At 32.6% G+C, this 72089-nt stretch overlaps 1 protein-coding gene across 4 annotated transcripts; it reads left to right on the top strand.

Annotated features, from left to right (window-relative positions):
* Positions 1-44959: 44959 nt before the first annotated feature.
* On the top strand, positions 44960-70404 carry LOC118196027 (uncharacterized). 4 transcript variants are annotated; one of them, XM_085811992.1, is made up of 2 exons: positions 44960-44981; positions 69013-70404. In XM_085811992.1, the coding sequence occupies exon 2, from the start codon at positions 69027-69029 to the stop codon at positions 69969-69971; it is 945 nt and encodes a 314-aa protein (XP_085668118.1). In that variant the 5' UTR covers positions 44960-44981; positions 69013-69026; the 3' UTR covers positions 69972-70404. The 4 variants fall into 4 exon arrangements, with proteins under 4 accessions (XP_085668118.1, XP_085668116.1, XP_035223278.2 ...); XM_085811990.1 differs by lacking the exon at positions 44960-44981 and adding an exon at positions 44989-45181; XM_035367387.2 differs by lacking the exon at positions 44960-44981 and adding an exon at positions 64502-64611.
* Positions 70405-72089: the final 1685 nt, after the last annotated feature.

Below are 72089 nucleotides of genomic sequence, written 5' to 3'. Positions count from 1 at the left end.
AAAAATGAAAACGAATAACTGTTTTGGAATCATAAACAATTATTACCTCTAAACAGAAATCAAATATAAAGTCCCAAATTTCATCTGATTAATTTCATCCGGTAATGTTTATATACGTGGTTGTATTTTAGTGGTTGGTTTACTTTTTAAATCAAATTCTATCATATAGGTACTAAATAATGAGTTGGTTCTACTCAACCCCTCATTGGTGAATCAAATTTCGAGACGTCGTGTCAATAAGTATTATTTCACAAAGATAAATTTTTCTACAGTTCTGCGGTGTTGACTATAACCGTGTTGCAACGGACGCTTCTAAATTTGCAAAAAATGGGGGCTTACCCTTTGCGTTCTGAAAATATTCTACAAAACTTATACCAAAGGCCAGATGATGCTAAAGCCAGTAGAACGTTTGGACAATTAGTTAAGGATAACCAAAGACTGATGACATGTTACATTACTTTATAGAAATACTCTCTCATGATCAGAATTCTGAAAGATCATGAATAGATGATGATTAGAATTCTGAAAGATCATGAATAGATGATGATTAGAATTCTGAAAGATCATGAATAGATGATGATCTCCCCTTTCACATACCTAACAACGATCACTTAAACAGACGAGATGGCTCATATAAACCCCATGAATATGCATTGCATAGCCACAGAATCACCTGTGGCTTAAAAAATATCTTGCACATTCTATAAGTTCCACAGACCCTCTCCTCGCTCTAAATGCATCCGTCAGAATGGAAAACCTGGCACCTCGAATCATTCTGATTGTACTATTTGTATCCAATCTTTGCGACTCCGTTTTCATGATAGTAGACAAGCCGGCCGCTTTAGCCTCGGGATAATTTTTAAATTCCTGAGAACATAAGTATGTTTCAAGTATATAGCATCTCTGAGACATGATTTTGTCCAGCCGAAATCCTCTAGAGAGGTTGGAAAGAGATTCGAATTCCAAAGGTATGAATGTTTGTAAGTATAACGCCTTTGCTGTATGGGACGCTTACCGCAAAAACACTGTCCAGTCGAAATCTTCTCGTGAGATTAACGGAGGAAAACGAAGGGTGGAATGCCTTCGAATCCATCCCTGAGAAATTTCCTTCAAAATTAGTATGGAGATGGGCAAATTGGTATTCTCCCTTATAATATGACAACCTAAACGACCGACCAATGCAACACTTGTCTCTTGACCACAATAAAATTTATGAGCTTGATCTAACAAGTGACTTAAGCCTCGTAACATTCACTTTTTTTATCTCATGTGTTAACCAGTTAACATTTGGCAGTTATGACCGACTCACCTGCTAACAGGTAACGGTTATATCACCTGTTAACCAATGCAAATGTTCGTATCCCAGTCTTTGAGCTTTGGGATAACTAGTGAGCACTGAACTATAAAAGGTTCTGCTGCTATTAAATTTTTAAAATAAAAACTGACGAGGAACAGTCTTTTTCAGCCCATATTGAAACCTGCGGTGATTTTATACAGCGTAGCCCATCTGTCGATCGTATCGTGTTTAGCAGCCTATGAGTTCTTCGTAATTTATTCGCACATGATGACCTGATCACTGGTTTATTTTCATTAACCCCTTAACTGCCGCGGGCGTATATATACGCCTTGCTCAGCCGATGCGTTAACTGCCCCAGGCGTATATATACGTCCTTCCAAACTGCTATCATTTGCTTTGCGCTGCTACACCTAAAATTATTCGCAAAGTTAACGCATCGGCTGCGCATCTGGGCGCATCTGGGGCAGTTAACGCATCGGCTGAGCGAGGCGTATATATACGCCCGCGGCAGTTAAGGGGTTAAATATCTTCAGTCCAACGCTCCTGATAAACGCTTGATGTCACAGACTGGAGAAAACGGAGTGCTGTAGAATATTACCTATCCTTTCGGCGCTGAATATCATGCCACCTTTAACGTCAGATAGTTAACAACGTAGAGGCACGCTGTATAACTAGCCACAGACTTTTAAATGTGTTTGGTTGCTGAACCATCCAGAGGCATCCAGAATATCGTTTATATATGCAATGCGATGCTTCCACGACAAGTGAAGGTTTTTATCCAAAACAATCCGCGTTTTGTCTCGGGTTGGTATTTGCAGAAATTTAGTGTATTGATGTTATAGCATAGGCCATTTGTTCGTTTTCTTACTGCGGCAAAAGACGAGAGTTCGCGTTTCAGTCGCATAGGTTTTGTCTTTTAGAGGTCTTAAGCTTGCAAAAACACTCTCTAAATAACATTAAACTGTGTCTTAAAATCCGGACCCTGTAGGTCTTGAAGAAAACAATGTTCCTTTGTAATTTTTTATTTAAATTGTATTTCTCTGTAGCTTACGCTGTCATGTCATGTTTAAAGCGAGATACCTTTGGATATACAGAAATGCTGAATGGCCAGCTACTGAAACACATATTTGTTTAGAAGTTAAAGTGAACTCCCCCTTATCCCTCCGTATTTTCGTTATTTTTTTTTCGTATTATATTTCTATTATCAATTCTAAGGAAAAGGTTATGAGGTATTTCTTCCACTTTCCTACCGTGTCTTCGTGGTGTAGTGGTCCTGCACGCTGGGCCGGTATCCAGAGGTTCGTGGTTCGATTCCCGGCGAAGGCGGTTGCTAATTTTTCATCTTTCCTGCTTCCAAATTACTTAATGACTCTACAGTGGCGCCCAAACTAAAAAGGGTGTTGGATGAGGATTCTCCACATCCAGGATTTGTCGACTGGGTCACTTAAAAACCCCAGTCGCCCTTTATATAGGGGAGTATATAAGGTATTTCTCCCACTGTCTTAGCGTGTCTTCGTGGTGTAGTGGTTCTGCACGGTGGGCCGGTATCCAGAGGTCCGTGGTTCGATTCCCGGAGAAGGCGGTTGCTAATTTTTCATCTCTCCGGATTTTCCAATTAACCTAATGTCTCTACAAGGCATAATGTTCATTTTACTGAAGCAATGTATTATTTCTTCTGAAAAGCTGCATTCAAGTTAAATAAGAACATCGTTAACCATAGATTTGAAGTTCTCAAGTTTTGTTTCAGTTAGTAGTCGAAATATGAGTGCTTTGTGGATCATAGTCGCTTTGCGTATGCACTTTGTTTTCTTTCGTGTAGTTTTCTCTGATTAAGTTTACTTGAAATGACGATTCTCCAAAAAATGGATGGGGGACGAATGGAGAAAACAGACGACATTTTCAATGACAGTATGCAGATGAATACGTTACCTCATATTTCACCTGGAAGCATGAATCAGAATCAAAGATGCTTTCTGGTCAATACATGGCTGACCTTCGAATCTGAGCACGGCTAATTGTTCCAATGAGAAGTACGGTAAGATAGTTCTCTAGTACAGAGAATGCATTTCGGAGCAGAAAGACATCATGAGGGATATCATTATGTTCCCCTAATCCTGCTGCAGATTAGGGGAACATAATGAATATATCATCATATATCATCATATGATTATATCAGAGATTATATCAGAAAATAATATTGATGATATATCAGAATATATCATCAATATTATTCTCTGGCTTAAAGAAAAAGCGAACATCACGCAGCAAACGTACAAATTGCGAACTCATCCTTCATAGTGGAAAATTACTATTATTTGCTGCTCAACAGGCTTCCTGCCAGGATATTTATTCATCACAAGGGATTATCACCTACACTGCAATGCATCTTTTTGCGCCCAAAGCCTAGCCAGAAGCTGGGATGACAGCCCAGTCACCATTATTTTGTTTCCATAAAAAATCTGATGTGGATAACACATGACTTCCTTGTGCGGCCTATTAAATTATACACATTTTTTACTGCATTACATTTAAACTTATTTCCTCTAATTTCATTACAGATATATTTTTCATTCAATCAATTCAGTTCTCACTTCGCTGCAAGGTAAAAACACATAAACTCAAAACATCTTCATTGAAAATTGTAAAATACAGAAAAACCTAAAATACCAAATAGTGTTAAAACCGTTAAAATAACAATTTTTTAACATTAAAATTAGAGTTCAAATTAATTAAAATTAGGCAGAAAGACAGATTTTTTGCTTCACAAAACGTTTGGCCCCACTCGGCAAAAAGACACTAAAGCTGGTGCAGAAACTGACTTAATTCACTATACTTCTGAAGTTTCAGATGTAAACAAATGGCGGCGCCGTTAGGTTTATTAGAACTTAAACAACTTTTAAATTGTTGATAAATCTACAACTATTGCATGCAGAATAACTAAAGGCATAAAACCTTAGCCGGAATATAAGAACAATATAATTCAATCACTTTTATAGAAAAAATGCACAATTTACCAACCTAAGAATAAAGCTCACCGAGCCAGTCAACAGATTGGCTATACATATATATATATATAAATATGTATATGCATAGATTTATATACTTTTATTACGGCCGATTGCAAGCAGAAAGGGAAGTTCACATCTACATGTGCGCTACATGTTCAAATGGAATCGATTCGAGAATCGATTCCATTTGAACGATGCAATGAAAACGAAATATGCAACGATAATTCCATTTGAACGATGCATATTTTTGTTGTAATACAGTATACCCGAAATTAATACTTCCTTTAAATTACTTGCTGCTGAGAGATTTTGTCAGAGGTAGTAAGATTTTTGCAATTTCGCGATGAACGTTATATGCACAGCTGAAGTTAAATTTTTAAAATTTTTGTTTTAAAATTTCGACAGAGGCGTTAACTTGTTAATTGTGTCAAACTGTTGAAATCAAGATTGTAAATAAGATATTATAACCATCAACTATGGTATACTTCATTCTTTTTTAATAGCTTCATTATGCAATTTGTTTAGAAACAGCAAAAGGACAGATATGGTGTATAAAATCTGAAAATACTTCCATTTTTTTATAGTACATAAAATAACTCACCCATTGCTGTTACAAAATGTGATACCAGGTACTTCAACTTCTGAAGGCACTGATACTTGGATGTCTACGACTGTCGGGTAAGTCCAATAGAGAAAAAGAAATTCCAACGTTTGCATTAGAAACCCCAAAACGCAGGTCAAAACAACGAGAAACTTTAACACTTGTTTTGTTCTTTTTGTTTTCTTGCCCATGACGAGGAAATGTAAGCCTGTAAAAATAAAAGACATGCAAAACTAAATTCTGTACTTAGTATATGTACTGCTCGTCAAAACTAAAGGGTAATCTGAAAAACTGGGCTTAAAAGTTTATAAATTTTATATTTTAAAGTTAATATTATAAATAGTTAATATTCGAAAGCTTTCAGTCAGTGTCCAACTACGTAATTATTTATGCTAATTACTTGCAACTGAATACATAAGTATACTTCTGCGCATAGGCCAGCGAATTAGATGACCGATATTGTGTTGCGCACTGAATGTATGTGTGAATTTAGGTGGTTACTGTTGTTTAAATTTAGTGTGGTTTCAAACAGTGATCACCATTCATTAGATACAATTCAAACCCATCCCTTTAGTGAACAGTAAAATTGGCAATTAATTGATTGAGTCCAGACTGGAAAACAAAGACAAATAGAGGTCGCCCAAGGACGGAATATCCCTCAACGTTTCATATCAAGAATTTGGAACCCATTTTTACGCAATGTATCTGTTAGTAGAGAGTGACGTCAAAGGTGGCCATTAGCAATAACTGAATCTGAAGACCGTTTTTTATCGGCTCAACCAAACTGTGAAGTTATAAAGTATTTCTCCCGCCTTCTTAGCATGCTTTCGTAGTGTAGAGGTCAGCACGCTGGGATCATATACCAAATGTCTGTGGTTCGATTCCCGGCGAAGGCATTGCTCATTTTTCATCTTTCCTGCTTCCAAATAACCTAATGTCTCTACAAAGTGACTACAACAAAGTGGTTTTATACCTTCAGTCTGACGCAATAATTTGAATTAGTGATTCTACTGCTGCATGAAGGCTACACGTTGCTAGAGTTACTTCCCTCTTTTCGTATAACAATAGTTTTTTTCCCCTACACTTCATCTTCCAAAGTAAAAAAAAAGAAACAACAATTTGTTTACTGTTCACTTCATCTTTCAAATGGCCCCTAAGCTGATGTCGTAATCATATTCAGACGAGCCGAGAGAAACGGTACGGTGCACTATTTACTTATGAGTCTAGATATAGCCTAAACAGTGAATCTAAACGTATTTCATGTTCAGAGTATGAGAAACACACAACAATCATTCTTACTCATAAAAGGAACCAAGGAAATGGTTTCCTGGTTTGCGGTAGAATCACCAAAACTGACCGCACTGAGTTGTATATCTTTGATAGAGGTTCTGTAATCTGTAACAGATAAATGAACAGGTTGGTGTGTTGGCGTATTTAATTATGGCAAAGCACACGAGGGCTATCTGCCTAAGGGGAGGGATGCCTTTCGTGGAGGACTTTCTAAGGGAAACTGGCTCGTATACACGTTACACATGGGGAAAACCACGAAAACGCCCATGCAGCCAGCCCGTTCGCGGGATTCGAACCTCGGACCGAACTACCAGTGTTCAGCGACTTTACCGCTCGGCCGCTGGTGGGCGATAAATGAACAGGAAACAGGATCTTCGAGCTCTCTGTAAGACTGCTTAGAGCTATTGTAGGTCCATAAGTTTTTCAAACGGATGACAATGCTTGTCCGCGTAGAGTATTCAGGCTATCAGAATACTTGGAAACAGAGTATGTCAGTTGTGGATTGGTCAACTTATACTCACTAGATTTGAATCCGATTGAACATGAGTGGGATACACAAGTCCGCCGAATTTCAGGGTGCTAAACGGTTCTTCGGATCCCTCACAATCTGGAAAGTGCGCATTCAGGATAGTGGAATACAGTTCCTTAATATTTTTTTAAATTCTGAATTCTGAATGATTGATTACATATGAAATATGATTAGTAATATAGAAAATGATATTAGTCATATTTTGATTTAAAATATAAAATCAAGATAGGAGATTTGCATTTTGATCTGTCTGCAGCAGAAATATTGTTTTCTTTTCTCAATCCAACTCGAAACATATAAGAGGAAGATTTGTTGCAAAACAGGGGATATCGTTTTCCTGTCAACTTTTAAATTCCATAAATCTGACCTTAAGTTCAGTGTTTTGAATATTAATTTAAGTTAAATAACGCTTTTGTACAAATTGATTTTTATAATTTTTTAAATAAGTTTTATTTTTATCAATATAATCATTTTTTAAAACAGTTAAGTTTTATTTTTATGAATTTAATTTTGAAGAGCAGTATAAATATATAGAGAGTTAATCACATCAGTTATTAATTTATTTTGCGGAAGATATTTCTAATATCTAAACGTCTTTTCATGCTGTTAAACTATTCCAAATAATCTTTAAAAGAGGGATTTCATATTTGAAAAGGTGAATCGAATGTCAATAAAATGGCGCTGCTACCAGCACCGAAAAATGAAAACTTCGTCGCAATTCAAAGGATTTTTCAACTTTAATCTAAAATACCTTGAACACCACAGCTAAAGATAACTATGTCTATGAATAAAGAAGAATTTTCTGATAGTAAATTACCATTGCTAAAAGTTATCTAAATTGTTCTAATTCTGTGTCTTTTCATAATTATCTATGGCTTTCAGTCTGAAACTTTATTTGAAACTGAGGATAGATTTTTGAGTAGTACAATACTTTGTTTCAACTTAACTACACATATATTATACACTTACTTTCTGCATCTTTGTGTAATGATCTTTACCATGACTTTGAATTTTTATTTTTGTGTAAAGACATATAAAGATTTATAGAGTCATTAGGTTATTTTGAACCAGAAGACATGAAAAATGAGCAATGTCCTCGCCGGGACTCGAACCTGCACCTCTGAAATACAAGCCGAATGTGCCACTATTACACCACGATAGCATGCTAGACGGAGGAATACCTTATAGAACATAAATATCTATGATACTGATACTTATTAGTAATAAAAGTCACTTTAAATGGTAGATATCTTGTTAATAATTTTGTTACCAGTGAGAAGCAAGAAAATGTTTCTTGAAAGCTACATTACAGATACCTGCTGATTAGCAATAATTCACCAACGTCCGAGTTCTCTGTGCACTTACTTTCATTTCTTCCTATGCAATAAGTATTCAAACGTATATAGTATTCAGATGACATATGATAGGGGGACCGGAAAGTAATGTCGTTTCTGCGCATGTCGACAACAACATGCTAAGGGCAGAAGTGGAAGCAAATCCATGTCAAACACTCTTAACAACCTTGGTCGATCATCCAAGAACATTTAAAGTAGAATGGAAAAATAAGCAAAGCAGGTGTTTGAGTCCCCCGTAATCTGTCCGAAAAAGAACAAAGCCAACCTATCCATCACATGCAACGTATTGCTTCAACGGCATCATACAGAACCGTTTTTTGATCGTTTGATTAGTGGAGACAAAAAATAAGTCCTATATGATAATCCAAAACTCAAAAGGCAGTTTTAATAGGGATTACAAAGGGTTTACATCCCGGAAAGGCGCTTCTGGGTGTTTAATGGAGTATTCGCTGAATTGTTCGTTTTTAGTTGCTGAAACCTAGAAAAACTGTTAATGCAGACCTTTATTGTGAACAATTGGATGGAGTGAACCAATCTTTAACCGAAAAATATCAATTGTCAACGGAAAAGGCGTCATTCTGCAACACGACAATGTAAGAACGCACTGTGCAAGACGAACACTGGAAAAAATGAATGAATTGGGGTGGGAAGTACTACCACACTCACCCGCCATACTCGGCCGATATTGCAGCATTGAATTTCCATTTATTCGGATCCCTACAACATTTTCTTAGTGGCAAAAAATTTGAAAATTTGGATGATGTCCAAAATGTCCTCTCCAGATATTTTACTCAAAAACCAATTGATTTTCATCGGTCCGGGATTGAAAATCTGGACATTAGATGGCAAAAGGTTGTTGATAACGAGGGTGATTATATTATTGATTAAAAATAAAACTTGTTAAAAATGTATTCATTTGAATTTAATGTAAGAAAGCGACATTACTTTCCGGACCCCCTATTAGATTCAGACGACATTACTGAAACATACGCGATTATGTATCACATATTACGTAATTGTTTTCCTTCTAAATAATATTAGTAAAGTAAAAAAGATTGAAAATAAGAGTAAAAAAAATAGAAATTCACTTACAGCCTTTACTTAGATATTTAGCCGCCCAGACGGTATAGAGGTTAGGAAAATTTACTGCGGTCCCGGATTCGAATCCTGGAGAAAGCATGGATGTTTGTATATGTATCGTGTTTTTGCGGCATGGAGGCACTCTAAATAGATGCCGAGCCAAGAGTCGTTTCGTGTACATTGGAGCCCACCAGCGGTCGAGCGGTAAAGTCGCTGAACACTGGTAGTTCGGTCCGAGGTTCGAATCCCGCGAATGGGCTGGCTGCATGGGTGTTTTCGTGGCTTTCCCCATGTGTAACGTGTATACGAGCCAGTTTCCCTTAGAAAGTCCTCCACGAAGGCATCTCTCCCCTTAGGCAGATAGCCCTAGTGTGCTTTGCCATATATAAATATACCACACCACCATCACCACACCGTATACATTGGTGGTAGGGAAGAGACGTGAAGACCTTCGGACCACCTCTTATGGTTCGTTCCCTCAAAATTGGGGTGGAAATAGAAGTCCAACCTCCTTGAGGCTCTGGCAACCATTCTTCCATGAAGTTCATGGACAAGACAACTACTTAGATATTTAGATAACTTTTACTGATTAAACTCATATCCTTAAAGGCCCTTTGAGAAATTTAGCGTTCTTTCATATGGATAGATTTATGCTATATCGAAAGTAAATTTTTCCGAAAATGAACTACCCCTATTTCTCAAAAAATATTCTTAAGATTTATTTCACTGTGAACAGTTATCCATGTGTTTCAAAAAAGTGTTTAAAAAATATTGCACAAACAGGTATTTTCTGAACAATTTGTAAACGGTTCCAGTTCAAGAATGTATCTAACGAGACAGGCTTTCTGATAATCAAGATTTGGGTCATGTGAACTATTTTATTTTTTTAACAAAATTAAGGATGTTAAATTTTCTGCAAAAAATTTAGTGCTTTTATAATTTCCAGGCTTTTCTTATTTTACTAAATTTCCTTCAAAAAAATTATTTTTAAAAAATATGAAAGGTTTCAGATTTTAAATTACGTTACCGTTTTAAATTACGGGGAAAAAATCATGTTCTAAGACATTTAGTGTTAGAATAAACTAGTGTCAGTTTTGGATAATTAAATTCAGCAACGTCAAAAACAAACAAGCGCCAGACGATATATTGGCTAGAGGAGAATTCTACTTATGTTTAGATGTAGAAATCTTAAAAAGATTTTGTACTTCATTCTTTTCAGCATGTTACTTCCTGCTATGGAATACTCCTGATAATATTCCCTAATAGGTAGGCCTGAAGCTATTTAAAATTTTTGAATGAAGATCATGTAAGTTCTTTTTTTTCCCCAACACTTCGATTTAAAATTTTTTCAAGACTGTTAACTTTGATTTGTATTCTATTTTGTGTTCTATCTTGTTTAAGCAAACTCTCTAACTTGTTAATTAAAGATTTCGCTCTTTAATAAACACTGTGTTAAATAGAGGATAGTGTACTCAAACGCCTTACTGTGTTAAATGAACGACATATCATTTAGAGTTGGAAAAATGACTAAATCTACAAGGCGGGGTCAAAATAACGACTTGAATGCTATTTTGCAAAATCTTCCATTCATTTGCAAAATATTTGTTTTAGTGCAAAACAAAATTACATTTTTCATATATAAAAAGAAATATTGCTTCTTTAGATGTGACGTGGACGAAATGAAAGTACAAGAAATTGAGAAAGATATGATATTAATTTAAAGAGTATTTCTGAATAAACAACTTACCCAAGAAGTTTTAAGTATTATTCTAGATTGATATTCAGGGCTATTCTGAAGTGTGTAATCCTTATTCATAAAATCCGAAAAGGCTTCGAATACATATTGATTTGCTTCTGTTTTCTTTTGCAAACGCTTAATTTTCACTCTGTTTTCTCTGTTCATTCATTATTTCATGTACGTGTAATTACTTAAACTACAAAATGCTTTCAAAAGTTTCTGCTTCTTTCAAATACACAGATGTAAGTTTTCATTACCAGTTTTGTCGCTTAACTTAATGGATAGACAGTCATTAACCATTTCCTCTGGTGTCTAATTCGTACAATTTTATGCAATTTAACAGTCATGATGCGTGGAGGTAAGATATTTATTATTCATGTTTCTCATAAATGTTTCAGGAGAAAACATTATATTGCAATGGTATTTTTCTTCTTTTCAGAGCTCGCTCTACTTGAAACAATTGCATTTATGTTGTTAAATATATTTCTTTTCTTAACTTTAATATGGTTTTCAATAGTCGGAAAATCAAAGCATAATTTTGAAAGGGCAAAATTTACTAAGCAGAGAAAAATTTATTATAAAATTTGATAAGACAATCTGCATTTTGCAAATAATCTTTTCTTCATAATTAGTAAGTACTTCGAAGAATTTGTCTAACTTTGACATTTATCAATCAGTATTAATAATCATAATCAATTATTATGATATTTCATAATAATAGAGGTCCACCAGCAGCCTAGTGGTGAAGTCGCTGAACACTGGTAGCTCGGTCCGTGATTCGAATCTCACAAACGGGCTGGCTGCATGGGTATTTTCGTAGTTTTCCCCATGAGTAAAGTGTATACGAGCCTGTTAACCTTAGAAAGTCCTCCACGAAAGCATCCATCTCCTTAGGAAGACAGCCCTCGAGATTTTGCCGTAATCACATAAACCAAACCATTTTAACAGATCTTTAACTATCAAATCAAGCTTGATTAAGTTTGCGTACTTCACATAAAATAGTTTTCCTGTTTTGTATAAAAACCTTATTTCATTTGTTTAACATTTCAAGAAGTAACCCTATTCCTTAACTTATGAAGGTTTGGTACTCACGTATTACCCTTTCGACAAGCCAAGTGGCGCGAATTAGCAGTAGTTATGGATGACCGTCTCCTTTAGAAATCCGCCGGAGGTGATTGGCGACTGTTGCCGAAAGTTCCGCCAGCTGTCGACGGGATAACACGTAAGTACCGAAAGTTTTAACAAACTGTATCTAAAAACGCAAAATAATCAAGCACTGCGTCTTGTAAAAGCAGAATAATAACATTATAATTAACTTTTTACAAAAACAGGAACTATTAATAATAATTCAGGAACAAAAGCACTTTAAAATTAAAAAAAAATTAAAACTAAGTAAATGTGGTAGAAACTGCGTAAAATAACAGTTTTAATTGCACAGCACAATTTACGCTAGAAATTACCAGAATTTTTGTTTCATTTTGGGCAAACCAAAGATAAAGGTGCTTTATGGTGAAATCGGTCAGTGTCCACTTCAACGGATCTGTCAAACAGAGACAAAGCAAGTAATAAGATCTAGTTTCCTAAAGAAATTCCACAGAACCTTTTGTACAAAAGACAAGTTTTCTAGTTCTAAGTATTTCCACTCTGATAGCAAGATTTTGGTATTTTTCATATATACAAGAAAAAGAGTTAAATTGCTCATAATACATAAGGAAAAATTAATAAGCTTATTTAAATTGTTTTACATAGCACCGAGTAAAGAGATAAAAGTTAATTTTTACCGTGCATATTTTTCTCAGAGATTAGTTTACGAATAATGTTTTTCAAATTACGAGAATCATGCGTTAAGTGCATCCATTTTCATACCAGATTTATTTTATTAATATTATAAGATATGGCCTTCTTAGGTAGCATGCAATTAAACCAGAACACTAAAAGACAATTGATGAATTTTCGCTGTGTCTTATAAGTACCACAGACACAGAGAAAGAATGTAAACACCCTTTATTAATCCACATAAAGTTTAACAGAAGTATCAACTCGTGCCTACAGAAGCAAATAGTTTTGACTTTATCAAAGATAATGGATGATCTAAAATTAATTACTAACTATTGAAACTTAAGCATAGGCTAATGGCTTGACAGTATAACCTACACTTCCTCTGTTAGGAGATGTTGGTATAACTAACGCGCAAGCTGGCCCTGACCGATGTCGGCGGAAACAGGCCTAATGGAAAAAATAACCCAACCCCGTAGAATACTGAACGCTAGAGAATAAAATTTACCAACGCGGCTTTCAAGCAGGTAGAACGCGCTCTGATTACAACCTCAAAAATCTTCCTTCTATTCTAAATAATTCTACAACTATTTGCGTGCAGATTAACTAAAGGCATAAAAACTTAATTGGAGCGTAAGAACAACATAATTCCAACACTTTTAAAGCAAAAAATGCATGATTTATAAACATGTAACAACACTGAGGCAAAGAGCCGTGTAAGAGAGTGGGTTTATATACATATATTCTGGAGGGGGGCAATTACAACATAAAAGGGAGATGCACAACTATATGTTATAGTAGTCCCACATACAAAATTTCAATTTTCTGTGACTAATCGTTTTTTGAGTTATGCCAGATACATACATGCGAACGTACTTACGCACGTCTATTCCACAATCAATTTTGGAGAAAAATAGTCCTTTGTTCTGTCCATACATACAGATGTCCCGCAAAAACACCGTTCAAATGGATTCAAGAGCGGTCAGAATGGATACCAAGCCTAATACCAATTACAAACTTGGGTCTGACAATTAAGTTATTAAATACTCTAATTAAAATAATTAAATTTTTGCTACAGAAAATTTAACGGGATATTGTTACCATATCAATAAAATGTTGTATCTGCGCCAGAACTTAAATTGCTCGGGAGGCAGAGTTGAATTACTTATTAAGCAAAATAAGGACGTGCCATCAAGAAAAAGGGGCACTGCGAAAAGGATACTTAAGGAATAAAACAAGCGTGCACAAAAAAAAAAAAGAAGAAGAAGAAGAAGAGCCTACTTGAATATAAGGACAATTCTTATAGAATTACCCGTATTTTTACTAATATTTTAAGGGGTAATATTCGACATTCCTCGCAGTAGTTCATGAATTATCCTTCATTTTCTACTTCACTACATGTCTCTCATCATCTATCACGACGCTGATTGGCTCCTTCTCCGGACTGACTCCGCCTCCTCCATCTTTACCATTCATTACAAGATTGCAGCTTCTAACGCTAGATTCACATGGCAATGGTGCCAGTACTTTTTCTAGAATTATCTACATCCTTTCATGAAGATAAGTGAGGGAAATTTTTCAATGTAAGGCTCCGCAGGGAATTCACTTATTTATCTAGGAAGTATCGCTCAGGCATTAGAACCCGAGAATAAACACCGTATATCGCAGTAATCGCACCCAAAAAAATTCCCATTACCGGTTTTACCATGAAAGAATGGTGCATCTAAATGAAGACCGAGAGAGAATACAAGGGATAACCTGGTGTAAATATATCTGGGGCACTAAACCTTTTTAAACACTTCTAAAATGTCTTAATCCGCCCTCTAAAAGTCTTATTCCGGCCCTGATAGGAGCACAGCACCTGTAGTTCTCATTTTTAGAGATGAATTATAATTCTAGTTAAAGAGCAGCGGCTTCGTAAATAGGAGGGATATTCAAGGAAAGAAAAGGCCCCAACCACATGTCAAAGACTTTTCTCCAAGAAATGAAATGAATTTATAAGAACTAGTAAATTTTTCGTTTCACAAAGTGTTAGAAGTGATCACCCTGGTGGTGGACGTCCAACACCTTCGGAAAAGAACACCTGCAATCGTTTTGGAACAATCTTACCAAATACGGGGGGGGGTAAGCAAAAATTATCACTTGTGCAGAAATTTGTGTTTGTCCTCGGATTCAGGGGAATTTTTTCCGCCGTTACATTCTTCATAATAATTAGAATTATACTGACATGGGATCGTAGTTAGAAAGCGTTTGAATCTCCTTCTTTTTGCTTTCAGACCTACACATTACCGTTAAAATTTCCTTCCATACTATCCTACTGTTTCTAGTATTCTTTCTCTTGTCATTAGTGACGGTTTGCTTGTTTTACCCTTTCTGCATTAGTGTGATTGAAAAAGAAAAATCTTTGTTTGTATCATCTTTTGAAAAAAGTGCATTCTACTGCATAATCAAAGCTTAAATTCAGCAGGATCCCAGCTAAGCTATTTCTTGGCTTTTGCGTGAAACTGCAATTCCGGCCGCAGCTCCAGACGAGATCCGGTATTTCATTTTAAATTTTAACTGTTAGCCATTAATTTAATAATTTATTAAACTGTTATTTATCGTTTTATATATTACTAAATTTTAATTTTAATTATTAATTTTTAACTATCGTTTTACTTTATTTGATGTTTATTTATTTATATTTGTTCTCCTTTTGATGGTCTTTCCTAGCGTTCCGGCACTTCTAATTTTAGAAATTGAGCTTCGGTAGGGGGGAAAAATTGCTCATTAATACAATAAAAAAATCATTAGTGAACTCAATAATACAGCAGGAGAACTATTTATGAGCTATGAATGATATAATTCTTTATCAGAGTATTTATATTTACAAATTAGGAAAATGTTATCCAAGTCCAAAGGCATATCTGTTTATCAGTTACTACTTATGGAGTTCGTAATCAGCAGCAATTCCAAGAGGGCTGTTTCCAAGAGTGTGTTGCTATGTCTCAAGGTAGGGCCAAACATATAGCCATGTTAAAAAAAAATGAATTAATTTTTTTTTTTTTTTTTTAATTTTAGTTTTCCGTCATAGCAAAAGTTAGCTTCTTTACTAGACTTAAACTAATTCAGAAGTCAAACAATAAAACTAGACTTAAACTGTTATGTGATTGGATCCCCCAAAATTGATGTTTTTATATTTAACTTCCCTCATCTTCACATCTATTCAGCTTTACCAAACACACTCACTGCACACACCTGGACGACACTATTTAATGTAAATGACAACAGCTTCCTCTTCTTTTGACTACACTCATGGACACAATCTTCTTCTTTTTTTTTTTTTTTTTTTTTTTTTTTTTTTTTTTTAGGAATGTTCTCTTACTTCTTTTCCTTTTCTTTCTATAGGCTCTTTTTTTTTTAATTATTTATTTATTTATTTTTTTCTCTCCATTACTTTTGGGCCATTTATTTTTAATTTTATTTTGTCCCATCTTTTCTTCCTGGCTATTCGAACTCGTATAAAATATACGAAGTTCCTTTTTACTCTCCTCCTTTTCTATATACCTTCGCACCTGAGCTTAATTTTTCGCCCATCGGTGCAAAAAGACTTAGCGGGTGCAACACAAGACATCTGTCTACATTGTCTGTCTGTCTTTTCATCTGGGGACACGTTATTAACCGGACCTCTTCTCGCTCCTCCTACTAAATGGCACCCTCTCATTGGTTATAATGAATGTCAATCACGCATGACGTTCAGATGAAGACTTTTGTCTCCGGGTTACTAGAAGAAGAACTTTATGTTTGTCATAGTAATGAAGAGCAACTGAAATGTCGCCAATTTGTCGTGATTTTGGGATCTTCGCGCATTTTCTTTGTTCTTTACTGAAATTTTTTCTTCTTTGTTGTTCGTATGCAGACAGAAATTTTCCATAAGCTAATCACTAATTTTAATGCTTTAACGTATTAAACGCTATTTTATAAGGAGAAGCATTTACAGTATACTCTGAAATATTTTTTAATCACTTAATACTATAACAATAATTCGTATCACTGAAATAATTTTTCAGTATTTCCTGAATTAAGATTTTATCAGGATCATCAAATGTCTTTCGATATGAAGCATGGTTTATTAATCTTTGAACAAATGTAGTTTCAAAATATTAGTCCTAATTTTATTTTCTATCATCTCATAGTTAGATTGTTCTTTTATAATTTTGAACTTACGTTATCTTTTCTCAAATAAAATTCGTAAATTGTGAATAATCAAAATAGCTATTACTCTACACCGATTTCAGCAGGTTTTTATAACACAAAACAAGTATAAAAATAAATGTTTAATAATTTTAATTTATCTTAATTTAATTTGATCCTGTTTTTATATTGTAACAGATATGCAACAACAAAATATCCTTGATTTAACTACTTATGTAAACTTGTCATTGTGATATGTAAATTATACTTTATAATTGAGATTTTCATCAAATTTCTATGCACCTCATACAATTAGTTAATAATAAGTAAATGGTGTATCATGTTGTATATGGTTAAACCTTGTAAAAAATTAAGAAATCATATTGCATGGTTTCAAATTATAAATAAACTGTTTAAATATCCTTTAATTAGCAAATTAAAATGGTTTGGATAAATTTATGTTACTTTTGTTTTGGATAAGTAATTATTGTTTCTTTTAGAATTTTCTGTTCAATAGCTCATTTTAATAACTAAACATATGTTTGATTTGGATCCCATCAGTGGCCAAGCAGTAAAGTTACTGAATACCAATAGTTTGACCTGAGTTGGATTCCAATCGAAAGGGTTGGCTACATGAGCATTTTTGCAAATTTCCAATGTGTAACTTGGATACCAACCAGTTTCCTCTATAAAGTCCTCCACAAAAGTACTCCTCCCTTTTGACAAATAGCACTCACATGCTTTGCTGAAGAATTTTCTGTTGAATAGCTAGCTTCATTTATAAAGCAAACTGAGCTATGTTTGATTTGAGATTAATTAAAAAATGAAAGGCAACTAAAAGCTAATTATCATTGATTTTAATTTTTCGCTTCAAGTTAAACAGCAAAATAATAATAATTAATAAGTATAGAAGTTAATATAGTATAGAAACTAATACATAATGATCATACTGGATATTTTCTGGGCACTTGTTATAAGAAATACAAAAATAAACTGTTGATTGACTCCATAAAAATAAACAGATTTAAAGATTTTATTCCAGTTATTGAAAAATTAGTATATATATTGATTAAATCTGTGCAAATTAAAGATTAAAACTTTAACATGCAACTGATTTAATAGCAGAGTAGGTAACACTGATTTCTTGAATTTATGGGTTCCTCTGCTAGGCGAGAAAATGCTGACATCCTTAGCTATTTATAATTCATTCTAAGGAAGCATTAGATCTCTGTATAGTTAATTTTCTTTTTAAAAAATGTACATTAAGATGGTAAATAATGATTTAATGTTTGTACTGGGTTGCTAGAACTTGTATTTTAAGGTTGTTTTAGTAATGAAGATCAACTCAAATATTACCAGTTTGTCCTAATAGTTTGTCTTTGTAGATGTATTCTGTTCCTTTCAAAATGTTTGTTGATCATTTACTTGTAAGATAGTTATAAAGTATTTTCTCCTGTCCTTCCACATGTCTTCATGGTGTAATTAAAAACAGACTCGATGCATAGTCGAGAGTTCCAGGGTTCCTGTGAGAACATTGCATATTTTTCACACCTCCTGCTTCAAAATAATCTAATGACGTCACATAGTACTTAATTGTTCAAAAGCTAGTCAATAATTTTAATGCTTTTACCATTTTGTAGGAAGAAACATTTATATTATAATGTGAAATATTTTTATAATCACTTTAAATTATTGAAAAATTAGTAATTATATTTGTTATTTAATAGCTGATTTAATAACAGAATTGTTAGTGCTGTGGTTTCGTTAATTTTGGTTACATTTCCAGCTGAGGAGATGCTGATGTCCTTAATTATTTATAATTCATTCTAAAAAAGCATTAGATCTGTGTATAATCAAGTTTCTTATTCAAAAATGTACATTAAAATGCTAAATAATGATTTAATGTTTCTGAGTTAAATTATAAAAATAATCCAATTTCTTTGTGATGATCTTGCATTTCATTATTAGCTTAAAATGTATTATGACATGGATATGTATTAGTTTACTACTCACACATTTAAAGATTAAATACCTTAAAACTTCGAAAGACTGATATAATTAAAAGTTCAAGATAGTGTGGTATCTTGATATTGTGCTTACATCAAAATTTTAACTAAGTTTTACACATTTGAGCAATATAATCACAAATTAGATAACTGACCTAAATTTCTGTAACATAGCATTTAATGATTATGAAAAAGCGACTTAACTATCTAAAGATAAAAATTACCTTTATGGCTGGTATTCTATTTAAGATCCAGAAAAACCACAAAACCACCTTTACGGCTAGCCCATTTCTAATGATTTCAATGTGCTTTGAACTATTAATGTGTGGATGGAGAACCCCAACATACTGATTTTTTTACTCAAAAGACTTCTCCTTATCTAAGCAATTAAAATTTTTCTAGAAGACATATATTTTATACATAAAATATCAGTAAATGAAACATTTAAGTTTTTTTTTTTTTATTTTTATTATTATTATTATTAGATTTACCTAAAACATTTTAATGAACACTATATATTATACTTAGGTTCAAGTCATAGAATATCTAAATATTAATTCTGATTATTGACTTAGTCCCACATGTAGCTGAATAGTTAAGACTGCTGAATGCTGGAAGTTTGATCATAGGTGAAAGTACTGGCTGTATAGTTTTTCCTGTGTGTAACGTAAATGTGAGCCATTTTTCCTTAGGGGAGGCAGATAGCCCTCATGTTCTTTGCTGTATTCAAATATCCTAATCTAAACTTTTATTCATTTTTTCCATTTAGTGAATATGGCAGAGATAGTTATAATTCTTATGTATTACAGTGCAAGGATAAATTGTTGTTAATAAAAATAAACAAATAAGTTTCATCTTTACCCTCCCTCCTGTGTGTGTGTGTGCATGCATAAAATTTTGATTTTTCCATCTAAATTTGTTTTTGAGTTTAATTATTAAACTTGAAATGTCAGTTTAATGCCGCATATGTAACTCAAGTGCATTTTTATCCAACCACAACTTTTTTTTTAACTGCAGTGTGTGTACAAAACTTATTTCATTTTACTTTAGATTCACTAGAATTTTTATTCGATACTGCCATTTTACCTCTGCAAGATGATTGTTTTCAGAGATAATCAAATCTTGAGCTTATGAGAAAACAAATCACTCGCGGTAGTTCTAAATTTTTTTTAGCTTAAGGAGCAATGTAATAAAAAACATGAGCAATTCTTAATCTTTTTCTTGAATCTTCATTGGGCTACATTTTGTTATTCTATTGAAGTATTTATCATCCTTGCTGCATAATACAGTCAAAAATCGTTAATCCGGACTCGTCGGGACTTCGGCGATTCCGGATTATCGATTTTTCCGGATTATAGATCATAAGTTTAAATCTGGTAAGATGGCATGCAGAAATTATAAAATTAAAAATATGAAACCGTAATTTATGAAATAAAGAGGAATTATGATCTAAAGGGTATCAAAATTTACAAAAAGAAAAAGCTAAATATTTATTTGTTTATTTTATTAAACATTTCTTTCAATGTAAGTTGTTTAATTTGCTTCGTTTCATGTGATAATACTTTCTCTTTAATTCTATTAAACAGACATAATTTCTTGTTTAGTTACAAAGTTCCGCTGTTCAAGTCCTACAATTGCTGTGTCGAGAATACCGACTAATTTGTCAATCGAAATTTTTTCGTTTCAAATATCAAATCAATAACCTCTGAGTCACTTTCTTCACTATCGGAAGCGAATTATAATGACTAGGAACTTGATTTAAATCATATCAAAGACCGAGTACATCGAGATGAAATACTACATTTAGTAAAGAATTATAAGCCAAATAAAATAAAAACATCTGCCCTGAAGATAAGGATAGTGCTGACAAATCAACTTCCAATTCATTGCGCGCCGTGTCGTTTCCCTTCCCCCGCAGCGCAGCGTGAAATTGATAAACATATTTCGGAATGATTAGATAATCAAAGGATATGTCTTTATCCATTTTTTGCAGCAATTCCACTTTCTGTTTAATGGACTTCGAAACATACTTTCACTTTGTAGATCCTTTACATATTAGTAAATATATATCAGAAATTCTATTTGACATAATCGGAAGTTTAAGCTTACTTTTATAAAATTGCTCTAACAGTCTGCAAAAAATCATAAGCCGGATCCAATTCGAAGATTAAAGAACAACGCAATCTGCAACATTAACTGAAATAGATAATTAGATAATTTTAGCTTCTACCGTCCTTTATACATTAAACGCGCATGCGTAAACGTATTATGCGCATGCGCACATGTATATTCGCAGCCGTAAAGGTCTTACGCGCACGCGTAAACGCCTATGCGCATGCGTAAACGCGACACATGCGCAGAAAGTTTTTAGTTTTGAGGTCCGGATTATGGGTGTCCGAATTAACGACTTTTGACTGTAATTGCCAGTTTTCAGAAGTTATAATTCAGTGTAGTGTAATATTTATTTTATCTTTCACATTAAAACTTCAAAAATAATGAGCATCCTTTTTTATATCTTTATTTAATTTTGATTTTTATAATAATTAAGAGATAGAATTCTTCAAAGGAATATAACTGCAATTTGTTTTAAAATTTATTAAGTTCTATAAAGAAGGCAATACAAGAACATGTCATATATGCATAAGAATTTTGGTCCTTGTTCAGTAGCAAGAGGTTTAAAAAAGGAAGAGAATGTTCTGGCTGGCTTCCCAATATAATCTATATATCTTCAAGATTTTGCCATCAAGTAACTTTCTGAATTCTAAAAATTATGTCACCTGTACTTCACCAGGTGACTAGTCCTGTGTTTTAGACACCATACACTGACAATACTGAAAGAGAATTGTCATTTCATTAAGCTCCAGACTTTGAATTAACAATTTATTTTATTAATTTGATCTGAAGTGTATGAAATCGGGAAAATTTATCTTATATTAAAATAAAAAAAAGAAAAACAATATTTTTATTTGCATGCATAAAAGACCTGGGCAGTTTGGAAACATACACTAAAGTTTCAGCATTTTCCTAAAATATGATTAAGTAAAAATAAGCTTGACTTGACAATATCCTGATTTAATGAAAAATTTCATGAATTATGTCACACTTTGATTACTATTAATTGTTTGAAATGATATTTTTTCATCTTTAATTGACAAACTTAATGACTATAGCACAGGGAATTTAAAAAAATTACTGAATTTAATTCAATGAACTTTTCATTAAGTCACTCGTGGGCAAAATTAAGAGAATTTGCAAATTATGTTTATTTTTAAGAAAGGTTTTGAATCTAAGGTACTAATTATGCCGCCAAAGAATTATGCAAATATTCAGAGTCGAATACGTAATCGTACATGTGCGTATCTGCGGAGCTATGATCATGAAAAGAATGTCAGCGCACGAGGGGTTTTCAACAATTCATTACAATACTGGATATTATTCTGCATTGTGATTGCACCTGTATATATTTGTGTATATTTGAAGAAATCTCCTTTTTTAATATCTAAATTATGTTACACTTCATTTGTATTCTTATTTCATTGCCCCTTTGCTGTGTATATCAGAGACTTCGAGGATTTTTTCATCCCTCCATTTCATGTGTTCTATAACCGCTAGTTGGCACCACTTTACAGTAAATCACCTATCTACATGTTGGAAAATTTTTTATCACCAGTTCGTACTAGCGTCCACTTCTGCGATGGAATCAAAGAGTTAAATGCAATGGTAGCCACAGTAATTTGCTATAGAGTTCTGCCGATTACGGTGTGTATGTATAAAGCCAATGGCCTAGAAGAGTTCTCCCAGATTCGGGTAAAAGCCAGTTAGTTGCATGTCTGTTTCAAAGCCACGCTCGGCGATTAACGGTAGATTGTCGCCAGATCAATCAGAAGCGCAGGTAGTTAAAGAGCTCAATGTGACACCCAGTGTCGTCAGCAATTTATGGAAACAGTTTCAGGACTTTGAAAATTCGACCAAGATCCACAACCAAGGTCCAAAGCCGACCAAAATCCACAACGACGATTGAAGCTCACTATTTGCCTCTTTCAGCGCTGCGACACAGAACTGCTACAGATTCACAACTCTCACCTGAGCTATATGCTGCCGCTGAAATCCGAGTTTCACGGTTTACAGTTGTCTGAAGGCTTCATGAGATAGGGCTGTATGCCAAAAGACCTGCTATTTGCGTTCCGCTCTCTTCAATACACAGACTTCAGTGCGTGCTTTTTATACGAGCCGAGATATGCCTGGCCATTGATTCTTATTGTGTCTGCATCTGGAAAGAGCCTGGAACACGATACCATCCCTCCCCTCATCACGGGAAAGGATCATTACGGTGGTGGAGGTGTAATAGTTGGGTAGGTATTATGCTGAACGGCCCCACACCCCCTTCATGTGTTTGACAAAGGCTTTCTGATTTCTATGAGGTATAGAGAGGCAATCTTAGATCGTATGTTTCAGGAGCGCAGTTGGTCCGGTGTTCCTGTTAATGGATGGCAAAGCTCGTCCACATAGGGCTCAGCTGGTCAACAGTAACCTGGAAAGTGAGCATATTTGCCACCTGGCTAAACAACGCAACATCTAATGAAATAATATATCCCTATAAAGCATTTCTGGGACGCTCTTAAGAGGGCAATTTTCCCCCCTCCAAGAACTATCCTGGAGTTGAAAACTGTCTTGTTGCAGGAATGAGACCGACTGCCATAGGGGCTCTTCATCTGCGTCCTGTCTAGTATGCCGTCACGATACACGACCTGTCTGGCTGTAGAAAAGACCGTACCTCATATTAGATCTTAAAGAGATGTTAATTTATTTTACCGATGTTTATTTAGAGCTTTATTCATAATCATGAGACATAAAATGACTTGGAATGTCACATTCCTTTCTCTGTTATAAATGTATATTCAAAGCGTAATTTTAAAATAATTCATATTCAGCAATTTTAAGTGATTTACAATAAATTTGACAGATGAACTCCTGTGTAAATAAAAAGTTTAAGAAACATTAATGAAGTTCTCCTATATTTATGTCTTTATTCTAAACAACGCAACACCTAACTGAAATAATATATCGTTAATTAAGACAAAATAACACGCCGAATAAATACTAATTCAGAAGTCAAAAACCAAAAATCAGCGTTATACCTACAAAATTTTCACAGGACTAGTTTCGATGGTTTTACCGAACCATCATCTTCAGCTGCAAAACCGCAAATGAACAAGATAGGAAATAATGATTAGATAAGATAAGAAAGCCTGGACAAGAATAAGCAAGTGGCGCCATCTGTTGGCGAAACCCGAACTAAAACATAATTTCTCTAAAAGCCGAAGGCAAATTTGGATTGGAATTAGGATCGTTAACTAGAACAGAAAGATTTTTATGAATGTGAAATGCCTCTAGAAAATCCAGTTCTCCAATGGAAGATGTTTTTTGAATAATTTTGGCAGCAGAAAAATTGAAAGTGTGATTTTCGGACCAACAATGTTGAGCAACAGAAGACCTCTGTGTTTCCTTTTTTCTAACATATGCCTCATGTTCTTTGACGCGAAATTTTAAGGCTCTCTTAGTTTGGCCAATGTAAATTAAACCACACTGGCAAGGAATCCTATAAATACCCCAGGAATTCATATCCGGAATGGGGTCCTTGAGTATAGAAGTTGGAATTTTATTGATGGGAGAAAAAACAACCCGAAAGTTAAATTTCTGCAAAATATGTGCAACTTTATAGATAATTGATGGAAAGAAGGGAATGACAACAGAATTTTTATAATCTCCTAAAATAAGAGTGTGGCTTTTAGTGTGTTGAGATGAGAATTTTTTAACTGCTTGATTAATAATGTTGGGTGAAAAGCCCCTGTCAATAGCTATTGCTTTTAAATAATTTAGTTCTTCATCAAGGGCTAGTTTGGAGGAGCAAACTTGAAGAGCACGGAAAACATAGGAATAAAATGAAGCTAACTTTTGTTTAGTCGGATGACATGATTTAAAGTGTGGTGGAAGGCAAACCGATGAAGGTTTACGGTAAACTGTAGTACTGAAGTTGGATGTGTTACGTGTGACCAGAATGTCGAGAAACGGAAGAGAATTGCAAGTCTCAAGTTCAAAAGTGAACTGAATAGCAGGATCAATAGAATTCATTGTTGAAAGAACTTTATTTAAATCATCTTTATTACCTTCAAACAGGGTAAAAGTATCGTCTACGTAGCGGAACCATGCCGGGAAGTTTAAAGTTTCAAACAATTTTGATTCATAATAATGCATGTAGATATCAGCCAGGATGGGACTGAGGGGACTTCCCATGGCTAATCCCTCAGTTTGCTTGTAATATTTATTTTGGAAAACAAAATGTGTTTGTTTCAAACAGAGTTGAGTGAGAGAAATTAGCTCATCAATTTCGATGCAAGAGAAATGAAATTCGCGAAGTCTGGTTTCTAGATTTCTTAATGCACCCTCCACTGGGACATTGATGAATAATGATTTTACACCAAAAGAAACCATGAGTAAATTACTAGGAGAAATGTTTTTAACCTTTTTTACAAACTCTATTGAATTTTTTATGGTGTAAATGTTATTGTCTAATAGAGTGGAAAATCTAGAAACTAAATATTTAGCTAAAGGATACGAGGCAGTACCTAAATTTGATACAATAGGGCGGAAAGGAATACCACTTTTATGAATTTTGGGAAGAGCATATAATCTGGCACAATTCGCAACAGATGGGATAAGCGGATGTTTTAAGTTGCTTGAAATGATTTGCCAAACAGGCTTACATTTTGCTTTCTTTTTTGCACGTGGTGTGGCCGCCATTTTGTGATTGTAGGAGTTTCGGTGAGTACATTTTTGCAGTTTTCAAGTTATGTTTATGTTTTGAACATTTGGATATTGTGCTTTGTTTGTCTGATTTCATGCATTTTGCTTACAAACGTTTTGTTTTCTATTCATTTCAGTGAGGGATTTTTCTGCTGTTTTGTGTGTACTTTATTATTGCTCAGTTAATTTAGTTTGATTTTCTGCATTGTTTATCATGCCTTCATCCGTTAATCGTTTCACTAAATTACGCCTGAAACGGCAAAAATTCCTGAATCATCTTGACTTTTTACTTAAATGTAAATGTAAAGAATTGATCCCCAATTTTATTCAAATCAAAACTAATCAAAAACTTTCGAGTCGCGTTTCAAGAATTCTGTTAAATTGCAAGCTTGCCTTACTTCGGTCCGTGATAAGGGATACACGTCAACAATTGTCCAAAGTTGAACATGAACTCTATAAGCTTCATCTAGAACTCGCTAAATCATATCCAAAATTCACTGGCCTTGAGCAAAAGTCTTGGTCTAGAACGGAGAATGCAGTTAACCGTCATAAAAACACCCTTGCAGTTAAATTCGAAAAACTTCTTTTACAGTCTTCCAGTTCAAGTAGTTCAAAAAATCTTCCCATTGTAAACATCAAGCCAATAGTTAATATTTCTAATGTTAGTCTTTCAGAAGAACAAGAGAGAATTCTAAAATATAATTTTAACTTCTCACAAACCTGTAAACCCTCGATTCCAAAGATTTTGGCTCCTATCGAAAAAGCTTTCAAGTTCAGTAAAGTTTCAGATTCACAGAAAGAAATGATTAGGCATCTTATCGCTCATAATGTGAAATTCAATAATAAACCTTTGAAACCAAATCTAACTGCGAGAGAAAGAGCTACAATGCGCGAAATTCATTCTAACCCGGATATTATCATTTCAAAGGCCGACAAAGGTGGCCAGATAGTCGTCAGGGATAAGAACACTTACATCGATGGTGTCACTAAACTCTTAAACGAAGGACCATATAATCCAATCCCTAAAGATCCTTCACCTTCGGACTTATCCAAAATAAAAACTGCGATCAAATCTTCGCAAATCATTTCAAGCAACTTAAAACATTCGCTTATCCCATCTGTTGCGAATTGTGCCAGATTATATGCTCTTCCCAAAATTCATAAAAATGGTATTCCTTTCCGCCCTATTGTATCAAATTTAGGTACTGCCTCGTATCCTTTAGCTAAATATTTAGTTTCTAGATTTTCCACTCTATTAGACAATAACATTTACACCATAAAAAATTCAATAGAGTTTGTAAAAAAGGTTAAAAACATTTCTCCTAGTAATTTACTCATGGTTTCTTTTGATGTAAAATCATTATTCACCAATGTCCCAGTGGAGAGTGCATTAAGATGTCTAGAAACCAGACTTCGCGACTTTCATTTCTCTTGCATCGAAATTGATGAGCTAATTTCTCTCACTCAACTCTGTTTGAAACAAACACATTTTGTTTTCCAAAATAAATATTACAAGCAAACTGAGGGATTAGCCATGGGAAGTCCCCTCAGTCCCATCCTGGCTGATATCTACATGCATTATTATGAATCAAAATTGTTTGAAACTTTAAACTTCCCGGCATGGTTCCGCTACGTAGACGATACTTTTACCCTGTTTGAAGGTAATAAAGATGATTTAAATAAAGTTCTTTCAACAATGAATTCTATTGATCCTGCTATTCAGTTCACTTTTGAACTTGAGACTTGCAATTCTCTTCCGTTTCTCGACATTCTGGTCACACGTAACACATCCAACTTCAGTACTACAGTTTACCGTAAACCTTCATCGGTTTGCCTTCCACCACACTTTAAATCATGATATCCGACTAAACAAAAGTTAGCTTCATTTTATTCCTATGTTTTCCGTGCTCTTCAAGTTTGCTCCTCCAAACTAGCCCTTGATGAAGAACTAAATTATTTAAAAGCAATAGCTATTGACAGGGGCTTTTCACCCAACATGATTAATCAAGCAGTTAAAAAATTCTCATCTCAACACACTAAAAGCCACACTCTTATTTTAGGAGATTATAAAAATTCTGTTGTCATTCCCTTCTTTCCATCAATTATCTATAAAGTTGCACATATTTTGCAGAAATTTAACTTTCGGGTTGTTTTTTCTCCCATCAATAAAATTCCAACTTCTATACTCAAGGACCCCATTCCGGATATGAATTCCTGGGGTATTTATAGGATTCCTTGCCAGTGTGGTTTAATTTACATTGGCCAAACTAAGAGAGCCTTAAAATTTCGCGTCAAAGAACATGAGGCATATGTTAGAAAAAAGGAAACACAGAGGTCTTCTGTTGCTCAACATTGTTGGTCCGAAAATCACACTTTCAATTTTTCTGCTGCCAAAATTATTCAAAAAACATCTTCCATTGGAGAACTGGATTTTCTAGAGGCATTTCACATTCATAAAAATCTTTCTGTTCTAGTTAACGATCCTAATTCCAATCCAAATTTGCCTTCGGCTTTTAGAGAAATTATGTTTTAGTTCGGGTTTCGCCAACAGATGGCGCCACTTGCTTATTCTTGTCCAGGCTTTCTTATCTTATCTAATCATTATTTCCTATCTTGTTCATTTGCGGTTTTGCAGCTGAAGATGATGGTTCGGTAAAACCATCGAAACTAGTCCTGTGAAAATTTTGTAGGTATAACGCTGATTTTTGTTGTTTGACTTCTGAATTAGTATTTATTCGGCGTGTTATTTTGTCTTAATTATAGAAGCCCCAAACAGGCTTACATTTTGCTTTCTTTTTTGCACGTGGTGTGGCCGCCATTTTGTGATTGTAGGAGTTTCGGCGAGTACATTTTTGCAGTTTTCAAGTTATGTTTATGTTTTGAACATTTGGATATTGTGCTTTGCTTGTCTGATTTCATGCATTTTGCTTACAAACGTTTTGTTTTCTATTCATTTCAGTGAGGGATTTTTCTGCTGTTTTGTGTGTACTTTATTATTGCTCCGTTAATTTAGTTTGATTTTCTGCATTGTTTATCATGCCTTCATCCGTTAATCGTTTCACTAAATTACGCCTGAAACGGCAAAAATTCCTGAATCATCTTGACTTTTTACTTAAATGTAAATGTAAAAAATTGATCCCCAATTTTATTCAAGTCAAAACTAATCAAAAACTTTCGAGTCGCGTTTCAAGAATTCTGTTAAATTGCAAGCTTGCCTTACTTCGGTCCGTGATAAGGGATACACGTCAACAATTGTCCAAAGTTGAACATGAACTCTATAAGCTTCATCTGGAACTCGCTAAATCATATCCAAAATTCACTGGCCTTGAGCAAAAGTCTTGGTCTAGAACGGAGAATGCAGTTAACCGTCATAAAAACACCCTTGCAGTTAAATTCGAAAAACTTCTTTTACAGTCTTCCAGTTCAAGTAGTTCAAAAAATCTTCCCATTGTAAACATCAAGCCAATAGTTAATATTTCTAATGTTAGTCTTTCAGAAGAACAAGAGAGAATTCTAAAATATAATTTAACTTCTCACAAACCTGTAAACCCTCGATTCCAAAGATTTTGGCTCCTATCGAAAAAGCTTTCAAGTTCAGTAAAGTTTCAGATTCACAGAAAGAAATGATTAGGCATCTTATCACTCATAATGTGAAATTCAATAATAAACCTTTGAAACCAAATCTAACTGCGAGAGAAAGAGCTACAATGCGCGAAATTCATTCTAACCCGGATATTATCATTTCAAAGGCCGACAAAGGTGGCCAGATAGTCGTCAGGGATAAGAACACTTACATCGATGGTGTCACTAAACTCTTAAACGAAGGACCATATAATCCGATCCCTAAAGATCCTTCACCTTCGGACTTATCCAAAATAAAAACTGCGATCAAATCTTCGCAAATCATTTCAAGCAACTTAAAACATTCGCTTATCCCATCTGTTGCGAATTGTGCCAGATTATATGCTCTTCCCAAAATTCATAAAAGTGGTATTCCTTTCCGCCCTATTGTATCAAATTTAGGTACTGCCTCGTATCCTTTAGCTAAATATTTAGTTTCTAGATTTTCCACTCTATTAGACAATAACATTTACACCATAAAAAATTCAATAGAGTTTGTAAAAAAGGTTAAAAACATTTCTCCTAGTAATTTACTCATGGTTTCTTTTGGTGTAAAATCATTATTCATCAATGTCCCAGTGGAGGGTGCATTAAGAAATCTAGAAACCAGACTTCGCGAATTTCATTTCTCTTGCATCGAAATTGATGAGCTAATTTCTCTCACTCAACTCTGTTTGAAACAAACACATTTTGTTTTCCAAAATAAATATTACAAGCAAACTGAGGGATTAGCCATGGGAAGTCCCCTCAGTCCCATCCTGGCTGATATCTACATGCATTATTATGAATCAAAATTGTTTGAAACTTTAAACTTCCCGGCATGGTTCCGCTACGTAGACGATACTTTTACCCTGTTTGAAGGTAATAAAGATGATTTAAATAAAGTTCTTTCAACAATGAATTCTATTGATCCTGCTATTCAGTTCACTTTTGAACTTGAGACTTGCAATTCTCTTCCGTTTCTCGACATTCTGGTCACACGTAACACATCCAACTTCAGTACTACAGTTTACCGTAAACCTTCATCGGTTTGCCTTCCACCACACTTTAAATCATGTCATCCGACTAAACAAAAGTTAGCTTCATTTTATTCCTATGTTTTCCGCGCTCTTCAAGTTTGCTCCTCCAAACTAGCCCTTGATGAAGAACTAAATTATTTAAAAGCAATAGCTATTGACAGGGGCTTTTCACCCAACATGATTAATCAAGCAGTTAAAAAATTCTCATCTCAACACACTAAAAGCCACACTCTTATTTTAGGAGATTATAAAAATTCTGTTGTCATTCCCTTCTTTCCATCAATTAGCTATAAAGTTGCACATATTTTGCAGAAATTTAACTTTCGGGTTGTTTTTTCTCCCATCAATAAAATTCCAACTTCTATACTCAAGGACCCCATTCCGGATATGAATTCCTGGGGTATTTATAGGATTCCTTGCCAGTGTGGTTTAATTTACATTGGCCAAACTAGGAGAGCCTTAAAATTTCGCGTCAAAGAACATGAGGCATATGTTAGAAAAAAGGAAACACAGAGGTCTTCTGTTGCTCAACATTGTTGGTCCGAAAATCACACTTTCAATTTTTCTGCTGCCAAAATTATTCAAAAAACATCTTCCATTGGAGAACTGGATTTTCTAGAGGCATTTCACATTCATAAAAATCTTTCTGTTCTAGTTAACGATCCTAATTCCAATCCAAATTTGCCTTCGGCTTTTAGAGAAATTATGTTTTAGTTCGGGTTTCGCCAACAGATGGCGCCACTTGCTTATTCTTGTCCAGGCTTTCTTATCTTATCTAATCATTATTTCCTATCTTGTTCATTTGCGGTTTTGCAGCTGAAGATGATGGTTCGGTAAAACCATCGAAACTAGTCCTGTGAAAATTTTGTAGGTATAACGCTGATTTTTGTTGTTTGACTTCTGATTTAATATATCGTTAGTTTCGCTTTCAGTTTCAGGATAGTTCTAAAAAATTAAGTTATTTCAACTTTTTTAAAAATTAACAGTATTCAGGACCTTACCTGTTTTTGAGGTGATCCTCTCTACTTCTCAAGGTTCCATATGATTTCGATCTCGTGCGAAAGTGATTTTCAGTACCGATATTAGTCTTAGACATATTTTGTTCTTTTCAGAGATGGACGCAACTAGAGAGTTTACTGCATTTTGTTTTATTCCGTCACAAATAAGGTGATGAACGATTTCATCACGTTTGAATATTTGTGAATGATTTCATGTTATGCCCTGTTAATTAAATAAAGGGAAACTTTTTTTAAATTATTTCGTGGGATATTTGAATATGATGCAAATGTTATGCCATTCTTTTAATCATATTTAAAGACAATATCCACATTTTTTTTTAAAGCTAACTTTTAACAGTTACCGTTATTGAATCTAAGAATCTCTAGAAACTATGCATTTTCGTGTCACAAATATAATAAATAATGTAACTGTTCAATAACAGACTGACAATACTTTTTATAAATTTTAAATAATTCGTACATTTATCAGTTAACTAGATTTTTAAATCGCTATAATTTAAACACATTTTTTTAATATGCTTGCCACTTTTTTCATTTTTGGCATTGCGAACTTGGTATATAACATTATTCGAATTATCGAAAACAGTTTTAAAAAATTATATTTGAGAATGCAGGTCATGATATAAAGAATTATCGCATTTGGCCTTTGCCTGTTCTCATGACTAGCACGTCCAGCTGTCATAAAGACCAAACATTAGCTTATTCTAGCTGATTTTTTATGGCAGTTTATGTAGCACCGATGTGCGTAATAAAAAAACTGCCCACTTAATTATTCATAAATCAAATGAAACAGTTTACACAGTTCTTTTTAAGCTGTACAGATATTAAACTATGCACGATTAGCTAAAAAATTATTTTATTTTAGTAATTGAGTTTTTACATGCACTTTAACACATTGACTGCCATGTACATCATCGATGATTCAAAGCGGCCTTACTTTTCGGAGCCATGCTCATCGAGTGTGACTCAAATTTTGTATTGTTTAAAGCTGTGTGAGTCATCGGTGCTTCACAAATGGATCAATTTATATGGTTAAAATTATTTCTGCATTCAGAAAGTTGTTCGTATTCTTGGTTTCGGCTTCTGGAAGCTTTTTTTCATAGATTATTATCTGATTTTAATATAGATTTTGCTGCAATAAGTAATCAGTATTTATGAAGTAAAACAACGAAGTTATAATTAAATGGGATTGTGTTGTTTATTGAAAGAATACAAGACTAGCGATATTTTTTAAGATGTTTACACTAAGTTATTTATTTTTGGTTATGTATTATGTTTTATTATTTGTATTGTAATACAGTATTTGTCTAATTTTACCAATTTTTCCTATTAAGACATAGAACTCTAGTGTTAATTTACAATGAACTGAAATGTAATAAATTTATGGTTTAAAACCTGTTATCTGTTTATCTTTTTATTAAATATTCATAAAAATATATTCAGATTAAGTATTGAACTGATTTTTAGGATAAAGGAGACACGAAACCACTAGAATTAAAAAAAATGATCTGACAGACTATTTTACCAGATTTTGCTGTGGCACTGTGGTAAATAAAGATTACACACCCACGTGTTAAATAAAGATTCTTTTTAAGTACCCTAAAAAACTTTGATTTTAGAAAACATCAATTATGTCCGTGAAGTATTAGCAAGTTTGTTATATTTATAATACCGCTGCCATGGCTTCAGCCATGGCATGCGAGTCCCCAATGAAATATATCATTATTTCGCTCTTTATTATCCATTAAAATGGGGGTATCGCCTCAACCAGAGGTTCATTGTAGCCCAAATAAGTCTGTAGAGTTCCAAAAAAAAAAAGGTGAATTTGAAGATTTAATAATGTCCTTATTCTTCAGAAACACAATTTGGGTACAGTAAAATTAAATAATCATGTTAGAAAATTAATTTCTTTAAAGTTGCACAGTAAACACCACGTGATGCGAGGTGGCCAATAGCGAGTGAAGGAGTCATAAGACCGAAAACTAAAATTTTCTCTGAAAGCAAAGTCTTTGCTTTAAAACACTACACAGTACCAAATAAATTCTTGGTTAAATGAAAATAATAAGTAAGAAATATAAGTTGCAATCAAAGTTCATAAGCTTTGTGCATAACGTAAACTGATCTTGATTAATAAAGAGTAATAAGATACGTAAAATAAGTAGAAATAAAAGATATACACTGTACACTACCACCATAATGCATTATGATGTATAGTTCGCGGTCTTTTATCTGTGGGTTCTTTAATGGCTAGGTATTGTGAGTTTTTCAGTTTTTCAAAGAAGTTGTGTGCTGTAGTTAGTATTTGATCATAATCGGGAGAATATTTAAATTCTTATGGATTTGCGCGTTCCGCACAAACCAAGGGGCATTTATTATGCTACGAAGAATTTTATTAGGTAAGCCTTTTTTTTTTTTTTTTTTTTTTTAGCGTTCAGTTTATCCGGCAGTTGCCCCTGCAGGAACTGCGTAGAGTAGAATTGGTCTGATGAGAGTGATATAAAGATTTCTCTTAGTATTCAGATTTAATTTAGATTTCCTTCCAAGCAGGGAATAAAGAGACATAAATGCTGCATTAGCTTTATTGATGGTATACTGGATATGGTCCTTGAAATTTAAAGCTTTGTCGACGTACACTCTTAGGTATTTATATGAGCTTGCTACTGGAACAGGTGAATTATCTATTTTAATATTGGAATTAACTGGAAAATTTTTTCTGTATCTGCGATATAAAACAACCCAACATTTATCTGCGTTAAGTTTAATTTTCCAAATTTCACAGTATTTGTTGATTAGATTAGCTTGCATTTGGAGTGACTGAATGACCATTTTGTGGATTTTGTGGATATTAAGACCATTTTGTGGATTTCTAGAGCTGGTTAAGATAACTGTATTGTCCGCATATTTATAAATACTTGAGTGTAGTGGTACAGGCATGTCATTTATAAAAATATTAAAATATTTCGGTCCTAAAACAGACCCTTGAGGGACGCCTCGGAAAATCTCTTTCTTGATGAGAGAATTTCTCCACATCTTTACTTAAAACGTGCGACAGTAGAGATAAGAGTAGGTAAGTTTAATGAAGCTATTAGGCAGAAGGAAATTTGACAATTTGTGGAGTAAGCCAAGCATGCCAGACTCGGTCAAATGCCTTCTCAAAATCGAGAAAGCATGCTGCTACACCATTCTTTTTTCTAAATTCTTGGGCGATAAATTCTACCGGGTGGAGTATCTGATGAGTAGTACAGTGTCCCTTTAGGAAACCAAATTGGTTCCTATCAATGCCAATTTGGTAAGTCTTGTACTGATGACACGTTCAAAAACTTTGCAGAGAGCCGGTACCGGGCTGATGGGTCTATAATTTTTGGCATATTTAAGGTCTTTTCCAGGTTTCAAGATGTTAATAATTATTGAATGCTTCCACTGAGAGGGAAAATAGCAGTGACGAATGCATGCGTTGAAAATATTGGTGATAAGTACTATACATCTGTTAGGCAGTGCCTGTAACCCTTCATTTGAGATATTATCAAAGCCTTGGCTTTACATTTTTTGATAATTTAGAGGCTTTATTATGGCTTTTAATTATGATAGCATTTTCGCCTCCTCTGTTGTGGGGTCTATCCTCTCTGATAGCCATGAATTCTGAATCTGTCACAAGCTCGAAGATGTGTTTCATTGACTAACATGACATCAGTGTCATGTTTTTGGAGGTCGGAGATCGGAGATCATCATTCGTTAAGTGGTGTTCAACCCAAAGGCCTTTACCACTACATGTTTATTTATCCCCTAAGGACCTGTAAAAGTTATTTTTGGAGGTAAGAGATGAGCTGAGATTGTTGCTTTCGGATACCGTTAGCATTGAAGAAATTAATTTTTATAAAGCTTTTGGTAGCTAAAATAAGATTAGGAATATTATGAATCGGCTTAAAATTCATAATCAATATTTGACAGATAATCAAAAATGGCCATGCCGACCTCTAATTTTTCAAATATTCCTTTAGCATTTTTAAATTTTTAGAAGAAATCTGTAATTTGTAACTTTAACCTCTTATAAAATCCTAATTGGCTAGTTTTTGATCCTTTCGGTTGGTTTTCATCTCTGGATGTTTGTTGCCAGGAAGGACTACGTTTAAGGATCTCCTTCGGATTGAGCGCCTGGAATTCGTTTTTGTCGTAATGGAATTGATTCTTCGTCGCTTCTATTTTGGCTTTAATTTCTTCAATCTGTTTCTGTATATTAAATGGGTGCTCAGGGCAACCTTTAAAAGAAGAAATGTGATCTGCTCCGCAGAGGGCACAGACTGGAGGTTTATCTTTATCATTTTTTGTTTGGGAGCAAGTATAGGTCTCGTGAGGTTTTCACATTTTAAACAGCATGCTTTGTATTTGCGGCGATCCCGTGTATGCCCGTACCGCTGGCACTTATGGCATTGCATGGGGCCAGGGCGAGATTTGTAAGATTTCCACGAACACGTCGAGTCCTCTTAATTTCTTTATGTCATATATAGCTTTACCTTCTTTATTGCGGGTGCATTCAGCTAAGTATACAGGTAAATGGATAATTTTCGTCTCAATAACATGAGTGATTTAACGGTTTTTTTGAATGGGTATTTCCATTTCTTTTATTTCAGATTTGATACGTTCAATATCAGCAGTCTTTGGCAGTTTCTCGATGTTCATTTTAAAAGTATGGTAGGGAAGTTCAAGTTTATCTAAAAAATCAGTGAGCATTCTGTAATGTTCAGAGTCGTAAACTCTGATGGTAAGAGTTCCACCGGATAAATTTCCGCGGAATTTTTTGATTTGTAACTTTTCTTCAATAGCATCTTTAAATTTGTCCCAGTCGCCTGCAAAGTCGGCTAGGACAGTGGGAGGGTGGATAAAATCACCCTGCTCGTTAGTAGAATCGATATTGTCTTCGAGATTTAATTCCTGGAATTTGTTTTTCTGTGCTGGCTCATTAACCTCTGCGTTTGAAAGAGTGCGTTTATGTGTTATGCGAGGTGGTGTAAAACCTTCTTTATCCGTTATGTTTTTCTTACGCTTAATTTTAGCGTTAGTAGATTCGGTAGATTTATTAGTTTCCATAGTAGCTGGGAGTAATTAGTGGGTTCATCCTCAGTTTGAGTTCAATAACGTACCGGCTTAGTGCTGCGATTTGATTTTTAAATCATTAAGATAAGCTAATTATTCCTCGGACTGATTGGGAACATCTCTAAGGGAGTAATATTCTTCCTCTAGTTTTTGCATAATAGGCATAAGATTAGATGGACGTAATTCTATAGTATGATTTAAACACCATTCCTCGGTCCTTCTGAAAGGCCTCCTCTCTCTCCATGATAATCTGTTGATCCGTTCACCTAACCAAATGGCTAAGATTGAATGAAAAACATACTTCTGGGACTTAAAAGCCCTTCTGTTCTGTTATATTTATTTTGTGCTCCAGAAAAATCTTGTTTACAAGCAGGTTACATTATAACATAAAAATCAACTTGTGTTAAAAATCACTGAACTGTTGTCTCATCGTACGTACCAGGACCACCAGTATGCCTGATTGCGATCAATTTTCCCCCTTCAATCTTCTACGAGATTTTCCTTCTCTTGAATGAACTACTACAAGTGCCACTTCAGCATTACTAGATAGAGCCGAAGGTATCATATGGCAAAAAAAAAAATTACGTTCTGCTCAATTTATTTGCAAAATAAGGTGGAAAGGTGGGAAAGAGCACATGTGGTGTAATTTTCTTTAATTACCATAAAGAAATCACATATAGTGCAGTCAAATTGTTTTTCTACTATGACATTAATGTAAATTATTTTAAGATAAGAAGTCTAACATATCGTATGTCTTTAAAAGTTCTTATGCCTTATGTAACTGCCAGCCATTTAAAGATATATACTTGCACTTACAAACATGTTTTGAATAAGACAAATATTCATGTTTTTGTATTTTTAAATTTAAAATATCAGTTTTAACTCATGAAATTATAAAACCTATGAAATTAATTTTGTAACACTTGCATTCTTTGATTTTATTTCCAAATATCAGTTAATAATAATCAGTAGAATGACTTTTCTTTCACATGTACTATTGTTCATTATTTTGAAAAAAAAAAAATAGTCTAATCGTTTTTGGTTAAAAAAAGATATTCAAAATGTTTTCAAAATGAACTCATATAAGTATTCGAATACTTTGAAGAAAGAGTCAAAAAAAAAAAAAAAAAAATAAAAAATAAAAAAAAAAAATAAATAAAAAAAAAATAACGGGACATTCAATACTCATAATGGTTAGATATCTTTTAGCTAAAGTTACACTTTTCACATGCATTTATCTATATTTTTTGAGTAACTGTTGTTCCATTCATACATGTTCAATTTGATTTAAGTCTGAAGACTAAATGAAGGAAGAAGTTGTGATAACTTCCGGACAGTTGTATGAAAACCACATGTGAACATTTAGGGCTGCATGTTTAGAATCATTATCCTGATAAAACATGAATGTATTTTGCATTCCAATTTTCTTGCAGATGCTTTCAAATTTTCATAATAGTTATATACTGATCTATATAATTTTCCACTATAAATGATACAAGATTCTAATAAAATTGGCTGCCTTTGGTATCTAGAATACTTGAGAATTGTGTAGCGACTATTCATTGACTTCTAAAAGTCTAAAGCGACAAGTCAAAAGTAGGGTTTAAATATCCTTTTATTTAACTTGAGACCATTTATAGTTGGCCAATCCTGGGCTTACATGAAGTCTCCACTTGGGCTTTAACTTAAGATAGAAAATAAGAAACTAATGCTAACTAACTAAAAACTAGAAAAAGCTGTACAGAAATAACTAACAGAGTTGGACCTTAATTAAACCTCACTGGCAAATACTAACAGCCACATAACAATACAGCTGAACGTAGTAAGATTTAGCTTAAAGCAATGACATGGCCAGAAAGGAAGACATGCATTACTAAGCTCTTCCACGGAAGTAACTTCCGTAGAAGAAAAAAAATTGACGTGGTCATTATTTTTCCCCGAGACTTCTTATTAAATACTGGTTCCACCTTGTTTATATAAAACGGGATTTTGAAAATTCATTTTGGTAGGGAGTTGTAGGTGGGAAACAAAAAACAAAAACAAAAAAACAGGAAAGCTGTTTAAAATAAAAAAAAAACCTACAAAGGTAAATTTCCCATTCCAGAAGCAGCGAGAAATATACAAACCATTTTGCTTCCAACTTCGTGCTTAACAGTATGCAGAACCATATTTAGATTTAATAAGGTCCTAAGCTATTTGAGATATGGGGCCCTTTATAAGTCTGTTATACAGTATAAAGTCCGTAATCCGGACTCGTCGGGACTTTGGCGATTCCGGATTATAGATCATCAGTTTAAATCTGGTATGATGGCATGCAGAAAATATACAATTAAAAATATGAAGCCGTAATTTATGGAATAAAGAGCAATTATGATCTAATCCGTATCAAAATTTAGAAAAAAAAGCTTACATTTCTTTCAATGAATAGCCACAAAATATAATAACTACTACTGAAATATAAATGAATTTTTCTATAAAAAATAAACCCTTATTTATTCCCCCCCCTTTTTTAAACCTCAGGTTCTTAAAATACCATTTGAACTTTACCTACAACCAAGAACTAGCAAGTCTGCTCTAGGAACAGGATTTAAAAATTTAAAAACCTTGCTCCACAGAACATCCCAGCTGGTTTTTTTTTCCTTGAAATAAAATACCAAGTATTTTCCTGTGATAAGAGATAACATATCATCATTACAGTCATTAAAATAACTCTGATTTTTTTTCTATTATGTCATTCACATTTAATGATTTGAGTTCAACTTAATTGCAAAACAAATATTAGATACTTATGCTTCATAAAACAGAACTCTTAGTATCTAAGCCTGAATTTAAACCAAGGTTTTCCTAAAACACATACACTAATGATTTTAAAAATACTGATAATTCTTATATTGATTTAAGAATGTATAAAATGGAAAATTTATTGGAATACTGAATGCATAATTCATTTCAATACATAATTTATCTTCTTTTAATATGTTACATTATTTCAAAAATTCATATATACAGTTTCATTTTTTAAAAGTATGTACTATACTTAAGAAAGATCTCTCAAATGATGTTGAATTTTAATGATGGCTGTTACATTTTTCAGTCAGTTGTACACTTCTATCAGAAGCAAAAATGTTTTATTTACTACATTCCACCCTTTTGTAGTTCTTTAAATACTGTATATATATTAATAAAACAATTTGAAGGACCAAAGTCCATAGCTATCCTATAACAGTTAATATGCATGTATGATACAAGCTCTTGATCATCCAAGGTGACCTTGGTGTATATTACTTTGAATAATCAGTCTATCATATAAAAAAAAACTGAAATTTATTAATTCTTGAAATTATTCTTAGCATAAAGAATATCAAAATTTTCTCAGTATCTTGCACAGAAGATCACCCACCCTGTGAAATTCCTAAACAAATATGAAGTTAACTGAATAATAGTACTACAAACTGGACATAAATTTCAGAAGTTTTTCCCCACCAAAATATACTGAGGAATGGGTACTTGCCATTTTATTTACCATGTTCACATTCTAGGCACCTAAATAAATGTAATGATTTAATAGAAAAATCAAATTAAAATTCAGTTCAAATTTACATGGACTAGATTTTTGAACTATTTGAAATTCAATTCTGTTGTAAAATATATTAACATTTAATTCTTATATTATTTGGCTAATTCCATTTTTTAAATCTTCATATAAAAATTTAGAAATGACTACAGATTAAGACAACTCTGACCAAACGAAAAAGAATTTAAAAATTCTGAAAATCATTAGAGATTGAGGGAATGGAATTTGCCTAATTTAAGTTTAATTAATTAAATACATTCCATTTATTTCTGAGAAACATTTTCCTTTGTTAAGACTAAAAATTAAAAAAAGGAGAGTAGACAGCAATGAATTGTTCTTCAATATCAAAATGTCCTAATTTCCAAACTGGCTTTAGTTATCTATTAAATGAAAGTCCACAGGAGACATTCAGATAAATTTCTAAAATTACTACACTCAAAAGTCTTTAATCCGGACTCGTCGGGACTTCGGCGATTCCGTACTACAGATCATCAATTTAAATCTGGTAAGATGGCATGAAGAAAACATAAAATTAAAAATATGAAAACTTAATTTATGAAAAAAAGAGCAATTATGATCTAAAGCATATTAAAATATACAATAAAAAATTATTTATTTGTTTACTTTATTAAACATTTCTTTCAAAGCGCATGCGTAAAGAATACATTACGCATAATCGAAATTAGAAAATTGCAATCAGAAAATTATTTGATGTGTATCCGTAATATAATGACGAGAAATTTGATTAAATCATAATCAAAAACTGAGTACATTGAGATGAAATACTACATTTAGTAAGGAATTATAAGCCAAATAAAATAAAAACATCAGCCCTGAATATAAGGATAGTGCTGACAGATCAACTTCCAGTTCATTGTGCGCCGTGATGTCCCCCCCCGCAGAGAGATGTAAAATTGATAAACAGATTTTGGAATGGTTAGAGAAACAAAGGCCTTTATACATTTTTTTGCAGCAATTCCACTTTTTGTTTGATGGACATCAAAACATGCTTTCACTTTGTAGATTCTTCGGCAGCTCCAGAATCAGAAATTCTTTTTGACATAATCTAAAGTTCAAGCCTACTTTTATAAAATTGCTCCAACAGTCCACAAAAAATAATAAGCCGGATCCAATTCGAAGATTAAGGAACAACGCAATCTGCAACATTAACTGAAATAGATAATTTTAGCTTAGCTTATACCGTCCGTTATACATTAAACGCGCATGCGCAGAAAGTTTGTAGCTTTGAGGTCCAGATCATTTCGGATTATGGACGTCCAGATTAAAGACTTTTGACTGCATTCTTATAATGGAAAAGGGATGGTCACTGTATGCTGCAGAAAAGCTTCTCGAACAGAAAGGTGATGATAAAGAAAAACTAAGTTATTTTATGAACTTGAGCATACTCTCTATAGCCACACTTGGAAATTTTCATTTGGGGGGGGGGGCGGGGGTTAAAATTCTATTATCAACTGTGCCACTAAAACGAAAGGTAAAGTTCAATAGGAAAATTTTTTACAAATAACAGCAAGTTTAACGAATTAATCAAATGAAAGAAAATCCAGAATGACTTAAAATTTACACACATGCTCAGACATTCATACCCAGAATTAAAAAAAAATTTTTTTTTGTCAATAATGAAATTCTGAATTTAGTTTCAGTATTGCATGATAATCAAAACCAACACTTAAACGTCACTAACATATTTAATGAACTTTTGTCATTATGCAGAATGATACTGGCACAGCTACAACACACTGATTTTTACTTGAAAGAAATGCTCAAATTTTTTTAGTATGATTAGTCTTCATACGCAAATGACATATTCTTTAATAAATTAATTTCACATTTTGTTCCAATTGATCGATTTACAAGGAAAAAATTTAAATTATGGACATATCCCATATAATTAGCAGAATTCAGTAGTTAAGGTCAAACATTTCACCAATCTGTTTAAGCCTTGAATTTACCAATAATGATACTATAATTAAGGCCTTTTTACGAAAAGTTAACTTCTATGCAATCAAATAAAGCATGTTAACCTGCAAAACAAGAAACAGAAGTCAAATTTGAAATCTGAAAAATAGCAAGACTTTTGGGAGAAAGTAAAGATGCTTCGCCAAAAATGGTACAACAGATGCCAAACGGAATATCTCCACTGGTAACGTTTTACGCTCATCTTCAAAACATATCGCAGCCATTTTTTTTATCAGATTGATTGTTTCTTTCCAGTGGCGTAGCTAGGACGCCCGGGGACAACTGAAGAATTTACGCCCTTTTCTATGTGTCAAGAATGCAAAACATTCATTAAAAAATTTCGTAGCATTAATTTGGCGCCCCCTGGATGCTGCGCCCGGGGACAGATGTCCCCTCTTGCCCCACCCTAGCTACGCCACTGTTTCTTTCAATACTGGCATACAATTACATAGAATTTTTACCAGAAAGTTCAATTTTATGCCCTAATGCCATTCGCGGTATTTAAGTCAATTAGGATGCAATCACACAGCTCAGCGAAGGCGAAAATATAGAAAAGTTAAATCAAGAGTTAAATTCATCAATTCTAATGACAATGCACTAGCGAAGTAAAGTACTGTGTTTTACATAATTCTTAAGTAAGCTTCGTACGAACTGAAATAATACTTGCATTTAAACTTGTATTCCATATTAAAATGTAACTTGAAATTATTGTAGATAATTACTGAATCATTGAGAGAATTAGATTTTTGTAGTGTAGTTTGAGCAAAGAATTACGTGAAATGAGATCACTTGGGTTCACCTGATACGAACCTGCGAATCAGGATGTTGTACCATGAAAGCATAGTAAATTCTTAATGTTTTTTAAAAAATTGTCTTTTTACAAAACTTTAAACGATATTAAAATGTTTATGCCTTTAAAATAAAAAAAATCTTAGAACCAACATTTTTTGACAATTTGTATGTATATTATGTGTTGTCGCCAATAAAGTGCGCTTGGCGAGATTTGCGCCGGCGAAACAGAAAAGTACCATACTGATTTATACAGAAATATTTTAATGCCTTTATTTTTTAAATTTCTTCCAAATGAATTCGTTCTTAATTTTATCCAAAAAATTAAAGATTAAAATTGCGATTTAAAAGGTCTACCAGACTTTTCGAGAAATGAAATACTTAGCAGAGAATGCACAGCCTATGTTAATTATAATTCTGAAGAGAAATTCTTGCAATTAGAAAAGCCACTCACTACCTTTCGAATTGAAACCTTTTCCCGACTGCGATATTTTAAGTTTAGAAATGAAAAGGCAGATGTTACTTATGTCTGGATAAAAGGTAGAGTTAAAAACTGCAAACAAAAAGTAAAATTAGCTTCTATAATTAACAAACATTCGAAAGTGAATTGTTGGGCATTAAAATAACACAAACAAGAACTAATTATCATACTTATTCAAAAAAGGTAGAAAGAGTAAATTCTATATAGACTAAATAAAAATAATATTCACAGGAAAAGTGCACAGCAAAAATGGATGAGAAAAATACACATGTAAGAATAAATTTTCAAACCTATACAGAACTGCATGACGAACAGCAACAACGAACTAGCTACACACAGAAATGGCATTTTTCTTGAATCATTAAATTTGGCACATAATCAGATAAAATAAAAATTTTTACACGTAAAAGGCAGAATTTTTAATGAATGCAAAATAGAATATAATAAAAAATTCAGTAATTAAGATCAGAAAATCTTTTACCAATCTGTTAGGCCAAGATCTTACCCGCATTAGTTTTAATGAATATTCTCAACAAATCGCATCTCAATCTGTCAAATAAACTGTGTTAATATGCAAAACAAGATATTAAATAATACAAACAAGAATTGACATATTTATTCAAAAGAGGCATAAAGAAGAACAATTTTACGCAAACTAAGTAAAAATGGTGCATTTACTAAAAATTTTCTCAAAAATTTACCAGCACAATAAAAAGAGACATTGAGGGAAAAAAAATAAAAAACAAGAATTAATTTTTATATCTACTCAAAAAAAAAAAATGCAGAATGAGCAGCAGCAACACAAAACAAAGTAGACAATTAAAAATAGTAATTTTAATGAATCGATCATTAATAATGAAATTCTGGGCCACATAATCAGAGATAAAGTACAAATTTTCATACATAAACAGCAGATTTTATCCTACAATATGATTCAGTAATTAAGAGCAGGTAATATTTTACCAATTTCCTAGGCCAAGATCTTACCATCATTGGTTCTAATGCATTTTTCAACAAACAGCATTACACATCTGTCAAATAAACTGCATTAATCTGCAAAACAACACATTAAAAGAATACAACTAATTAACATATTGGCTCAAAAAAGGCATAACGAAGAGCAACTTCTACACAAATTCAGTAAAAATGGCACATTTACTTGAAATATCCTCAATCAAAAGTTTACTAGTAAAGCTTTTACATGTGTTAGAATTTTCGTGGTTACTTAAAAAAAATGGAAACAGTAATCTCTACACGACCTAAATGAAAATGGCGCATTTATCTAAAAACACGGTAATCGGCCAGAAATCTACCAGCACATAAAACAGAAAATGAGCATGAAAAAATATACCCATGCAAAAATTACTTTTAATATTTAATAATAAATATAAGATATAAAGCAAACACTTACCAGAGAAATAGAAACCTTGGTTATTTGACGAATAACCTGAAATTTGCCATTGCGCACATCTAAAAACAAACAACTTCAAATTAATCAAGCAAAATGTGTAAATTTGGAAAACAAGGTATTAAAAATTTATAGTAGAATTTTAGCATACTTACGGATCAAAATCAGACCACTCTTCATCCACAGTTCCAGAAATGAGAATGAGCCGATGACGCCAAATTACTTGGCGAGAAAGTTATTAGTAGATCTTCATGCAACCCAGAGAATCTCGTAACTCCTCCCATTTTCCCCCCCTTTTTTCTCGTGAAGATAACCTGTCAACAACGAATTCCTTCATCTGAAAAGGTAAAAAGACTTGGCATAAATGCAGGATACTCGTAATTTGTGTTTACATTTCCGTTGCTAACGTGTGGAAGTACTTGTCAGTCTTTACGCTTTTCGTATGTTTTTATAATTATTGTGAGATGAGTAGCAGAGTGCAGCGTCAAAAAAACGACTGAGAAATATCCGTTGTTTTGCTGAAATGATGGATGAAGTCATACCCGGTATAATATCTTCTTATATTTTAAATTCACAACCTTGAATCTTTTCATATCTTAGAGGTACAGGCGCTTAGGTTATGTTTTTTTAATTACAAAAATCGAGAGATAAATTTGTGTAAATTGTGCAATTTTGTAAATGAAGAAAAGGACATTTATATGAATAAAAGCGTATATGACTTGGATTTATATTATTATTGAATATTGTCTTCAATATTATTTATTAGCTTGCAGTCATTATTTGTTATTATCTTATACCGTATGATGTATGTAATTTTTCGCATATCCTTAATACTTCGGAGTCAGTTTCTGCATACTTTCTGTTTCAGAACTCAATTTGTTCTTTGTATAGATCGATATACGGATAGATTTTCTTGTATATATCAGTGAAGAATTTTTCTTTCCCCATTAAAATAGTTTCTTGTTTCCTTCAATATTCAGTTGACCCCGGTTTAGTTCCAAATTCATTGCTGGGATAACATTCAACCCTTGTGCACTGCACGTTTGAGAAAATATGAGATGTTAATCCTCACAAAATGTAAAGATGTTTTATACTTCCTTATTTATAAATAAATTCTATAGACTCAATAAGTGCTGTCTGTATTTTCTGTGTTTGCTTTCTTGTCCAGTCTCCATCAAACAGTTAAATGTTCTGCTATTCTAGCGTTCACTTAACACATTAGATAGAAATAGGATTATTTTTTCCCATGTGTGCAATTCACATTCTAATGTTACCTGAAAATCGTTTCTCTTTTTATCTCCTTGAGAGGCAAAAATCGGTGATCTCACTTGGGACTTATTTAAATAATCTTGAAATGCGTATGGGGGAAAAGGTATGAAATTATAATAACATACAATAAGGCATAATTTTTTGTAACATACAATAAGTCGTAATTTTTTGCAGGAAAATTATGCATATAAATCAAAAGACTAAATTATTTGCTGAAAATGCTATGGAGAAATATGTGAATAAATGCAATATTCAGTTTAAGATTTAAGGCCTGGATCCTTGCCGTGATGGCGCGAATGATTTTGGTTGGCAATAATTACACCAATCTTGGTAACCCTACTTTAATACACTAGATACTCCATCCATAAATCCTTGAACTAAGGGTACTGTGCAGAATCGCCCATTTATATGCAGTGTATCGATGTATACATGGACCAAGTCAAAGGAGTGCATAATGGCAAGTTTGTGCAATTCTGTAATGTGTTTTTTTAAGTGAAAATAGGTCGATGTGTACATGGATACCAAGTTTGTGCAATTCTTTGATTTGTTATTTTCCAAGTTGGCGATTTTGAGAAACACGCGAAGCAGTGGGTGATTCTGCACTTTCCCAGTTTGTCGCCAAGGGTGTGGTCTCTCCTAGGATTTTACCGATTTAAGAAACCTGATTTCTAAATTTACCCAAGATAATTCAGATGATTTGATTTCTAAATTTGGTTAATCTTTGAATTATGGTAACTTGGCGATTTTTGGCGAAAATTTGGCAAACAACCCTGCTACAGCAACCATCTACTTTTTTTTTCGGCGCCATTTTGTCTTCACGAAGTAAAGACAGTTTTTTTTTTTTTATTTTTTTTTTTATTATTATTATTTTCTCAACATTTTTTCCAACAATCTGCTAGGTGAATTAGGCTTATGCTAGAAATTTCATGGAACAAAAGTGCTTAATCGTGACGAATATTAACTGCAAAATTGGGAGAAAGTGCAGAATCACAAACTTCTTGCTGCGTTTTTCAGAATGGCACATACACGGTAACCATGTACACGTCGACCTATTTTTACTTAAAAAAACATCCCAGAACTGCACAAAAATGGCATTGCGCACACTCTTGACTTTAACCATGTACACTGCTTTTTTTCTCATAAATTAGAAAAATTTGCAGGAAAATTTTGTGAATATTTAAAGTCGGTAAAAAGGACATATATGAAATTACCTGATCGTGAAAAAGTATATACCCTTTCCAAGGATGAACATTTGCACGTATAAAATAAGTAAAATATCCAAAAACTTTTCCCTCTAAATTATCTATTATAAACGTCACCTGTGAATTTATAGCACAAACATTAAAAATGGTTGCAAATACTTAGTGTCAAATATTTAAATTATTTCCATGCACATTTACTTCTACTGAAACGTATTTCAAAATGCTACAAATATATAATTCACAAAATAACTATCATTTAATTAAAATATAATTAAATTAAAAAACACTTCTTAAAATATAAATAAACACATACATTAAATTAATAAAAATTAACTTAAAATCTTAATTACTTTAAACTAATTCATTGCTAATAAACATTTTCCAATAATAGCATATAAATTTATTCCTTAAAATAATATCCTCAAATTATTAAAAATACTAACTTACCAAATCTTCTACAGAATCTTGAGTGCATGGTGGATCACAAAATGTCCATTTTCACTAAATTTCTTACACCGTCATTCAAACTTATCTGTAATATCCTTCCTTTCACACAATCTCTCTTTTATCTCATTTCATTCGCACATGTTAAAAAATTCATACTTATCCGCAATTAATCCTACACTCATACACCATTCAAGCAATTCTTTTGTATTATCAGATAAACGCAATAAAAATTTCAAATTCACTTTAGATAGAGCCATGGGATCCAAAAATTAAGCAACACTGTTTCACACAACACAGAATGAAGCTAAATACAAAATGATATAAAGTATTGCAGATATTTTTCCAAATTTCCCCCCTTTTCCGATTAAAGAGCTGTCATTCGTCCATAGATGTCACATGACGTCTCATGATCTCTCATTTCTCTCAGACAAAATAATCCATAATTGGAACTGAGTACTTATTGCCAAAGTCCTAGGTAGTAACCTGTATGGCCTACCAAAATGTCGCCAAACTGCCTGTTACCATATTCCAAAGATTAGCCCTAAATATATCCACTTTATATCACATTTCATTTAGGTTTACTTTTCTATTCTCATTATCAGAAATGCTAAATAATGAAACAGTGTTTATCTTAATAAATCAGTGGATGCCTTTTTAAGTAAGGCTAATCTTTGGAATATGGTAACAGGTAGTTTGGCGACATTTTGGTAAGGCGATAAAGGTTACTAGCTAGGACTTTAGCAGTGTACATGGATAAAGTCAAGAGTATGCGCAATGCCATTTTTGTGCAATTCTGGGATGTTTTCTTATGTGAAAATAGGTCGATGGATACCGTGTATGTGCAGTTCATAAAAATGCGGCAAGCAGTGGGCGATTCTGCACTTTCTCCCAATTTCGCAACTAATCTTCGTCATGATTAAGCACTTTTATTCCATAAAAGTTCTAGCATAAGCGTAATTCGGCTAGCAGATTGTTGGAAAAAAATGTTGAGTAAAAAAACAAACAAAAAAAAACAAAACAAAAAAAAAAAAAAAGCCTTTACTTCGTGAAAACAAAATGGCTTCAAAAAAAAAAAAAAAAAAAAAAAAAAACTAGCAGGTTGCTGTAGCAGAGTTGGTCGCCAAAAATTCGCCAAGTTACCATAATTCGAAGATTAACCTTAAGTAATCTTGATGTAACCAATTGTGCTTTTATCAAGTTTTTAGCCCAAAGGGGCAATTTGCCCAAAAGGGCTAGTAATTTCATTCTGGCATTTTGTTTTGGTTCTCTATAAATACCATTTCATTTTTCAGATTGTTGCCACCAAATATTAGGTCCGTGCATTATATTTAAAAAAATTAAAAAATAATAAAAAATCTGCATGAATATGTGTATGTTTCTCACACTGTGAAAAAAACGACAGTACGTAGAGACGTCAAATTTTGAATGACATAGTCCTCCACTCGAATATGGGCATCTGGAAGCCCAAATTTAGAATTTGTTTTATCATCTATTTCATATTTTGTAAATCTTCAATGAATTTTGACTAACAAGCTCAATGATTTCAAAGCAAAGAATGGCAACACTGTATAGAAAAAAAAAATACATTTTTTATCTCCAGCGCACAAGACTCTGCATAGAAAATTCTAAAGATATACTCTTTTAAAATTATTTTCTGATATTGCTGTTGAATTGAATTTTATGGTTTAAGTACAAGGAATATGATATTTAATAAATAAAGATAACACACAAAATATTACAAAAATGCCCCTTTGGGCTTAATATAAAATCTGAAGGCTTTCAGTGTTTTTTTTTTTTTTTTAAATTCTTTTTTCATCCAATGAGCTGAATTTGTGCTGCCAAGCTTGTTGAAAATATAGTGTCTGGTACTTAGAGACTGTGTGCAATTATTTCTTCATCCAAAAAGTAGAATTCAGTGAGATAATTATTATTTATAGTTTTTAAAGCTGCTAAGCATATGCTTGGTATGTTTTAAAACTACATTTGGTGTGTACTGTATTTATTCGAATATAAGACCGGCCTTTTCAGTCCAAAGGAGCGTTAGCCCAGAAGGACCATTAGTCTCGGAATGGCATTTTGCATTGAATTACTATAAATGGCTGTATCAGTTTTCAAATTGTTTTTGCAGTATTTTTGGTTCTAAAATTTAGTAGGATCTTATTATCAAATGCATTGACAAAAAAATTACAGAATAAGAGGAAAAAGTTTAATCATCATACAGTGCATTATAAATTATGCTATTTTAGATATAAGATAAACCACACATGTAATTATCATATATGTAAATTGCATAACTACTGTTAATTATAACTGCTGTATCTGAGCACTTTCAACTTAATCTTGCATCTACGATATTGATCATTAGTATGCCTGAAAACAAATAAGTAATATCAATTTAGAAGTCAAACATCAGAAATCAGCATTATAGTTGCAAATTTTCACAGGACTAGTTTGGATGGTTTTACTGAATCATCATCCTTAATACTGGAACCATACCAGGTTTGGTACTTCCCGGTATGGTTCCGTTACATAGATGATACTTTTACCCTGTGTGATGGTAATAAAGATGATTTAAATATAGTTCTTTCAATAATGAATTCCATTGATCCTGCTATTCAGTTCACATTTGAACTTGAGACATGCAATTCTCTTCTGTTCCTGAACATTTTGGTCATATGTAACACATCCAACTTCAGCTCTACGGTTTACCCTAAACCTTCGTTGGTTTTCCTTTCACCACACTTCAAATCATGTTTAATAACTAAACAAAAGTTAGCTTCATTTTATTCCTATGTTTTTTGTGCACTTCAAGCTTGCTCCTCCAAACTGTCTCTTGATCAGGAACTAAATTATTTAAAAGTAGTAGCTATTGACAGGGGCTTTTCACCCAATATTATTAATCAAGCAATTTAAAAATTCTCATCTCAACACACCAAAAGGCACACTTTTTTTATGAGATTATAAAAATTCTGTTGTCATTTCGTTCTTTCCATCAATTATCTATAAAGTTGCACGTATTTTGCAGAAATTTAACTTTCCGATCATTTATTCTCCCATCAATAAAATTCCGAGTTCCATACTCAAGGACCCCATTCCGGATATGAATTCCTGGGATATTTACAGGATTCCTTGCCAGTGTGGTTTAATTTACATTGGTCAAACTAAGAGAGCCTTAAAAGTTTGTGTTAAGGAACATGAGGCATATGTTAGAAAAAGAAAACACAGAAGCTCTCTGTTGCCGAGCATTGTTGGTCCAAAAATAATTTTTTCAATTTTTCTGCAGCCAGAATTATTCAAAAAATATCTTCCATTGGTGAATTATATTTTCTAGAGGCGTTTCACATTAAAAAAAATCTTCCTAGTTCCAGTTCATTTTTGCCTTCAGCCTTTAAGGAAATTATGTTTTAGTTCATGTTCGTCAATAGATGGCACCAGTAGCTTAACTCTTGTCCAGCCATTCTTATCTTATCTCATTCATTTGTGCTTTGGCAGCTGAGGATGATGGTTCAGTAAAAACCATCGAAACCAGTCCTGAGCAAATTTGTAAATATAACGCTGATTTTTGTTGTTTGACTTCTAAATTAATACTTCTTCAGCGTGTTATTTTATCTTAAGTAATAATATATCAATAACTTTTTTTTATTTCTTTTCTCAGATCATGGTCAACCTTATATTTAATCAGGTAGCATATCTTTCATTCTAATCAGAATCCAAAGTAATTCTCATGAGACATTCACTCACATTTTTAGCTCTTAAAATTTATTCTAAAAAATGTAAGTGGAGTCTTGTGTCCAAATAAATGCAGTATGTTATTATATATGTCTGTTAGGTTGTAGTTATTTCATGTACATTGTTTTTAAGTTATTTTTAGCCCAAAAGGACATTAGAGTGGAAGGGCTATTAGTCTCAAAATGAAATTTTGCTTCGAATCACTAAAGTGTTGAATCACTTTTGAAATTGTTGTTGTCTTGTCCATAATTACATGGAACAATGATTGTCGAAGCATACTTCTTTTCAAATTGTTGCCACCAAATATTATCACCCTGTATTACAGTTAAAGAAATTAAATAATGAAGAATTTGCATGAATGTATGTTATGTGTCTTGCATCGTGAAAAAAAAAACAGTACCTAGAGCCATCAAATTCTGATTAACATAGTCCTCCACCTGAATATGGGCACCTGGAAGCCCGAATTTTGATTTTCGAATTTGTTTTATTATCTGTTTCATATTTTGTAAAACTTTATCAAATTTTTGATTAAAAAACTTAACTATTTCAAAGCTAGCAGTGGCAACACTGTACGAAAGAAAACATTTATATTTCCAGTGCAAAAGGAGACTGTCTATCGGAAATTCTAAAGATATGCTGTTTTAAAATATTTTTACTCCAAATGTTCTCAAAGCATGTATGTGTGAGTAAATATAAAACACGCCTTTGGGCATAATATAAAATCTGAAAGTTTTCAGTCCCCCCTCCCCAATTGTATTAATTTTAACTGAGTAAGCTGATAGGAACATATTAACCAATGCAATGAAACTAAAAGCATTGGAATCTATTTGTTACAGAGCTTCTGTAAATCACATTATGCAGTGGAATTGAATATTTTAATAAACTGGTATGATTTTGGTACAAAGCAAAAATTTAGAAAAATTGAAATAACTTATTTTTAACCAAATAAATAAATGATTATAAATATTTGTATGCAGCATACTTTTTATTTATGATTTGTAAATGCTATTTTGTGTGCTTCTTTGGATTAACTAACTACTTACTTATCTAGCCGAAATGTAGTCTTATAAAGGTTGATTAATTTAAAATCTACCGTATTTGACATCTCTCTTCTTTGAGCTTTACTACTATTCTGTGAAATTACATGCCTTTCAATACTGTTTTCCTCTTCTATTGGAAATACTACTTATTTTCAATCATGTGCAAAAAAATTCATTATTAAGGGGAGAAAACAAAATAGAAGTAAAAGTATATGAGTCTGATAAAATCTGTTATTTAGACTAATCAATGCAGGGATAACTTATCTTAAAACAACCCTGTAAAATTATGAGATATACTTTTGCATCTCAGACGGATGGCATTTTTTCAAATGCTTTCTTGAAATACACTTGTCAGCAAAATTAAGAGAATTTGCACATTACGTCAAATTTCTGAAAAAGTAATGGAGATATTTTAATGAAATTAAGTATGAATATACATTTGTAACAAAGAAAGAGATGTGTCATTCAAAAGTCATTAGTGATAATCATTAATGAGCTTTAATGATAATCATTAATGATTATCACTAAAGCTCATAGTGCAGGCATGTCCAAAATTTACTTTGTGATATTGAACTGGAAATGAATCTAATATGGGATATGGTCCCCTCTCACAGCCAGACAGGTCATGCAGCGTGATGGCATACTGATCAGAATGAAATGGAGGAGTCTCTGTGGCAGTCAAACCCACTCCTGCAGCGAGGCTGTTTTCAACTTCAGGATGGTTCTCGGAGGGAGATGGTCAGATGAAATTACCCTCTCAAGAGCATCACAGACATGCTCTATAGGGTTAAGGTCAGGAAGATGAGGTGAATATCCTCATTTTCTATGTAATTGTTGATCAGCTGAGCCCTATGTGGGTGAGTGTTGCCATCCATTAACAGGAACCCAGACCAATCTGAGAAGTTGAACATAGGACTTTCAGATCTCCTCATAGTAGTTAGAGAGCCTTTGTCAAACACACACAGGCATGTGTGGCCATCCAACATAATGCCTGCTCAAACCATTAAACTTCCACCACCGTAATGAATCCTTTTTTCTGATGAAAGGAGGGATAGTATCATGTTCCAGGCTCTCCCCAGATACAGGTATGCCGAGAATCAGTGTCCAGACGGAATCTTGACTCATCTATAAAAAGCAGTGCTCCACGGAACTTTGGCCCAAGGCACATATTGTCTACACCATGCTAGCATGATCTTTTATGTGCTGTAGTGAGTTTTCTGACATATAGCCGTATCTCATGAAACCTTTGGGTAATTCTAGACCATAAAACTGGGGTTCTAGCAGCAGCATACAGCTCTCATTTGAGCAGTGAAGCTGTAGTAGTCCTTTGCTGGTGCACTGAGAGTGTCAAATAATGGTCCTCTTTCATTGTTGTGGATCTTGATCGACCTTGTCCAGATCTTCATGATATGGATCCAGTATTCTGAATGTTTCAACAAGTTGCAGACAATACTGGGCATTACATTGAGCTCTGTAGCCATTTGCTCTTTACCTGCTTGTAATTTGTCAATTATTCTCCATCATCTCATTACATCATCCATATGTTCATGGCTACTTAATTTCCCTAATACCTTGTAAAATTTACCCAACTCTTGGAAGAAACACAGTGAATGTCATGAAGGAATGCAAACACACAAATCACTGAAAAGATGTTATGCGCTTATATTTCCCTCACATCAAAGACATGCGCATGTACGCTTACATATTTGACTTTGAATGTTTGCATAATTTTTCAGGGGCATAATTAGTACCTTTGCTTCAATACTTTTCATAAAAAGTAGGCATAATTTGCAAATTCTCTTAAAAGGTCTCAGTCTTTTAGAAACAAGTAGGTGAATTGCCTAAGTATACAATATATATCTGCTCAAAGAGAGGGGTGCTTTCATGGAAAACCGTTTAAATTGAAGCTCAGTTGTTTTCGCACTACATAAAAGAAATAATATAGAAACTCCATACATTTGTCATGTTTGCTGGAAAACTAGTTCAGGAGAAATCATCAGATTTCAGCAGTCCATGTAGACACTCATATATTAGCACCACAAAAGGAATAAAAAATTATTTAATTTTTAAAATATTTGAACCCAGCTATACCTAGCACATAAGCAGTTCTTTTTGTTGTTTTTGTCTTTTTGTAGTTTTTCTGCCTGCCCTTTAATCTAGCAATATAGTATTGAGTATTGAATAAAATGAAATCTAGGAGTTTTCAATGAATGATATTTATTGTACTTTTAAAATCTGATGCAATTCAAATGCTGATAAAATTTACATAGATTTAAAATTTTTCTGCTGTTATTTCCCATTTTCCCAACCATCTCCAAAGTCATGCTGAGATTCTATAAAACTGTGCAATGCTATAATGTCATAAAATTTGTACAAAAATTTAATTTGTATTCTGTAACAGTTTGTTTATACATTTCACTGACATATAGTGACTATTCTCACTAATCCAATTTTATATTTTGTGTTGTCTTCACTTGAGTCTTTCCATCAAGAATGTTTTGTTTTGATAAAATCTTGTAAGCTTTGCCATTCTTGACTTTCTCCAAATGCACTTTGGTGTGTTTTTTTTTTCACTTCATTTTTTACCCTTCAGTGTCAGAAATAATTTCATGGAGACAGGCACGTTTACCTACTCATTGATGAATTTAACTTTAGGATAGCAGAGATCATTCTTTTCAGCAGTTAATTAGTATTAATCTTTTACCTTCATTCTAAGCCCTAACAGTGAAATTTGGTACATAAACAGCATGAGTTCCCCTCCCCCCAAATCTTTAGAAAATTTTTATCTTTTTCAATATTTATCTAAGAATTATTATTGGCAATTATGCATCAATATTAGAGTTCAATGTATTTTTTTCATTACAAATATTTTAAACCATAAGCATTTGTAATCTTTCATGAGTGTTGTAAATCACATCATTTCATGTTTTTATAAAACATTTGGTTTAGTTTATTTGTCTATGGCAAAGTATGCAAGAGCTATCAGATAAAGGAAGGAATGTTCTTCATAGAGAACTTTATGAGGGAAACTGTCTCATATCCACATTTTATAAGAGGAAAACCATGAAAACACCCATGCAGTCAGCCCATTCACCTGGAATCAAACTCAAGTTGAAGTACCAATGTTCAGCAACTTAACTACTTGGCCACTAGTGGGCCATGTCTTATAAAAGAAAAACATATTTTTAGTTTAACCTACTTACCTCATTGTTTTTAATTTAATATGTTATATGCTTAGAAAATCATATCTACATTTTCCTTAAGTAACTGCTTTCATTAACCTTGCTGTCAATTCATAAACTATGTAATCCAGTCTCTTGTTTGAATTCCTATTACAGTATATCAGTTATAGTGTTGAAATAGTCCTACTTCTTCTTGTGAAGCTTTTTACATGTTTTTTTATTCAGTTTTGAAAGTTAATCTGAATTTTTGATTTTGTTATATATTTTCTTTGCAATGAAATTAGTTTTTAAAAGTTGTATTTTTAAATATACATTTTTAAAATTAAAATAGTTATTGAACTCATTAATTAATTATATAAAACTGAATGAATATCATAAGTGTCTGAAATATATAATATCCCCCCAAAAATATATTTTTATTGTTATTGCATCTTGTATTGTTATGAATTACAGATATGGTTAAAATGATAAAAGTTTCAGTTTACACCCTAATCATTAATATACTCAAAATGATGTCAAACAGACATGAAACTTTTTTCCTAATGAATTAGCAGACCCTGCTGTATATTGTATCATAATTTCAGTAAAAATTTTTTTAATTAAACTGTTAATTTAAACAAACATTTTTTAACATAGAAAATTACTTATTCTATAATTTATAGTGGTATTCGCTTTCTTGTGATTGTAATTGCTTTATAAAAAGTTGTAAAATATCAGAAGTACTCCAAAATACATGACCATTCTCTAATTTAGAATAAATTCAGTACTTATGTAGTGTCCAGTCAGTATGAAATTGTTACCAAGTACTGCGATTTGGCACCCATTATGATTAAGTGTGACATAAGAACATATTCATAACATCTCTCTTCTATCTAATGTAACTCTGATTAGTTCTCAATATACCATGTTTTATTTTTTTCAACAAGGATATAAATTGACACTTATTGCTACATTTTCCCCTTGCATTTTAAAAAAAGAAAAAAAAAATTATTAAAATTTGTGACTTGCCTTATACAGATAACTAACACTAGATTATTTTCAAAGTTATAGAATCCTGCCATCAAAAAAGTGTGTATTAATAGACGTGATATGGTCAGCTGAATGTGGCCGACAAAAAAGTAATAGACTAGAACAATTCCTGCTTGAAGTTTGTTTTCATGTTGTTCTAAACAAAGCTTCTGGTAAAATCAGGTTTATCAGATCACTAGAAATTGACAAAAAATCTTTTTATGAAGCACAAAAGCGAAGTGAGGGAAATACTGTTGTTTATTATGTAAAGAGACATCGTTCTCTCAGAATTCACAGGAATAATTGATGCTACTCTGCTAGTTTTCATGCTTTACTGGTAGCCAATTCCATGATTGACAGGATAATAGGTAAGTGCCATAAGTTCTCTTATACTATTTTGAATCATAAAGGGATGAACTAAATCCAATTTATCACAAAAAATATTTATTAAAGACAATTTATTGAGGCAGCATTTATTTATTAAGGCAGCATTGATTAGTTTAATGTAAGAACATTTTTATATGGCATTCTAATTTGCAAAGACATGTTTCACATCTAATTTGCAAAGACATGTTTTATTTTATTTATTTATTTGTAAGATCACAATAGTCATCTTCATACGTGAGCTAACATATTCATTTAATAGACTTGGTAAATTTTAACAGTTTTAATTGATACTGAATTTTTCCCAAGAATCACAAACTTGCTACTTTCCCCTTATAATTTTAAACTCAAGTCTATGTTTGTTTTTAGCTACACGTAATGTTTATAATTTCTTTTTAAATAAATCAGTAGGTAATCCTCAACACATATGTCAATTTTGAAGCTTTTAACCTTATGCTTGCTGAATCTTTTGATTAATGATGTTATCAATATCCAGCAGTTGTGTTTTTGATCAACCAGTTATTAAGTCCATATTATTGATATCTGAATCACTCTTAAGTTCTGGGTCTGCAGAAGCTTTATGTTTAAGCCTCTGATAAATGAAATAAAACTTTTGGTGCAGTATTTTTCTTCTTTTCTCTGTTTCTTTGAATTGTGTTTTGCCTTTATTATTATTATCATTATTATTATGGATGGGGGGAGAAACTTAAAACTAATATAGTATTAAAACCTTAAAACTAATATACTATTATTTCTAATAAAATTTGGAATTCTATGTATTATAATATATAATTTTGCCTTTGAGAAAAAGCAAATAGCTCCATTTAAATAAAAGTTTTCCCTTTTTTTATATTAAGAATTTTAATTCTTATTATAAAAAAGTCAATTATCACAAACAATAAATATAACATTGATTATATTTATTGTTTGTGTAAGTTTTTTTTGCAAAATAATGCACTTTCATTGTAAATTCAGAACTATGTTACCTCAGATGAAACTATTTTTACAAAATCAATAATTAACCTTACTTCAGAAAAGATCAAAATCATAACAAATGGGTACTTTATGCACAAAATTAAATTTCCTTCACATTATCAAATGATGGTTATCCCTGCATATAGGCTCAAATGTACTTTGGAACTACTGCCACTATGCTATTATCTAGAAGGACAAACTGAAATAGCGTAAGTTACCCAATGCGTAATATCCTAAAAGTAAAGATGGCCTTACAGTGATTTTAGTTGCAGTAAAGGATTTTTTAATCTAAATTTGCTTTGAATTATGGAGTGATACTCTGGCTTGTTAAAAGCTGTTGAAATGGTAACATAAATATATGAAAGAAATGCACGCTAATATAAAATATTAAATAAGACAAAACCAATCTATAGACTGGTTTCAATTTTACAGAAGAATTCTGAAAATTTTGAGCTTAGTAATAGAACAGTGTTGCTGTTGAAGGTGTTATGTGAGTTTGTCTTAAAATTCAAGAAAATGTTCTATGAAATCAGTCTCAATCAAATGTAGAATTGTTCCTAATTTTAAAACTCCACATAATTATAATTTTACGATTAATTAATTAAACACTAATGATTTACGATAATTAATGAAATTGCATTAATAAATGTAGCAGTGTAAACGAAAGAGCTTTGAATGAGCCATTACATTCTGATGCATTTGAGAACTTTTGAGATTAATTTTGGAGGCGAATAGATTTCGGAATTGTAGATTTCTACAGAAGAATGGAATTTTTATGCAATGTTTAGTATTATGTGTTATAGGTTCATAAAACTCTGAATAAATGCACCAGAGGAAGATAAAAATGTAAATTTCCTCCTGCCTTCTAATTTCAGAAACAAATAGTGTTTAAAAATTGAGGCTCATTTGTGACTGAAAACCGGCAACTTTGAAGTTCTGTACGCTCAGTAGAATGAGCGTAAAAAATCACAGTGTTGATTGTCATAGATTTTATTTTAGCAGAAGAGGTTTTAGCGGTCAAAACATGATCATCTTCTTCAACTGAAATTAAATAGAGAACGGATACCTTAAGAAATAGATAGAAAAAATTTTGAGAACATACTTGAAAGTAGACGCACTGGTAATGGAAATGAAAAAACAGTGAACAGAACCAAAGGTCCAAGGATTATAATTTACGGAGTACCTATTCTTAAGAACCATCTGCCTCCAAATCAGAATAAATTAAAAATGTGCAAAAAGGAGAAAGAGCATAATGATAGTAATGGAAGAAACAGCAGGAACCACACGGCGTAAGAAAGTTTAAGGTAGGAGAAAGAACAAAAATCATATTTATTTTATTTTATTTTATTTTATTTATTTATTGTGGTTTTTAAGATTTTTTTATAATTTGTGTTTTTCTTCTAAAAGAACCAAAGGAATCTAGGGATAATAAACATAATCAGAAATGATATTTTTATATATGATTGGGGAAAGTGGGTTAGATTATTCTAATTTAATATCTTAAACGGAATGTACAAATATAATGTAAAAACACGCAATTTGATAATAAGCAAAACACAAAAGCTTAGTAGGGAAACCAAGCTTATTCACATGCGCTCAGCCAAAATAAGCCCAATAAAGCCGAAAAGGAACATATGATATCTAAAGTTAGAAGTTTAGCAAAGAGATATTTGGGTTAACGGTTACTGCTGTCCCGGTCTTGAAACCTCACTAATGACTTCAGCAAAAAAGGCAAAATTAACATTGATAGTGGAAGATCATTTCAAGAGACATGGGCAGAATCATTTAGAGTTAATGAACACAGTAGGAAAGCATTAAGCTTTCTTTGCGAGGAAAGTGTTGTGTGTCACACATCAAGTGTCAAGCAGCACTTTAAAGGCTCGTTTCCACTACTGCATAAGAACGCGTTGCGTCAATTGAAGACACGCCTACGGCATCCGTACAAGCGTTTCCACTGCTGCGTATCCGTAAAATATTTTCATTTTCCACCGCTAGGTGTCACTGTAATATTTTGGCGCCAAACAAGCAGTTCGCGAGTTACGACGCTGAACATCTGAATTTTTCCCGCTTAAGCGAGTATTGTTTGTTTTCGATTTGATATGGAATTTTAGATAAGTAAGGTTATAATGCATATTATGAACATCACGAATTCCATAGAAGCTGAAATAAATTTTTAAAAAAAATTTGTGTTTCTAGAAGCCTTAAATATTATGAAATAATATATATATTATTAAAACTAAAATGTACTGTTAGTGAAAAAGTAAACAAATAAATAACATAAAATAAAAAAATTAAAGGGATTAAAAAATAGTTGGTACTTTAAAAGTACAGAGCAACTGTAAGGAAAGGTTCACAATATTTACGCAAAATTTGCTATGCTTGTATACCGCTGACTTCAGGGTCATAGCTGGATAATTTATTAGAAATCTCGTTTGTTTTAAAATGCACTATGGGCAGTTATATTTTATACATAATCCATAAAACATTATTTTTAATTTAAACATTTTTAATTCATATCTCTTTTTATACAAGAAGTTATAAAAATAAGATTTTTCTCTTTATATATACACACATTAGGTAAAGAAAATGGAAATATTTAATTAATTAATTCCTGCGCTTCTGCAGGAGAGGACTGAATTTAAAAGCAATTATTATAGTAATTTTTTGTTAAAAAAATGTTTAGGGCATTAATACTGTCTCATGTTATTTGGAATGAAAGTTTAGAGTCGTAAACATCCCAAAGTCTGAGCACATGTATATACATTCACATAAAAGTGAAACGAAAATATATATATATATCTTCAGGGTTTCAAAATAAATTAAATTTAAATAATTCTCTTGCGCCATTGCTGCAAGGAATGAAATTTGAATTTAACAAACATTTTCTATTCGTAAAAATTAAAAGTTAATTAAATTTAAATGAAATTTAATGCAAACAAATAAAGGATTAATTATTGCTGCGAACTAATATACAATATCATTTAAATTCTGAGAGCATATGTAAATCAAGTGCAAGTATCAAAATCCATGAATAAATATATAATTCCAAAAATTTATTTATCCTATTATTCACTTATGCATTTTTATAAGTTTTTTAGAATTAAATCTATCCTATTATTCATTTATGCATTTTTATAAATTTTTTAGGATTAATAAGCTATCCTATTATTCACTTACGCATTTTTATAATTTTTTAGGATTAATAATCTATCCTATTATTCACTTATGCATTTTTATAATTTTTTTAGGATTAATAATCTATCCCTTTATTCACTTACGCATTTTTATAAATTTTTTAAGGATTAATAAATTTTTGGAATTATATATTTATTCATGGATTTTGATACTTGCACAGCAATAATTAATCATTTCTTTGTTTGCATTAAATTTCATTTAAATTTAATTAACTTTAAATTTGCTTTTTACGAATAGAGAATGTTTGTTAAATTCAAATATATATGTACAGGATATGCTTTAAATTAGTATTATATAATTTTCAAACTTTTTTGCGGGAAAAATTTAAATAAATAAGAGCATAAATAAAACAATATATTTAATGCATATAATAATAGAAATAAATTATAAAACACGAATATACATCAAATTGGAATAAAAAGGTAAGAAAGTTGCAGACATGGTGTAAAAAGCGTATGGGATTCGAACTCACGACTCCAAAAAGTGGACATCGTTACCATCAGCTTTACCACTAAGCTAGGATTACACGTGAGTCGCATGCATATTTTGGGTTATATACATCATCAAGTAAATCAATTCTTAAAACTTAAGTTTTTTGGTCCTATTTCAGTGTGCTATTGTCTGAAAAATTCACCAGAGTTTGTTCTTCAGCTTCTAGTACATTTTTTGGAAAAATTATCTTTTAAAGTGGCGTTCCGATTGAAGTTAAACGGGCTGCTAAAAATATATTTCATGTGCTTACAAATATGTGTTATCCAAAAAGATATATTTATAAAGGGAAATACAAAATTAACATACTCTTCAATGAACTGGAGTATTTAAAAGGCTATCAAATTTAATTTATAATTAACGTTCTTAGTTTTTACCTGTTTCAAAAGAAAAAAATAGCAAATCTTTTAATCATATCTAATTTGCTATAGCAGTTTGATATAGTCAGACATTCATTTTTATTAAAGCTAAATGAGTATGCAGAACTAAAAAATGATTATCAGAACAAATTTTGCTATTTCATGGACTTGGAATTATAATTTTTGCTGCTGATTTTCTTGAACGAACAAGTACTGTAGTTGCAGTTATCTTGTTTTTCTTATCTTCTTTTAACTAAATTCAGCTGATTGCTATCTTTTTCAGCACGCAGATTTCTCGCTATAATGTTAATTCAGAAATAAGTATTTTTTAGCAAAACGTTCTTCTAAGCGAGCGTTCATCGCTCTTCTGCCGCCATTAATTTTTAGTGACTACACATCATTGCTCCTTTTTCACCACGTGACCCCAACGCAACCGCAGACATACGGATAGAAGTTGAACATTGTTGAACTCCATCCGTATGTATTCCGTCACCGCACACCGACCGGATTGCAGATGTCAATCAAAGTGAATTCGCTCGCTGATTGGAGAAACGCATACGCACCGCAACGCATACGCAGCAGTGGAAACGGGCCTTAACACCAACCACAAGATTGTTCCCGAAGTTAATGAAGCTGAACGGAAGGTGTTTATTGAAAATAAATTGAGAATTTATAATTACCAGAAAGTTGGTTTTTGCAATTATTCCTCCCCCCCCAAAAAAAAACAAAAAAAAAAAAAAAAAAAAAAACATATAATAACGGCCAGCTTTCAAATTTCGCTGTGCCTAGCAAAACATGGTAAACCGCTGATCTCCGATGAGGATTTAATCAAAGAGGTTTTGGGCACGCGCTCCCTCCCCCTCCAAAAAAAAGAAAATTTTGGGCACGCGGCACCAAAAAGGTTCGCCACCATTGATATAGATCTTATTCCTGATACAAATTCTTCGGGATATAATAGCATTCCTTCTCAGTGCGGCTGGAAATGTGTTGGGCAAACTATAATTTAAATTTTCGCACGGGGGAGCACAAGTCTCATGTTCGAAAAAAGGAAACAAAGAAACAATGCTGGGCAATTTGTTGGACTATAAACCATAAAAGTTTTTCATTATATAAGTCACCTAAGAAACCTCTTCAGTTGGAGAACCTAGAGTTTTTTTCTTATCTGTAATAATCTCCCTGCAGTGGTTTAGTCAGTGACTTAATTTTTTTCAAACTTTCCAAAAAGTTAAAAATCAAATTAATTGGTTTTTCACACCCACATATAAACAGACCATTTTTTGTTGCACGTTCCCTTCTGAAATGGCACCATTTACTTCTACCCTTTCTTTTCCGCTGTTATTTTCTTCTTAAATTTAGAGAATGTTCCTGAAATTTCGCCAATTTGTCTGTGGTACTTTTGTGTCATTTAGTTACAACTGAAAATGGTGATCGTGTTTGCTGAAGGTGCTTCAGCTAAAATAAAATCTACAAATAAATCAACGTTGCGTTTTCTTTCACTCAGTTTTGCTTGTCATGTCATTTTTTCTCCACTCAGCAGAGTGGCTAAATCAGTCACAGAACAAAGGCTTAAATCGCTGTCTAATAACCCCAGTAGCAATGCGAACAAGCTAGCCTAAACTCTTCATTAATCCATAGATTCTTGAAGTCTTTTGTTTTTAGATAGCTAAGGGCAGAGAAAAAATTTAGAAATATCGGTCCTTTCGTCCCGAACAAGTATTTTCTGAAAACTGCTCAGTTAACCAAAAGTCTTTTATAGTCATATTTCAGCAGTTGTGAACAGTCTATAATATCTCTAATTTTTTGTAGACTATTTTCACTATTCTAGCGCCTATTTATTAATAATTTTCAACGCAACAGCAGCGCATAAAAAAACAAATATATATGTGTGGGGGTGTGTATAATAAATTTAGCTGTTTCTCTTCCTCCTTTTTTTAATTATAGGCATTCGTGCATATTGCAGTTATGTTTATTAAAGCAAAATATTTTTTGCCTAATGGTAACTATTCATTTGGTTTTTAAATTTTGTTATCAATTTTACAAAGATGTCAGGAAGAAATTATCTTTGTGAAGCAAATTTAAATTATGAGGAAGAAAATTTTATGCAATACCTTTGTATGCATAATAATATGATTTATTTTCCAATATCTATATGACTAGCTTTTTTTTTAATGGACAATGCTCAGTATGTTTTTTTGTGGTAAGAGTGATTCTAGTTGTGACGCTCTAATTTCTGAAAAAGTAAGAAAATTAGTAAAATGTGAATGACTAGGATAGAGAAGCGCTAAGATCTATAATTTAGAAACTAATGGTTAGTTATTTTATGCTTTTGTGCCTAAGGAAGATATGATTTCACCGTAATTTCAATTTTTAAAAACAAAGTTACAGAATTTCCTAGTTTAAAAGCCTTAGCTATGGCTAGGTATTCTCCGATATAGGCGATCTATACTTAAATGTGTAGTTACTTTACGGACCTATAGGTGGCGCCACTAAAATTGTTGTTTTTATACATTTTTTCTTCCGCCATTTTATTGCACGTTCAAAATGAAAGCTAGGGATTTTTTTTTTTTTTTTTAGTTAGATTAGCTGGTTTAAGTATTTCAATGAACTACTCGTTATTAATATAACTGAGAGTAAGTCCCTAAATGTTATGGGCATAGATTATATCAAGAATTTCACCTATACAGTGACTGAAACAGGTAAGAGGTAAGATAAAATACACTCGATTTTGTACTGCTATATTTAGTTGTTTCAAAACCTATCTACAAACAATTTGTTGTAAGCAGAGTGTTGAAAAAAAAAAACGGAGATAATGAATTTAAGAGAGATAAATTAAACTTATGCCGCTTAAGATAAAAATTATTTCATTTTTCTTCTAATTTCAACTGTTTGTAATGTAAACATGAAATTTATTTGAGAGTAAATTGAAAACAAAGATTTGAATACAGCATTTAAAAGCTCTTCGCAAAGTAAATTTGAAATTTAAATTCGAGTAAATTGATAACACACATTCGAAGACAGCATTTAAAAAGCTGTTTGCAAATTCAACAGAAAAATTTCACGTGAAAACAGAATTGCTTTTACAAACAGAATAGTCGGAAAAAGAGGTTGGCCGCTATCTATAAGGTATAAAATTTAGTATAATTTAGTCCTAAGTTTATCCCGCTTGGGATAAACTTAGGACTGTGAGAGGTTGAATAAACCAAGCAGGTTAGAATACGGTTAGGAAGGGTCTATTCCAGAGGTGGGAAACCTTTTTACCATTAGAGGCCACTTTTAAATTAGGCAGCAATAAGAGAGGCCGCATAAGCTGATTGACCTAAGAAAGTGACTTTTGTGAAATTATTATAGTTTTTCTATAGATTTAACAATTTATTGCATTATATAGAAAAAATAAAATATAATACTACAAAATTTTAAATATAATATACATATAAAATAATATAAAAATATAAAAAATAGAATAAAAAATATTTTTTTATTCACTAAGTTAGTGACTTATTTGGCTTTGTTTTTTGTTTGACAGTAATTGTATATTTGGATCAAGCTCCGTAACACACAGCTTTAATTGATCCTCTAAATGTGCATATGTAATTTGCGTTCTTAAATTTTTTTTGTATTTTTGACATGAGAGAAAATGTTGTCTCGCAACACTAGGTACTTCCGAAGCAGGAAAGTAAACGGCGAGCATGTTCTCGAAGGCATGGATATTCAACAGCATTTTTCCAGATTTCTATGGGATCCTTTTTAGCGTTAAAAAGGGATTTGATGATACTATCTTCCCCTAAATCAATTAACTCCATTTGTAGTTCTGCAGGAGCCTCGGATATATCTATTAAATGTGGTTCAAATGCCAGTTTCATAGCAGGAGTGTGCTCGTCAAAATCAGAAAATCTATTAGTATACTCTTCTATTAAACAATCCAAGACACCTACATATTCATCGAATATTTTATTTTCACAGTTCTGCTCATTTAACATTTTAGCTAGCTCCGGGAAGTGTTGTGCAGATATTTCCGATCGAGAAAGCAATGTTTTGAAAAAGGATAATTTTTTTCTAAACGCTTGGATCTTTTGCCACATTTCATAAATATACCTCGCTTCACCTTGCAGGCAAATATTTAAATTGTTTTGTTTTGTCATCATATCAGACAAAAATGCAAGGTTTCTGAGAAATACTTCATCTGATAGATCACATTGTTTTCCTTGTTCTTTATAAAAGTTTAAAATTTGTCGTCGTAAAGACAAAACTTTTATCAAAACCTGACCTGTTGATAGGCCAGCGAACTTTGCAGTAGTATGGCAGGTCAACACTATACGTTTCCTCATCTAAAGAGAGCATCTGCCGAAATTCACGATGACGCATTCTATTTACGCGAATATAGTTGACAATGGCAATGGTTCTATCCAGAGTGTCTTGCAAAATGGTAGATTTTGCGCAAAGATTTTGCTGATGCAAAATGCAGTGAAATGATATCAATTTTTTCAAGTTTAAGTTTCCCTTTTTTAACAAAGCAACGAATCCTTCTTTTTTGCCTCTCATGGAAGGTGCGCCATCGGTGCAGACACTGACTAAATTACTGACATTCAATTGTAATTTATTACATACTTCTTTGAAGTTTTCGAAAATATCGGCTCCGCGAGTTCTTCCAGTTAGTGTACCCAACGCAAGTAGTTCTTCGTAACATTGAAAATCTTTAGTTATAACACGAATAAAATATAAAACTTGTGCCGAATCTGTTTTATCAGTGCTTTCATATAAAGCAATTGAAAAATAAACATCTTCATTTTGTATAATTGCATGAAGTTGCTCTGTTACATTTTGCGCTAATTCGTGCTGTCGATCTGTTACAGTTCTTCTTGAAAGAGGTAATTGGCACTAAAAGATGCCTGCTGATGATGCTTCTCATTTTTCAACTTTTGAAGTGCAGCTTTTCGTGATTCACCTTCTAAAGCGAAATATTTATGTTCTTTATGAGTCAAATAGTGTTTATTTGCATTCGCTTTTTTTAAAGTATTTAAAACTGTATTGCACAACAAACACATCATTTTATCTTTCTCAGCAGTAAAGAAAAAATCTAACTCCCATTCTACATTAAATGTTCTGTTTTCATCACCTAATTTTCTTCTCTTACTATTTGACATGATGGATAAAAAAACGAATATCAAATAATATCTTTAACAAAGTGTGTACTTTCTAGAAATACAATAAAACCGTGTACCTGTTATAAGCACGGGATTTTTCGCGCAACTGCCATGGCGTTGATGTACAATAGTTGTTTGAAACGAACTCAACCATTTTGTACTAGGTGGCAAAGGGCCGCACAAGAACCTCGCGGAGGCCGCAGGTTCCCCACCTATAGTCTATTCTAGCCTCCTCGGAATAAACAGTCTTGAATTTCATATGCAAATGAACCAGGAACTAGTCCTTCTTGGTGACAGTGCCGAGTGTTATTAGACTGTTCAGGATTGTCAATTCGATAAGAGTTCAAACTTCGTCGAATACTGAGTTTTCTCCGTGTAACTAAGTATGAATCAATATCCTTTTTTAATCCTAAAGTACCTTGGAGACATCCCTCCAGCCCTTTAAAGAGATGCTCTGCCTTCGTCAGATAATTAACTAACATTACTATGGATGTCTCTTAATGAATTCAGAAAATAAGTGAATATGAATTAAGACAAAAGTATCCGAATCATTCTAAAAATACCGAATTAAATATTGAAAATTAAGTACTTGTATTGTGTGTGTGTGTGTTGACGTCTATAAAATAATTTCATATGTCTTAATTGATTTTTGCAAAACAGTTCAGTATTGCTAATTTCTCTCTTTTTTTTAATTGATAATATTTGTAAAAGTGTAAATTTTTTTATGATTTGCTTATTATGGTAGTATAATTTTGAGACAGAAAATTACACGCTGCTTTTAATATAATAATAATAAAAGTAATTTAATTTGCACAATAATAAATAAAGCGTAGCTGGACAAGCAACTATTGTAACAAAAATAGATCGTTAATAATATGCATTTTTTGGTATCAATATTAACAATAGAATAAACATTATTTTGTTTTTCGTTGCTGTAAGGCCCCGTTCAGACGAGGGCGTAAAGGGCATAAATGGTTAAATCCGAGCTCTGTTGCCAAGGCAACCAGTCACTGCTACGTCAGAGAATCTGGTTTAGGCGTCACCATCGAGATGGAAAATATTTGACAGCTTCATAAATTCCTAATAATTCGCGATCGTAAGTGCTGTATCTGGTTCGTGCTGATGAGAGGTTTTTAGAAAAATATGAAAGTGGGCTCCATAATTCTTGATCTTTCCGTCTTCCCCCCCCCCAATTACTTTTTTGGTTGTTCTTAAAATACAAAACAATTATTATCAAAAATAGCTTCTTAGTGTTTAGAATATTTTTAACCTTCATTTTCATTTAAGTAGCTGTGTTAAAAATTATTAATATTGTTGCGAATTTTGTATTTAGATAATTACATGCTGATAAATACATGCTGATGATTAGATAATTACATGCTGATAATAAGCCGTTTTGAACAATAATAAATAAAGCGCAGCTGGACAAGCAACTATGATAACAAAAACAGATCGTTAATAATATAAATTTTTTGGTATCGATATTAACAATAGAATAAACATTATTTTGTTTTTCGTTGCTATGAGTTAGCAGGCTGGCAACGTTGAGTCGTAGTAGGCAGGTCGCCACACTTATGATACACATTTTTCTTGAAAGTTACAGAATATTATATAATAATAAAATATATTTCATTTCTTATTATTAGAAAGGTAAAAAGCAGTGATATAAGACGTACAAAATATTTGAATTTTTCATCGTTTCTCATGAGCTTGCTGCATAAGCTGCTTTGTGTTTTCTTTTTCATGCCTTATATAGCTGATCTTCAGTTCTGGAATATATAATTTGTATTGCTGATCTTCAGTTCTGGAATATATAATTTGTGATGCATGATTTATGTGCAACATATTTAATAAATTTTTGCTTCAGAATTGATGTAATGAAGTGTATGCGAAGATTTCTGTGATAACTTTTTTAATTTTTTTTAATCATGAATTATTTTTTTGCATATTTTATAGATATTCTGGAGTTTATGTCGTCATTTTCTGCGGAGGATTGGAATTCAACTCCTAGATGCTTCTCAGAAGGTGATAATGAAGTTGAAATTATTCGGGAATTGAAAACTGACCTAAACAAACATCGATGTTATTTATGCTGTCAAGGGGATTTCTTAGTAAATAAGATGTTACATTTTAGTGGAATACTGAATAATGATTATAAATTTGCTTGTGAAACTTGTGATAAAAGCTTTAAGTGTAAATCTGCCCTCACTAAGCACAAATATCAGCATGTTGGTACTAATTTTGAGCGAAATCAAAATAAGCAGAATAAACGTGTCCAAGTAAGAGAAAATAATCAGAATAAACGTGTCCGTGTAAGAAAAAATAATCGGAATAAACGTGCTCATGTAAGAGAAAATAATCCGAATAAACGTGTCCATGTAAAAGAAACGAATCAGAATAAACGTGTCCATGTAAAAGAAAATAATCAGAATATACGTGTCCATGTAAAAGAAAATAATCAGAATATACGTGTCCATGTAAAAGAAAATAATCAGAATAAACGTGTCCATGTAAAAAAAAATAATCAGAATATACGTGTCCATGTAAAAGAAAATAATCAGAATATACGTGTCGATGTAAAAGAAAATAATCAGAATAAACGTGTCCATGTAAAAGAAAATAATCAGAATATACGTGTCCATGTAAAAGAAAATGAACACGTATCGGTGATGTGCAAATTTTGTTATAAAATGTTTAAAAGTACGAAACAGATACAACGACATTATGAATGTAAACATGGTGCTATAACTCGTGTCTGTGAAGTATGTAAAATAGTATTTTTTAATTTTAATAATTTTTGTCAACATTGTTTGAATCATACAAGATTGGAAAGAAAGGAAAATGTGTGTAAAGAATGCGGAAAACAGTTCCTGTGGAAAAAGAGTTTAAAACTGCATCTAAGCACACATTCTTAATGTATGAATTGTATTTGAAGTGTTAATTTTTATAGTTTAATGAATTCAGACATGAAATGAGAGTATGCATTTGTAGATGAAATTAAGAAATTATAGATAATTTTTGTTGTATATCAGCTACAGAATTTCTGTTGTAAATATGAAATTTGTTTTATACGTTGTAAATAAATTTCTGAGTTTGCAATGAGGAAAGAAGAAAAAAGAAGAGATATGTAAAAATGTTGTTTCTCAAACTATGAAGTTGAAATTATTATTCTCTTATGTAAATATGTGCATTATTAATTGCAGAATGCAAAGTATGTTTTCTTTTTCCTAATGTTTTCAATTTTGAAATTTCATTAAGTGATAATTTTCCCCTCCGTGATGAGAGTTTAAACTGAATGTATATTAAAACTCTTCTTTAAATAAAATTTACCACCATATCGGGTTGAAAGCGTCTCTTCGTGTTATTATTCTGTACAGTAAACAAACTCCGATTTCTGTCGATTTTTTAATAGCTTTGATGGAAACAATGAGTAATACAAATCATAAAATTCTGATTATTTCAGACACCTTTTATATAACTTTAGATTTTATTTAACTTATTATAGAACTTTGAAAATTTGACTTGCTTTATTTACGCCCTACCATGTTTCTACTTTGTAATTGGTTGATTTATTTCATCGTTGACATTCGTGCATGAATTTATAAAAGAATAGATCAAAATGTTATAATGTTCGTTAAAAGTATACTGTCATGTGTGTAAGAGTTCGTAATGGATTGATTTCTCACAGAACCGATGACAGCTTGATAAAATGTATTCTCTCGAAAGGAACACTTCACATTTCTGGAACTTCTTCCCAAATCATCGCCAGCTTGGCGCTATCTCGCCAGGGCCATTTACCTGAATGTAGGGACTTGGCCCTGTAATCGTATATCCCAGCGAAGCTTTTCATATTACCTAATACAACGGATACTACAATTTCGTTAAAATTATTTATATATACAAAATTCATAACACTACTTAACTATTTCGTTGTTATTTTATCTGAATGAACGCTAACATATTCGTCTTTTGTGGAAACTATGTTGCAAGGTAAGCTTTTAGCGTTCTTTTCATTACGTGTGCAAAACTAACAATTCAAGTTATATAACGAGGTTTTGTATAAAATGAAAACACTTTTTTTCCATATCAGATGGATCCAAAGTAAGTCAATCCGTACACATTTTGTTTCCAAAATTCTTACTGGTACACCATAGGTCCATCTATAGTGAAATGAACATTAATAAGTTGTAAGAATGATTGCGGCTCTCATAAAGGAAAATTAAGAAATTTTAAAATTTATTATTAAATTTGCAAGAACGCCGAATATAAAAAAAAATGGTTTGCTACAAAAATGTGCAGCATTATCTTATTGTTTTGAATGGACATCGCAAATGCGCTAACGTACAATAATTAAGCTATATGATAATCCGCAACAGAATGTCAAAGATGGATATAAACTAAAATGGCCAGATTTTTCCGAAGCCAACGTGAAACAAGACAGCTTATTTGAAACAGTTTCTCTATTTTGTGAAGGTGGTCGTCCTACAGAGTGTGACTGTTAGTGTTCAATGCCAATATTTGTTTGCATTCTCAGAAATGCTGCCACTTTTAAAGGGAGTCGCCTTGAGAGATTATGGGAAACATATTTTCCATATTTATGCTTAGTCAAATTTACTAAAACACATAGATCTTCCCATATAAATTGGTCTCATAGGGACATATTAAGACTTTTAGAGGCCCTAAACTCTTAAGACATTTTGGTGCCCCCACATATATTTGAATTTGTTGTTTCCCTATTTCTTCCCTATTGATCTTGATTTAGCAGTATCATTAATTCCATGGTAAAACTGGCAACAGAAAATTGTTGTGGTGTCCTTTTTCAGTGAATCCTTAAGCATTTTTCTGTAGTGCGCTTCCTTGATGCCCTAAGCACGTGCTAATTTTGCTTAATGGTTAACCCAGTTCTAATCCCATGGTCTCTTGAACTTGAAACAATGAGTAATACAAATCATAAAATTCTGATTATTTCAGACACCTTTTATATAACTTTAGATTTTATTTAACTTATTATAGAACTTTGAAAATGTGACTTG

The sequence above is a fragment of the Stegodyphus dumicola genome, chromosome 2 (genome assembly GCF_044657685.1).
Source record: "Stegodyphus dumicola isolate Sdum_Otavi_A_Nest chromosome 2, ASM4465768v1".
Taxonomy (NCBI): Eukaryota; Metazoa; Arthropoda; class Arachnida; order Araneae; family Eresidae; genus Stegodyphus; species Stegodyphus dumicola.
This window is presented reverse-complemented; position numbering and strand designations above follow the sequence as displayed.

Excerpts from the sequence above, each read along its gene's own strand:
- LOC118196027 (XM_035367387.2), top strand. The coding sequence starts at position 64,563 with ATGGGCATAGATTATATCAAGAATTTCACCTATACAGTGACTGAAACA. Across the intron at positions 64,612-69,012 it reads CTATACAGTGACTGAAACAG|ATATTCTGGAGTTTATGTCG; the intron begins GTAAGAGGTAAG and ends CATATTTTATAG.